Source organism: Zophobas morio, unplaced genomic scaffold, assembly GCF_036711695.1.
Source record: "Zophobas morio isolate AGI-343-1 ecotype UQ-CSIRO unplaced genomic scaffold, CSIRO_AGI_Zmor_V1 ptg000228l, whole genome shotgun sequence".
NCBI lineage: Eukaryota > Metazoa > Arthropoda > Insecta > Coleoptera > Tenebrionidae > Zophobas > Zophobas morio.
The window spans coordinates 1-72,089 of record NW_026972332.1 but is presented as its reverse complement, the minus strand read 5'-3'; the positions used below and the strand labels follow the sequence as shown (position 1 = coordinate 72,089).

General features: G+C 30.9%; 1 protein-coding gene and 4 long non-coding RNA genes across 7 annotated transcripts; 3 read left to right on the top strand and 2 right to left on the bottom strand.

Annotated features, from left to right (window-relative positions):
* Positions 1-51,315: 51,315 nt before the first annotated feature.
* LOC135146457 (uncharacterized) lies at positions 51,316-53,261 on the top strand. Its single transcript, XR_010283827.1, has 6 exons — positions 51,316-51,480; positions 51,889-52,197; positions 52,407-52,508; positions 52,578-52,653; positions 52,709-52,809; positions 53,068-53,261. It is a non-coding gene; the product is annotated as an uncharacterized LOC135146457 (long non-coding RNA).
* Positions 53,262-53,541: 280 nt separating this feature from the next.
* LOC135146455 (uncharacterized) lies at positions 53,542-55,518 on the bottom strand. Of its 3 annotated transcripts, XR_010283826.1 has the most exons (9): positions 55,462-55,518; positions 55,131-55,202; positions 54,898-54,968; positions 54,736-54,808; positions 54,450-54,521; positions 54,142-54,384; positions 53,963-54,025; positions 53,733-53,896; positions 53,542-53,680 (listed from the first exon to the last, which is right to left on the bottom strand). It is a non-coding gene; the product is annotated as an uncharacterized LOC135146455 (long non-coding RNA). The 3 variants fall into 3 exon arrangements; XR_010283824.1 differs by having other exon boundaries at positions 53,542-53,896; XR_010283825.1 differs by having other exon boundaries at positions 53,542-53,896; positions 54,314-54,384.
* An 8,313-nt stretch (positions 55,519-63,831) lies between these two features.
* LOC135146452 (S-methyl-5'-thioadenosine phosphorylase-like) lies at positions 63,832-65,407 on the top strand. Its single transcript, XM_064078607.1, has 8 exons — positions 63,832-63,935; positions 63,989-64,075; positions 64,217-64,349; positions 64,460-64,566; positions 64,710-64,848; positions 64,905-65,030; positions 65,094-65,158; positions 65,222-65,407. Exons 1-8 carry the CDS (start codon positions 63,918-63,920, stop codon positions 65,387-65,389), a joined length of 843 nt encoding a protein of 280 aa, XP_063934677.1. The 5' UTR covers positions 63,832-63,917; the 3' UTR covers positions 65,390-65,407.
* A 2,973-nt stretch (positions 65,408-68,380) lies between these two features.
* Positions 68,381-69,134, bottom strand: LOC135146466 (uncharacterized). Its single transcript, XR_010283829.1, has 5 exons — positions 69,093-69,134; positions 68,837-69,038; positions 68,684-68,782; positions 68,571-68,628; positions 68,381-68,517 (listed from the first exon to the last, which is right to left on the bottom strand). It is a non-coding gene; the product is annotated as an uncharacterized LOC135146466 (long non-coding RNA).
* An 867-nt stretch (positions 69,135-70,001) lies between these two features.
* LOC135146471 (uncharacterized) lies at positions 70,002-70,837 on the top strand. The gene is made up of 3 exons (XR_010283832.1): positions 70,002-70,277; positions 70,341-70,498; positions 70,764-70,837. It is a non-coding gene; the product is annotated as an uncharacterized LOC135146471 (long non-coding RNA).
* The last annotated feature ends 1,252 nt before the right edge of the window (positions 70,838-72,089 follow it).

Sequence of the window (72,089 nt, the reverse complement as noted above, 5' to 3'; positions counted from 1 at the left end):
TTAAATCAATGAAAATTCTGTTTTTTAGAGTAAATCTACAGTGCACATTGAAATTGTATCTAAGCTTGGCTAGCTAAAAAGTTTATAAAATTTTCATTATAATCAAGTTGGCTAAAATAATTTTTTTCTAAGCCTTTTACTTTATCTGGTCCCATTATCAAAAAAATTCAGTTATAGCGTTAGTAAGCTTTATAATAATCAATAGTTTGCATTACTAACATAAAATCTATCTTTGAATGTCTTTAATAGAGGATGTATTCTTTATATATCAAAGTCTAGCCTTCTACTCTTTAAAGAAATATTTAATTATAAATAATATAAAGCTCACTATTTAACAAAACAAAGACACTTTAGAAATTAATTTACTTATAAAATTAATATTACAAAAGGATAATCGCTCTCACCTAATACTTCTTTCCCTTAGATTAACTATCAACTACCAATAAAAAAAATTATTCATAACAAAATAAGTATTTATAAAGAAGCAAGTTGGAAAAATAGAGAGAATATATTTTATTAGAACATCGCTGTCATGTTTTTTTTTCTAGTCGTGCTTTCTTTAGTATTTTCTAATGGAAAGGGAAATTATTATCGCTGTGGAGGAGATTACAGGGGCCTTAATTATTTGTATTTTATACTCTTTTATAAAATTTTAGTTTCAGTTTGAAAAACTTTAAGTAGAAATGAAGTCTATTATATTTTTAAAATTAATTTTTTTTCATAATATTATAATAACTCTAATAAAATGATAACTGGTAAAATTACTTATTACTTGTGTAGAGAATTGGAATATTGCATGTTAACAAAATTTCCTCCATATAACATACGATACTCTTCTTGCTTAATACGTTTGTAAGTATTATAAGGTTTTAAAGTTTATGATTTTTTTTATTCTATTTTTTTTTTTTGCAAAAATAAAGCTTAGTAAGATATACTTTTTTCATATGTACTTTTGCCTGATTAATCAAAATGTTCTTATACATATTTTTTTACTAGTAAAACTTATCTTTAATATTAATACTTATTACATTAATAAATTTGTTTTTTAATATTTTTAAATATATAGAGACTTACAAGCAAATTTAATATCTACTTTTGATGAAGGAGCATTTTCAAAACTGCTTTCCTTGGAGAGTTTGTAAGTCGGATAGAAAAAATTTTTCTATAAAGTATAAAGAGTACAGTTAATAATAATATTGTTAACACTTTTATATATAAATATTATAATATTTAGTATTATATTATAACTTTTAATATTTTTATATATAAAATAATTATTATATTTATTATTTTGTTATTAGTATTTTAAACTTTTTGTATATATATAATATCTGTTATATATATTTTTTATTTTGTATACTTTTATATTATTAGAATAATATAACTATGTATTATTATTTTAACTGTAGTAGTTATCCTACTTTTAAATATGTAAAAAAATATGCTATTATTTTTAATACTTTTATATTTAAAAAGAAAAGTTTTAATAATTTTTAATTCGGATTAATTATTTTAATACTTTTTATACTTTAAATAATTTTTATAATTTTTTTTCAATAATAATTTTTAATATTTTTATTGCTTATAAATTTCTTTTTATTAATATTATTACTTATAATACTTTTAGTTGTAAAAAATATCATTTAATTTATTATTTAATATTTTTCTATTTAAAACAAAAATAATATATATATTTATCGAGGTATTACTTGTAATAATTATTATATTTACTATTTTTAATACTTTTATTTAATATTATTAAATAACTATTATTAATGTGTTTGTAGTTAAACTTATTATAACTTTTATTATTTATTATTATTGTTTTTGATACCTTTATATATAAAATATTGTATATAAATAATAACAGGAGACTTGACCAAAACCGACTTTCTACTATAAATAAAGGAATGTTTAAAGGCCTCATAAGTTTAACTTTTCTGTAAAGTTTATATATACTTTCAAAATATTATTAATATTTATATTTATTAATATTGTATTTATTACTTTTAATGCTTTTATTAATATTTTTATTATTATTTATATTTATGTTTACTTCTAATTTTGTTATTCATATTTTTATTGTTATTTACATTTATTTCCATTATATTTATTATTACTTTTTAAAATAATATTGTTATATATAATTATTATTATATTTTATATACATTAATAATTTTATTAGTATTTTTATTATTATTTAAATATTAAAATATATTTATTTATACTTTTATTTATATTTCTATTATTATTGTATATTTACTTTTGATACTTTTGTTAGTATTTTTATATTTATATTTCTGTTTACTTTTAAATGTGTTATATATCTTTGTTTATTATACTTATTTACATTTTACTTTTATTACTTTAAAAATCGTTATTAATAATATTATTACTTATTATTACTTTCCATATTGCCACTAATATTACTATTGAATAATTTTTATATTTGTATATAATTACTTATTGTTATTTTTGCATATCATTAGTTTTTAATGTTATCTTGATATATATTTAATTTTTCATAATAATTATTATATTATATATTTCATTTTATTTATTATGATTTTTTATATTTATATTTAGTTTTTTTTTTAATCCTGCATATTTTTTTATTTATACTTATATATTATTACTATGCTTGTATATTTTTTAGGTAATATAACTTTTTTATACTGTAAATATTTTTTTTTCTTCTTTTATATTTTTAGCAATATTTATTATTATTATTATCGCATATACTATTCTTTTATTAAATTTTTACACATATATGTTTTATTATGATGATTGTATAATTTTTTTTCTTTTTATATTTCTATAAATTATTATTATTTTGGTGTCTTTTATTATTCTTTAATATTTATATTAAAACTTTTATACTTATTATTATTATATATATTATTTCTTATTAATATTAATTATGTATATTTTTTGTTGTAAAAACTTATTTATTTATTATTATTTTAAATCTTTTCCATTGGTACTATTTTTATTTATTCTTCTTATGTGAATCCAAATTATTTTATATTATTTTCATTACTATATAGTTATATTAAGTAAATTTACTTTTTTTCTATGTATTATTTGTTATATATTATGTATATTTTTATACTTTTTATCTATTTTTTTATTTTTATTAATATATTTATATTTATATATATATTTTTAAATATTATTATGATAACTACAGAAATCTCTCTGGCAATGCCATCCAATCCATCGAGAAAGACAGTTTTTTAGAGTTACAGGCCTTACAAGTATTGTACGTCAAACCTTTATATAGAAATATTAACTTATATATGTAAATTTTTATTATATTAATAAAACTTTTAATATTAATGTTAAAAAATATAAAAGTTGTTGCAATTGAATAAAAATTTTATTTATTTTTTTTTAAAATTACTTTAAATATCTAATAATTTAATTATAAAAACTTTATATTTTCTATTTAATATATTTTTTTCAAATTTTTTTTTTAGTAATAATAATGTATTCAAAAAAAAAAGTAAAACTTTTATTAAGCAAATTTTTTTTTTACAAGGATAAAACTGTTTACTCTAAAAAAAGTATAAAGTTTTATTATATTTTATTACTAAACTTAAGAGTTATATATCTTTTTTTATAATATTTTTATTAAAAAATTTTTATGGAGCAAAATAAAAGACATCCAATATAAAAAAATTATTTATTTATATAACTTTATTATATAATTTTTAATAATAAAAGTAATAAATAAATAAATATATAAAAAGATGGCTGCAGAGCAACAAACTTTCTACCATTAATCAAAATATATTCAGCGGACTTTCCAGCTTGATGGTTTTGTAAGTTTATAAACTTTTTATAATAATTTTTTTTATACATAATATCTCGCCAATTTTTTTTTGTATAAAGAAAACCTTTTTTTAGAGTTAAATTTTTTATTATTATTAAAAAAGTTTTGTAACGTTTTTGTATTAAAAGTTTTATTAAAAAAAAGGTTACTTAAAAAATTTTCATTAGAAACTGATTTTTTTTTTACTATAAATTTATTTTAGACTTGAAAGTTTTATTTTTTCCTTTAAAACTACCAAAAAAATTTTCTTATCTAAAAAGTTTTTTTTTATTATTCTATTAAAACTTCTTTTGAGGCTCCAAACTTTTTTATTTTAATTTTTTTAGAGATAAAATTTATTTATTTTTTTTAATAATTTTTTTTATTTTAGACTTGAAATTATTTTTCAATTCTATTAAATTTTATTTTATTATTTTTATTTTTTTTTTTTAATTTACAAAATTTTATTTTATTTTATTTATTAAGATAAAAGTTTATTATTTTTTTTTTAATATAATTTTATTGTAGATTTGAAAGTTTTCTTATTTATTTGTAGTTTTATTTTCAAGTTTTAAAAGTTTTCTTTACAAAACTTTTAAGAAATGAATTTATTTTTATTTTAAAAGTTTTGTAGATATATTTTTTGAAATATAAATTTATTTAACCCTTTATTATTTTTTTAGTCAATATTCTTATTTAACCTTAAAGTTTTTTTTTTATTTATTTATTTATTTTTTGTTTTTACTTTTTCGTGAGTTTAACTTTTTTTATATTAAAGTTTTTTTCATACGTAAAAGCATTATTTGATTATTTTAAAAAACTTTAGAAATTTTTTTTGATAATTATTTATAAAAGTTCTGTTTACTAATATTTATATAAAGTTAATTTTTTTTTATTTTTAACGTATAAACTTTTTTATAGGGTTATAATATAAATATTTTAGAGTCCAAAAAAAAAATTTATAGTGGCCATAATAAAAACAGTAATAAATAAATCTTCATAATAATAAATAGATGATAAAAAAATAGTAAAAAACACTATTAAACTATTTTTCTTATATTTTTTCTCTATTATTATAGAAATCTCGCTTATAATTCTCTTCATAAAATTCCTGAACATTCTTTTTGGACGCTCAACGCCTTAAAAAGCTTGTAAGTCTTCCTCGTTTGTACTATTTTTTTTTTATATTTATTTATAATAAAATGTCTCCATATAATTTTTTTATAGTATTTATATAATAAAAAGTTTTTCTGGAATATTGAGTGTTTTATTTTTTTTTATATTACAAGATTTCCTTTTGAAATTTTTTTTATATTTTTATATGAAAAGTTATTATTGTAAACATTGTAAAACTTTATAATTATTATAACGGTTTTTATTAAGTAGCACTTTAGCTATTATTACTTTATTATAGTATATTTTGAGGCTTATTATTGTTATATTTATATTACTCTTTATGTATGTTTCTTATTTCTATATATTTTTATGTGAAAAACTTTTATTACTAATATTATTACTATTATTATACTTATAATGTAAAAATATATATTTTTGATATCTATTTTTAATTTATTTACAAAATTTTATGAAAAACTTATTATAATTATATTCAAATTATATTTTTTTATAATTTATTTATTATATTTAAGTATTTTATATTACAAACTTATTATTATTATTATCTATATTAACATTATTTATTTAAAATATTATGTATTTTCGTATATTTTGATAAGAAAACTTTTTATATTTATTATTATTTTTTTTATATTTTTTTTAAAAAAACTTATATTTATCAATACCATCGATAAAGATTTTTATTGTTATATATTTTTAAATGAAAAGTTATTATTATTGTATTTTTTATATATTATTATTACAAAAATAATAGATATTTATACGCCAATCCCCTTACAGAAGTCGGCTATTTTGCTTTCAGAAGAAGCGTCAACCTCAACCAATTGTATGTTTTCTATAACTTTTAGAAAAAAACTTATATTATATTTTTTGGAATAAACGTTGAATTATACAATTTTTTTAATTGTAGAAAACTTTTAAGTGTATAAATATATATTTTAATAAATTTTTTTTTTGTTTTTTATATTAATATATTTATTATTTTTAGTAGTACATTTTTATTTTTTTATAGTAAACTTTAATATATAAAGATATATATTTTTTTATTTTTTTCATTAATTTTTTAGTATATAAATATTTGTTTAATTTTTTACATAAACTTTAAATATAATTATATTTTTTATTTCTTTTTATAACAAACTTTTTATTTTTATATATAAAACTTTAAAGTATACAAAAGTTGTTTTTTCTATTTTTCTTAAATAAATTTTAAATATATAAATAAAGTAAACTTTATATATTTATAAAATTTTGTTTTAATTTTTTTATTATATACTTATACTTTTTAGGTGTAATTTTCTTATTTAAATAATCTTTATTATTATTTTTTTATGTAACAAAAGAATTTTGTTATTTTTATATTAATTTTTTTATCATAAATAATATTTTATTACTTTTTTTAAATATAATAAAAAATAATTTTTATATTATATTTTCTTTTATGTATATTTATAGTTAATTTTTTATTTACTGTTGCTTATTTTAATATATTTTAATACTTTATAAATTTTTTATATTTTTATTATTATTTTTCATACTTTTTTTTATAAATTTTTATATTATACAATTCATTGTTTTATAGGAAACTTAAAAGTATATGCATTATATTTAATTTTATATATATATTTAATTTTTTTACAATGATATAAAAAGTATATTTATATTTTTATAGTTTATCAATGTTTATACTAAATTCTAGAGTATATACATATATAAATATTATATGAAGTGTAGTTTGTAGTTTATGTATATATTTTTATATTTATATTATTTTATAAAATTTAAAGGTATATGAATAGTTTTCTTATAGTATTAAATTGTTATTTCGTATTATTATTACGTAATTTTCATAATAAAAGTAAAAGTATATTTATATATAATTTTTTTTTTCGCTTTTTATATATTTATATATATATATATATTATGAACTTGAAGTATATTGAAAGTAATAATTTTTTTATTGTATAATTTATTGATATGATCTATATTTTTCTATAATTAACCTTAATCGAATATTGACAGCTATTATTTTTTTTATATTATTTTTAAAAACTTAAAAGTATATTACATAATAGTATATATATTTTTATTTTTTATTTTTATTAATTTTTATTATATTTTATAAATAGAGGATTATTTTTTAACGAGACATTCCAGTGCTGCTCATTGGCTTATTATTATTATTTATTCGTTAATGACTACAACAAGTGCACTTATCAAAATAAAATTGAAGCTATTGATTCGTTTGATTTTAAAAAATGCGAATCATTGAATACTGTTGCACCAATAAGCGCTAGGGGCGTCGTCAATGTTTCATGTCCAACCAATGGGAATGCATCAATGATCGGTTCCAAAAGAGTTTTAGCCAATGACAATCCTGCCGATAAATCTGCTTTCGCCAGCGGAAAAGCTCCTGTTGTTAACAAAACATAATCAGCTTCTGAAAAGATTAATAAAATGAAAAAAAATTAAAAAAAACTTTTTTTCTTAAAAGAAAATATAACTGGTTAAGAAAAGAATCGCGATCAAATAAAATTATAATTCTGAACATTACTCACCCTCATAAAATTTTAATTAACCCTTATAAAAAAAATAACAGTGGTTTTTTCAGGTCTCCCTAGGGTTAGGGTTGGCTGTGGTAGGAGTTTTGGGGGTTTGATTGTTTTACAAAAAATGTCTCGAACACACCCCATGATCTTGTTAGTCAACCTCTGCAGATAAAATTATTGAGACTGGCCTCATTATCAATAAAATATTTTTATAGTGAGTGAATGTCTATAGATCTATTTATTTTTTATAAGATTTCAAAATATTTATACAATTCTATTCTGAAAGTAATTTAAACAACATCATTATTACCCAATAAAAACTAATATTAAAAATAAACCATTAAGCTGAACTTCTATAATTTATTTTATTGTTATATATAAAAATTATAGATTTTTATATCTTTTTTTTTACTTTTTTTTATATTTTTAAGTTAGGATTAGGTAAATTATTTTATCTTGGTTATAGGATTTCAAAAATCTGATTATTGTAACCTCAGTGAATTTTTCTTTTCGGGTTTGAAAGGAACTTTAGTTTCTTAGTACCCTAGGGGGATTACACTTTACGAGACAGCTGTATATTGTAAGCTACACTGACACCTTTATTTCAGACAATATTTTGTTTTACTAAGTAAATTGAACTTATAAATTAGGTGTTACAAAAAACCTTATTTTTTTTTTTGAGTTCTAAATTTGCAAACAATACTAAATTTAACAATTATTAAAATTTTGAAAGGTAATGTCAGTTCTTTCGCTCTTATTACACCTGCAAAATATAGAGTTTGTATGACAAACTATTTAGATATAAAAGATCCTATAAAACAGATAAAATAAAGTTAAATAGTAAAGAGTACTATATAGCAAAGAATTTGAAGTGCCAAGAGGATAATAATTGAAAGGAATGTAATGCAGTCAATTAGTAAAATATTTATACTACTACTAATAGATATACCAACACAAAAAAAATGTAAGTATGTAAAACGGTTCATTTGGTCGCAAAATCTATCTTACAAGATTTTTTAGTTTGAAGTAACTATAAAATATATATCTAATAACATAGATTGAAACAAATAATAAATAGAAATATCAATTATCCTAATTAAAAAAAAAAGATACACTAGTGGACCCTAAAACTAAGTTATATAAAACCAAATTCACCATCACATTTCAACTTTAACCCAGACCAAAAGTAAACAAAGCCATCAAACATTAGGAAAAATAAAAAGTAAAAAAAAAATTTATGGATCTCCTTTAAAAAAAATACTTTTTAGTATTATCAAGAACTTACTTTAAAAGCCAAAATCTAAAAAATCTAAAAATTTGCCCTATAAATCTACAGGTGACCTGTAACGGGCATCAAGCATTAAAATTTAAAGATTTCCCTAGAGTAAAAGAGCCAGAACTTCTGTATTTCTTCTCTATTCTTCTATGTAGTCTAACTAGATTGCCAGTAGGACCCATATTAGGAGCTATTCCCAAAAACTTACAATAGCCAACTTAATAATTTTTGCCCTCATAACTTTCTGTGCCACCACGGTAATATTATCAACCTTACTATTGAGACATTAACAATATCTAAAAAGGTTGTCCACTTCTTACAAAAGGCTCTAGTACCTTCGGAATATTTAAAGTGTCGGATATCGGGCTTTCAACGTTAGTAGGCTTATCAGCCCACTGATAATCGCTACAAATATCCAAAGGTTCCTCATTTGATGCAATCTTGCAGATCTTTGCTCTTGATCCAGCCGCGTTACAAAGGGCATATGTTTGCCCCACCTCAGTGGCACGTTTCCCTAAGGGGTCATCGGGTGAATTTATCCTACGCATATGTTTCAAAAAAGAAAAATGTTTTGACAAACTCTTTTTCATTATCTATGCTTAAGAAAGTCTGCCTTACATTTCTAAGTTGTAGATCAATCTTAACAAGCTCAAAATATGCATGAGTGGCATTACCATCAAGAGCCAAACCAAACTTATTCAAATACGTTTTTTTAGCTTCAATAAAAAACTCTTTGGGTGAGAAATGTTTATGCCATCCAATTTAGATTTTAAAAATTTATTGCTTCAATCCTCCTGCTAGCGTCTTTAAATTGATATTTATTGAGTCGGCAAAGAAAAAAGTTGTAGCTAAAATCAATGGCAATTTCTTGAAATATATTAAATTTTCCTTTAGTTAAGGAGACCGTGCATCAACGTATCATTTCTTTAAAATCCCATTTAACTTCAACAGTCCTTTTAGACCTCACGTCAAGCATCTTGTCTACTTTATACAATTTTCTCTTTCTTCATATATAGTGGCTCCTATTAAGTATACAACTGAATTAAATTTATTACCTTTAAAAATTTTTATTCATGGAACAGTTTTCAAAAGTGCTGTTTATGTTCTCCAAGCCTTCTAAAACAATTATTCATTAATAAGTATAAATCGTCTACTAACAATTTTCAGCCATAGACCTTAAAGGAAGCTTTAAATATGATTTATCATCCATGAAAAAGAAAGTTGAATGCATATAAATCTTAAAGGATACAACATTATTGCATTTTCTCTCTTGAAAACGTGTTAACTTTAAAGTAGAAACAACAACGCGGTAGATTTGAGTATGTTCAAATGTACTCATCCATAACAATGTCCAAAGACTCTCTTTTTCCTACAAACTCTATGAATAAAACCCTTCTTAAGCTTATCTTTAAAGAGGAACTAATTCTTTTATTATAATCCACCACTTTATATTAAAGTTTGCGATACGTCAACCTACTCTTCTGGAAGATCTTTAATTGTATTCAGAGAAAGAATCGGAAATTCAAGGTCTCTTCGAAAAGGACAGGGCACACTTCAAAACTTACTGGAGAGGAAATGGACATTACAACCACCTTTCATTAGAATTTCTTTCAATACTATCCCAAAAACAACCATATAAAACAAAAAATTACAACCGATGGGAAAAAACTATTTAAATATATTTCAAGCATTCGTTACAACCTTTTCGTGAAGAATTGACATTTTGCAACAGGAAAAGCCAGCCCTCTCAGCATTCATCTTAAAATGCTTCATACCAGCAATGACATATTAAAAAGGTAACTTAAACTCTACACGGTATCTGTTTAGGGAATATATAGATCTCGACCCCTTAAATACATTTTGAATTTTTTCACTTTCCCGCAGCATTAGCCGTTTCCCCGAAACAAAGTGTGACCATAATAATTACTCGTTAATAAACCTCCAGGGTAATAAGGATAAAAACCACTGTTGTACAGTCTAAAACAATTTACAAGAATACTGCAAACAGTTAATGTTGTCACCACAAAAATTTTTGAAGCCTACTTTTTGTTTTTAATGAAAGAAGTAATAGTATTGCAGTTACCTGCAAGATTATAAAAAATAAATTGTGCATATTTTTAAAGCCGGAACTTTGAAGGAAAGTGTCGTCAATAAAAATCGTTTCAATAACTTTTTCCATAATTTTCAATAATTAGGTCTTCTTTTATAAATTTGCTAAGGCTCAGGTATCGTTAATTTTGTTTTAAACTTTTAAATTATCGTTATTATATAAGATTTCTTTATTATTAAAGCTTTGAAGGTAAAAAACCCCTCTATATTTTTATCACCAAAAAACACTTGAGAGCTGAATAACAATCCTTAAATAATTATCCATTAATAAAGTGACTTTCATATTGATTGTTATATTCCCTGCCGTCAACTATTCAAAAGGAACAGAAGAATTTAAATGAGTTATCAAATCACATAAAATATAAAACATTTGTAAATAAACAACATTATCAACTTGGATCTCTCTTATTAAACAAAAAAAATCACTGCAACCAATATCAGTATAAGTTGATGATAAGAGACACGCTAGCAAGTCCCTAACCTCAAAAATCTGATTTCCAATGGGCACTATATCTGATCTATTGAACATAGTCTTTCCTCTTAAATTCCAAAGTCATATCAGACAATATTAACTTATGAAAATCTTCAATATTAAAAGCACCCACTAGACCTCAATACTTAATAGATGGTGATAATCCTTCGCAAAAGAGTCAAATTTTAAATTAGGAGAGCACGAACCAAAAGTGCATTCGAAATAAATGGTTGACCTCTAGTTCAAAGGTTTCGAAGAGGGGCCAAACAAAATTTAAATGCCTAGAAAGGGAAGAAGAACTGTAATTTTATAAATTATTTTACAGTGTTGTCTACCAACAGGAAACAAATTAAGAAAACTAGCGCGAATAACTAGTTCACTATCAACCATATATATAGTTACGAAAAGGTCAGTGTGAAGGTAGTTTAAAATTAATAATTGGGAGTTCCCTCTGAAGATAATGTGAGTGTTTAAATAAGTCGAAAACAATAGAAAATCCAAAAAAGGGAAAACGGTTTCCATAGTATTCCTTGTTCAAAAACTTAACTATCTTAACAACCTTCTTATTAACAGAGCAAGCATAATCTAGGTAAAGATTAATAGTTTTAAGCACAGAACGTGCATCGAGTTAATAAAAAACAAACAAAATTTTTAAAATTTTAAATAACGTAACATGATAAAAACTATATAAAAATAAATAAAAATAATAGAAATTGAATGAGAACTAATCCAATAATTCAAGACAAACAAGTAAATTAGGAAAAAGTAAAATCAAAAGAGAGAGAAAGCTGGATCCCAAAAAGGTAGAGCGACAAAAATGACCATGTGGTTTATATATAACACGGAAAGCCATCATTGATTTTTTGCTGTCAAAGCCTGCTGCTAAGTATAATAGGTTAGTAAACATAAAACTTTATACAAGAAAAAAAAAACGAGAGGGTAAAAGATTAATTAATGTGGCCAGGATAGGAAGTAAAAAAGGCATAAAATATGGAATAATGAGAAATAACAGGGTTTTTTTTTTTTAGGTTTTCCTAGGGTTAGGGAGTTACAAGGGTTATAGGTAGGTGTCTTGAGGGCATGAATGCTTTACAAAAAATGTCCTTACGAGCACACTTTCATGTCTTGTTAGTCTACCTTTGCAGATAAAATTATTGAGACAAGTCTTGTTAAAAAAAAATTTTTTATAGTTAGCGAAACTCTAAATTTAACCTGACCAGATGATGGGATAAAGGGTAAAAGAAGAGGGAGCAATTAGGTTTTTTCTAAGATGGATTTAAATTCGCTTTAAAGGCTAACCGTTAGGAGAGAGTCTTTTTTTTCACCCGAGTAAGCCGCCCTTCTAGGTAGCGTTATAGAAAAAGAAGGTTTTCGGTGACGCCACTTTCATAACTCTACTATTCTCCAAAATGCCCTAAAACTTTCAAATTCACAGAAATTTAATTTTTGGTTTTCAGATGATATTATGAAATAGTTTTAACACTTTCTTAATGGGGGTTGACGAGCTCTTATGAGAGCTTCTTGACCCCCGGGGAGCATGGTTGTGGAAAATCTACTTTTTTGGCGGTGTCAAAGCTTAAGTTCCCCAAGAGAACGGGTAGCTTAGGTTTGGAGTCAGTAAGATGGCTGTCTCTACAGTATTTTAATTTTGTATACAAGCAAGGCTAATGTGTTGTCAAGCTCTATTTCGTTTTTCAATACTGTGGGTTTAAACTGAATTTGTGCATATAAACAAAAAGCGGAACCACGATCGAATGCTGGGATATTTCTGTTAGGTCTAAAAATGTTGACGGTACCTCCGTTCCAAAGGCAAAGGGGGAGGGATGAGGGGACCCAAATTATTTATTTTGGGTTGCATTTACCACCAATTACTATAATGTTGCATTTTTTTGCTTTCAAAAATTTCCAACATAGTTGGAAACTTAACCTCGGGGAGATTCAGAGAACCCTCTCCTGGTTGCGGTTAGTCCTCGTGGTCCTCTTGTGTCCATTACTACATAAAAAGTGTTCAACGGAAGCGGGATAGAAAATTGTAGATTAGGTCTGAGAACAAAGGCGCCAGCTCAAGGCTTAGGCTTTAAAAAGTAGTTTTTAAATATACAAAATCTTTGTAACTCCTACTAAATAAAACCCAAAAGTTTTTGATAATTCAGATAAGTTGTGGGGTGCATCCAGTACAATTTTGAACAGTTCTTCATTATAGAAACTCTAGTTACAAGCAAAGTAACCTTAAAATTCTATTGTAGACGAAAAATACTACGAAAAGATAGGTTTTTGCAAAAAGACTTTACATGGTGAATACATGGGTTCATTTTCGACTAAACATACAAACGTACCAAAACAACCCTACTTGGGAGCTACAAAAGCGTTTTTGCAGAAGGGGCATTTTAGGAAATGTTCGTTTTCTGCATTCACCATGCATTTACACGATCCACCACTTCACGAGGTTACTTTAGTCACATGGCGACTACAAGAGTGGAGATGTAATAAAGAACTCAAGCTTAAACCAAGCACTTCCCTGCAACTGTTGTAAGCATAACCCATTTGGATCAAGTAGAGCGAAGGATAGTAAAATACCCCGATTTCCATCCAAAGGGATATTGTTTCTCGATATTTCCCCTAATTCAAAAATTCTTCCGCTATAAAAGCGTTATTGGGGGAATTTCAAAGACATATTACTCCTTTGTTAAAAGTTATAACTTCTGTCCTCTATATTTAAAGTTAACCAAGTTACTTGAACTTGGTAATTAACAGCTTGTTTATAATCTCCTATTAAAAGGTTGACACCGTTGACGGTTTAGAGGTACGCGGTCTTTTATTTGGCCCTACTCTTGCACTTAAGTTGGGCTGCGCTTTCGTTTCTGTCCGGTTCAAATTTTGTTTACTATAATAGCGGGGCTAAGCCATTAAATTTTTTCTGTTTTACTGCACCTTTCCTTGTTTCTGCAGAAAAGCCGGTAAGTTACCTGGACAAACTGTAAGCGTAGAATACAAGAAGGAGTATGGTAGCGACAAACTTGAAATTACCGCTAAAAGCATCAGTCTTGGAGATAACGTTGTGATCATAGATGACGTACTCGCTACTGGTGGAACTATGAAGGTTCTACAACCTTATACAATCCTTTTTTCCCTTATAGAGTTATTGCTAAACAAATATTCTTTTTATTATAAGGCTGCTGTAGACCTGATAAAAAAGCTGGGCGGAAATGTTATAAAATGTAAGGTGCTTATCGAAACACCGAGTTAAAGGGAAAAAATATTGTCGGCGCGCCTTGTTACGCATTTTTTAAAAATTAATGGGATACGCATATAATACTTTTCGTTCCACATCAATAGCGCTTTGAAATATTAGTGCACCAAGTCCTCGTTTTCGAATTTGTTCGCTAAATAAAATTTCTTAATTTTTTGAAAAATTTTGCTGGTTTAATAATGAAAATTACGAAATACATATATAAACTTGCAGAACATTGAACGTAATTTTTTAAAGTATGTTCAAAGTCTAGCAAAGACGAGTTTACACATTTAAGGTAGTGCAAAAGAACTTTTTGTAAATATCAATAACCTTATAAGGGGCTACAGCTTAAAATATTAACTAACGATTTTTTATCGCAAGAGGCAACATATTTAAAGTTCCTTATTTAAAAGAGTATAAAGGGTTCCAGCTTGAGAAGTTTGACTGATTACTTGAGAATTCAGTCTCCTTTTACAGTATAACGCTCCTTATGGGGTCAACCCACCAAGCACCACTAAGTCGTAGTGCCTAAGTTCTGGGGCTTGGTATCTTGATAAATTATTCCTGGGCCGTAACAGGGCTTCCACTTTTCAGCATAATGGGAAAATTAACTTCCCACTGAACTATATATATAAATCGGGTAGCACAATTTATTAAAATTGTGATGGGGGCGGGGGGGTTTGAGTTAGCCCACAAGCTGTTAAAGCTTTATAAATTGCCTTCCCCCCCACTTGTTTGTTTAACATTGCGAGTAAAGTGATATAAGTTTTAAAGTTGGTAATAAGCACATGTCTAAAGAAACTGAAGAAATATCATTATCCCTTAACATTTGCTGGTTTCTCTTTACCCAGTGTATATCACGTAATCAACCACCTATCTCACTACCTTTGTTAATAGTCAACTTTATTTACAAATTACGACCTTGTTTCTTAATTCCGCACCTTAAATTTAGAAGAGATATATCAATTCTTAGCTTACCACTCCAGTGACATTTGTAGACTGTTTCAGGAGCACTATGTTGTCCAATTTTTAAAAAAATGAAGAGTATTCCTAAAAAATGTTTACTGTGTCCTTAAATATCTTGATTTTAAGCACTTAGTTACTGTGCAATCTATGCTGGTGTTGCGGTTCCTGAACTTAACCTGCTTCCCTGTTTTAACAAGTTATAAAGTTGTTATCGGCTATTAGGTTACGGGCTTATGAGCTTATATTTTACGGTAATTTATATTTTACCTTAGTCTACAAATTAAATCCCAAATCTATTAAGCACTTTGCTTACTACATACGCTACAATTCGCCTCCTTTTTAAGGTTTATTTTAATTCCGAAAATCAAGTGCTCGTCATATATAACACATAAACCACTTTTAATTCTTCTTAGACGGTACTAGCGGCATGCATTATTTGGATACAATGAAACTCTGCTCTTAACAGCCTTTCCTTCATGATCTTAGTGAATTGTAAGGATAAGAACTCGGAGTTGGTAGTTCGTAAATGAATTTCACTAGCCACATAGTTCCTGCGCAGAACGCTTAACTGCTCAGCAGACACTCCGTGTTATTAGGTCAGCTACCAAGTCATATTAAGAAAACGGAGGATGCATATATTGAACGCATAGAAGGCATTCAATCAGGATTGTCACTAGATGGGAGGGGAAGGGAGAAGTAAAAACCAAAATATAGTTAAATGTTCGTGGGAGATCAATTTTATAAAGTTGCTATCCTCATGAATGCCTCACCTGTTTGGATACAGTCCTAAATAACGTTAAAAAGTGTAAACATATCTTATTTACCGCTTTAAGAGTTTATTTAAATTATCCGCTGGTAACTTGTTCAATGAGATGGAAATCGATCGCTATTTATCTGGTCACAAAGACCACAATAATGGAATCAACTATTCTTACATAATAAACCCTCTCCTTACGTCTCCTTCATAATCTTACAACCGAAAAATTGTCAATTAGTTTTAAAATACAAAAAAATTTTTTATGCTGCAGCATACAACGGATTTCCCGATAATACATAGGCTCCTCTGTAAGTGGCTATTCTGCATCTAATAAACCTGCTTTACCTCTTTTGCTGTAAAGTTCTGAAAACATGGTCGCTATTTTGCTGTTATACCATAAATTATAAGAGGAAAACTGTAAAAGTGTGAGATTAACAAAACCACAGAGTACACTCTTTGTAATTTGTAATTAAATAGCTTTGGATGCGGTCATTAAAAAAAAGTAAATATCTAATTACATACAAGGCAGCACCTTCCTAGGATTAAGTGAATTCAGCGAATCCAGCGAGTATAATCTAACTCCAAAGTGTATGGTAAAGCCAAAGCTTGTGGCTCCACAATACAATTGGGTATACGCAAGATGTACCACACTAGGCTATAAGTACTAGTAAACAATACACTCATAACAGCACCACTGCTGCAATAATATAGTAACAGCACACTAGCATCATACCACATGCCCAGCAAATAGCACTATATTTTAGGAAAGTTTCGTCTACTGAACAGCAGCATAAGCTAATATTTGCACAATACTAGAATACTACTACACTAGCATCAAACCTAATTATTAGTAACAAGTACTTAATCCTTCTGTCAACTTCCCTCAACCAAACAATATATACCAATAACTAGCACAGTACTAGCACAGAAGCAGTACTGTCTACTACTATATGCTTAATACGGAAGTATACACTATTACGTGATTTCACATATCAATAGTGCTTATCCTTCTAATATTTTATAGTAGGCAACAAGGTTTGTGCTAAGAGTATTGTTTACCTACCACTTATTACAATAAAAAGCGGTTTTCCGAAGCTTTCGTCCGCAACTATTCACCGAAGCGGACATGTTCAAGTAACTTAACAAGAAATAGTACACCGCCTTAAGATCTGGTGACTCTTGTTAATCTAGGTAGCCAAGAAGGCTCAATAGCACTTCTTTAGCAGCAACTATTAGTCAAACGTTATTGAGCCAGGAGACAAACATCATTCATTGCAAGAGGCGACAACCCAGCATCGCACATACGTTCTACAGCTCGATTATTGCTAACCCCGTAGCTCTAATGTGAAACCTGTAAAAGTCAGAGGGAAGAAAAATACTTGTAGGTTATAAGGTTAAAAGGTTTATAATAAATGCAAGCTACACGTTAGAGCCTTAACCACAATTATATGCCTTATTTTAAGACTTTTTAGTATCCTCTCCTACTAAAGTTTTTTTCCATTTTTAAGAGCAACTGTTTCAGTCGAGCGGCAAACCACTTTAGAACTCTCCTAGGTACATGGGAAGATTCAAAACTTTAGAACTGAGCAGGGCAACCATATTCACGTTGCTTGTGTTGTATTCAATACAGCGAACTGGTAGCTTGCTTGAATTTTCCAGCTAAAATTCTAAGGATGCCAAACAAAGTAGAGGATTGCTAGACACCACAGAGTTGTTAGATTATTTGCCATAAAGTGCAACCTTCCTAGGATGGTAATCCACCGTGTCGGATCAATGAGCATGAAGACAGATAGTTTCATTTCACCTCCAAGTAGTTCGGTGAAGATTAACTCGAGCAGGAAAGCTAAATTGTCAGATAGGGTCAATCTTGTTTGACCGCTTGTACCACATGCCCTTGTGGACGGAACAGGAATCCTTACGAACTCGAAGAGTGTACAATGCTGAACGAAAGCTCCGAATATAGCTAATGGTTGCAAGCCCCACAAGGCGCCAAATACCACCACTCAAGGCAATCAAAACTCAGCAAAGGAGGCCGAGTCTGTACTCGCAAAGACAAGATTAAGTAAAGTTGAAGGCACAGGACATGCTATAAAAAAAAAGTTTCGAGACTTTCAAGTTCTCTTATACATCATTTTCAAAGAGCTTAACCATGTGTTTTTTCCTATTAGAAAAATAGTTTCATTACCCAGACCAAGAATAAATTTTCTTGATTCATCATTATGCAAGTCATTTAAGATACTTTCACTAATAAAGCCCTAGCTCGGGTCATGAATAAAAGTACGCTTCTTCTATTTAGAGTTTATAAACCTAAAAACCCTATATCAAGATGTTTTTCTATTAAAAAAAAGTACTTTAGTAACTCAGCCTTACTAAACCTAATAAGTTATTAAGGTGGAGGAGTCGAGGACAGAGTTAAGCTTTAGCACTCGCATGTTATTATTAAATTACATACAATTTATATCTAGTTGTCAACCTGCTTTAAAAAAAAATGGTGCACTGTAAAGATAATAACAATTAGGGTGCCTTCCTACCATATGCTCTGGATAGTAAAGGCAAAACTAAATTATATTATTCCATGAAGCCTTAAACCAACGGAGTAGTTATTTAGTGCCTTGGTAAGAAATTATGCACCGTTAAAAAATAATGAGATAACCGAGCCCGCACGGTTATAAAGATAAAACAGAACTCAGGACAACAATAAGCTACCCTTTAAAGTGGTTCCTAGATAATAGGCTTGGAGCTCAAAAAAAGTATACCGCGGAATGAAGATAAAATTTTACATATTATTAGTGTACACAGTAACTTCATAGGACTACAAAGTACATTTCTGCAGTAAAGGCCTAGGTCTCATAGATGGAAATAGTATATTTGCCCTCATACTCGTTAACGACTGCTTTTTGGCGAGTTAAGGGTTATATTAACTACATATAAAATACTTGTTCTTTAAGCTGTAGCGTCTTCCTTCGAGTTACGCCTCGAACCTTCTCATGCAAGATATGTCGAAGGATAGTATCTTAGGAGATTAGATATAGCAAGCAGAAACTGTAAAGTGAAAAGACCTAACTTTTCCACTGGATTCTTCATATAGAGCTAAAAAGTGTATTGACAAATCATTTCAACTCAGTTGAGCCGTTTAACCTAGTTAACTGGCTGCTTACGGAGGGTTTAGATTCGCCCTAAGCCTAGTTTGTCCCTCTTTAGGGGAGGATGAACTGGTATTTTCCGATGCGATGAATGAGTTATACTTCCAAAATTCTACTCAAGTACTTCCAATTCAGTGGTGCGCCCAGTTCGTAGTTATAATACCATGTAGTATTTATCTAAAGGACTAATTGGTGACAACACCAAAGGAATCTTCACCACCCATTATATTCCTCTCAAAACTATACCACGAGGGTTATAGCTGAGAAAAACGACCAGGCGCCCCATAGGATAGTACGATTGATATTGGTTGGCTCAGGGCACAAAAACAGCTAGGGGAGGTGAAGTTTCTTTACAGTGCAATCATGCTTATCAGCTAGTTACCAATTATTTGATTCGATATCCCTTAGTCTAGGCTATACTTAATTAATACTCCATTAGGGAAGCTTAATTGCAGATGTATTAAAGGCTTTTAACTGGTGTGGATACATGAAGGCCTGGTTGCAAAATTTGGTCCCTTCCCTCCTCCCACTCCACTAAGAGTCCAGGGATAATACTTGGCAGAGATGTTACAATTGATGAAGCCATCGGTACAAAGATACACGGCAGTCAGCGGTACAAGTAAAAATCCCAAAGAACACGGGACCTAACCCAGTGGGCGGGAAGGTCCCATATGACCTTAATAATGTTGTGCGTATTTCGAATTTGCAAGGCATTGTATAATATTGTGAAAAATCAGGTACCTTAGAGCCAGCAAAGAAACTCTGTCTCTGGAACTAGAAATGAGGATGAAGGTTCGAAATATTGGTACTGAACCCTAGTTAACTCTAATGCCCTTGTTGTCAGTTCATATAAACGAACATTAGGAAGAGGCAAAAGTCCTACCACAAGGAGGTCAAAACATACAATACTAGTGAAGTACGGAATACAATGCCCTATACCATGACCTTTCCATGCATTCCTGGGAAGTACCGGAACCTAAGACTAACGGGAGAGCTATAATCAGTATAGTTAAAGTTCAATTTTTCGGGGCTATGAGCATAAACTTTATCACATAAAGAATTATACATGTGTTTCTACCACCTTACCATTTGGTCGGATAATGAGTCGGCTGTAAATAGTTTTCAAGGTCAAAAGTCATGTGGACGGCACTATTGATGGATACAGGATTCGTAACTGTGCTAAGAGATACACGCAAATCGTCGGGGAAGAGTATCTGAATGTTTTTAGTCCAGTTGCGGAGATCAAATCAGTAGATATATTCTTGCACTTATCAGCTCTGCTTAGAATGTAAGTGTTTTAGATTATTGTCCATAGCGCCTTTACATGTCGCCCCTAGCTGAAGAATTATTTATGGAACAACCTTAATCTGGCTCTGTACCTAATTGCCAGACCGCTTCAAACTTTTCAAACCTATACCTGGTCTCAATTAGTCCCGAATAACATGAACTACCGTTTGTACACGAGATCACTTTCTGCTCCTGTCTTTAGAAATGCCACATCGACTCATATCTCTATACAAGGAAGAAACAATATACGTTAATGAAATCCTGACATTAAAAAGCTAGAAAAGGCATCGAAGATACTAAGCATGAGTGTCGAGAAGAAGATGGCTTAAAATTTTAAATTTGAAAAAGTATATTACTACTATTCGTTTACACTCCAGAATGAATTAAGACACTGCCTTTAAATGATATAGGAACCGATACTAATAACGGCGACAACCACACTAGAGAATAAATCAAATGTGGAACTAGTGTGGTAATTACTCTTTCTCTTCATGGTATCCCGTCCAGTTATAGTCTTCGCAGTAAACAGACTATCGCAAAAGGTGCCCAAGCCTACCACCACAAGTGGAAGCAAAAAAAACGTCATTAAGATATTAGATTGGTACAAGAGAATTACGAAATCTGCTATAAGAGCTGTATTACCCACATAACTGGAAGGGTTTCAGTAAGAGCGACTACGCGAAATGTACGGAAACTCCAGGGGGTCGAATCCCGATTACTTGGCAATTCGTGCTGCAAATAATATATCCTCTCGACGATGGAACAGGATGGATGGTAATTGAGGAAGCTACTAGAGAAGTTATAAGAATAAACGCCTCTTCATGATAGAATGATTAGCCTATCTTACCTCATTAAGGTATTTGCCGGCAAGCAACTAGCCTTAAAAGTGTGTCACAGTCCGGGACATCGCGAAAATTAAAAACTTATCTATATTCGATACTTTTGGATCCGCTAAGGTATAATGGGAGACTCCATATTTTTATGGTATATTGCTCCTGAAAACGATATAGCGGATTTACTCAAGGTTTGCCTACTAGCAAGTTGCATTATATTAGCGCCCCACTTATCTTTACAGGTGGTTGGAGTGTACGAAGGGGGAGCTTGGTATTAAATCTATGGTATACGTGCACTTTATACTGCACCCCGATTTTTTTTGTATTTATAACTTGTAATTGTCGATGCGTCCTATGTAAAACTCAAATGTAACTGCATATTTTTTATGCAGGAGAATATTTCCTACTTTTTCTTGTTTATTTAAATATGTTACTTAATGGAATAAATCTCCGATAGGTTTTGTACAGTGTAACCCTTTCATTGACATTCCGTGTCTTGATATATCCCTTTCTGAGCAATATTACACGAAATTTTTAAGTAGTCGACCCGTTAGTGTCACATGGGATATCTTATAAAATAATCCTAATAAATTGAGCCCTGGTTGATAACCACTAATAAATCAAATTACGGTAATAATAAATAAATTCAGAATGAAGTGTTCTTAAAAAATCTGCAGGTTAGTAAAAGGGCACCATGACGGGTACGACGCGTTATTAAAACTTAGGTTAGACTTAGTCGAATTAGAGTAATTTAGAAATGGTCTTTTATCAGTTTAAGCTTGCATTACTTGACTTTAGGTTGAGTAAAGTTAGGTAACTATTAGGTAGTTATTTTCGTGATCTAGATGCGCTTACCAATAAAGTTTGCTAATGTAAACGGTTTCTTGGTGTTCTGATAGCGAAACATAAAGGAACAACGTTTTAAACAACCCATGATTTTTGTTGGGGCTTAGCTGGCGCAATAAGGAGAGTGTCGAAAGACAGACACCACACGGTGACTCATTCCTTGATTAACTCAACGTATAGAGATAGACGTTTTAAAGGCAAGGCAGGTAGCCTTGAATATATAAATTAATGCAGTATCATTCGCAGGTATGGGACTAAATAGGCCGTGCTGGGAAGACCCGATTGATAAATAAATATGAAAGCAGTGACAAAATTGAACTTATGGGAACACTGGCTTTTGATGTCTACTGGGTTTCATTTTTACGAATAACGAGTGTTTGACCCAAGTTGAAAAATTACTTAAGCTTTGTAAGGCGCAAGAGAAAAGCTCGCTTGTCGAAAGACACTGCATCCTAAGTTGAGCGTAAGAAGCCCATCCGGATTAACTAAGGCCTGTATTTTTAGGTAAGCATTGTACTCATGTTTCCTAAGCTCAAGATCAGTTGAGTCTTTTAAGTATTTTCTTTAAAAACCTAATACAATAAAATTGTTGAATTAGCGCTACTTCAGTCAATTTTCCCAAGCAACTGAGCAAACTTATAAGTCAATAGTCCAAAAAGTAACCACTTGAGTGCTAAGATTACTACAGTTTCTTTATATGGGCCGACACTGGTTGAATTAAAACACAGGACTTTCGTTACCCACAAGGGGTAAGTTCCAATGGAATTTGTTTAGGGTCATTGGCATTATGAGAAAGAATTATTAAAGTAGTTTCTGCCTAGCCGTCCACTATTTGCTAGACGTTGCTGCCCCCGTTTTACTATTTTTGAATTCACACAAGTTGTTTCACAAAAATGTTCTTTCCTTTACCCATTTTCGTTTTTAAAAAAAACCAATAGTATAAAAGACACTAACTCCTCGGTAAGAAAATGTCAAATATTTTTGTTTAGTAAAATAATACAACTCAAACATTTAATGAGGTTAGGAATTCTTTTTCTGTTTAAACTCGGAGTAAGCTCAGTTTTATCCAAAAGTTAGTTTATATTAAAAAAAAGTTAACATCACATTTCTCTTAACATTGCATCTGCCATTATCGACGAAGTGAAGGTCCTCATTTAGAACGTTTTAAGAAATTTTTTTTAGTTCCCCTCCGGCGCAAAGTTAACATGTCCATTCAAACTTTATGGTGGTTGTGATCCATACCAAGCTTAGTAATATAGCAGAGTAGTACCGATAGTAAAGCGCTTCTAGTTTTATCGGCTTTAATAATAGTGTTCAAATGGTAAATTCGCGCGTAACCCATTCAAAAATATACAAGCGGGAGGGGGATGCTTTAATGAAAATGAAACGAAAAAAAAACCGGTATTTACTTTATTAACGAAAATATAGGTAAAAGTAATATATTGAAATTACTAAAATTTTGAAAAAATAAACAAAACTTTATTTGAAAAGCAATCAGGTTCTTATTTTGCAACTAGAAAAAAGAATTATTAGTTTCTGACGGTCTAAAACATAAGTAATAGAAAACAATTGATTGTTGAGGAAAAGTATTACCAAAAAAAAAACGTCCTCAAAAAGTGCATAATCTTCAGTTTATTAACAGATTTTAAATTACTATCATTTCCTTAATATACACGAATAGAAGTTACAATCGCCTTACAAAAATTTGCACATCTTTTATATAAGTATTTCAACTCCAAAGTTTTGCAAAGTTTAAAAAACCACAGGACGGTAAAAAGTTGTGTTATGCCATATATAATTTTGAAGTGCATAGAATAAAATAAGCTTAACGTAAAATCAAGTTATCTATAAAAGTTTAGAGTTACTATGACTTAAACAATAGCCTTACTCAAGTAGACTTTGTCAAATAAGAAATAATTTATCACAAGCATATAAGAAAAAAAGAATTTTTTTTAATCTTATAATAAAGAAATAATTGTAAAAAAATCAAAAAAAAAATTTGTATAAATCAATAGCGTGGACCTTCTCAAAGAATAATTATCATGTGGTCTTCAAAAAAATGTGTAAACCTCTTTGACCGTGTTTAGTAATTACGTTGTGAATGAAGGGTTACATTGGTCAGGACTCAGTACCTTAACGGATGTTTTTCTGCTCCTTGGAGAAAGCGTCCACTTTTTGGAGTGGTGAGAAATCTAAAAAAATTAAAACTTAGATTTTATATGCATTTTCCTAAGACCCTTACACTTTTATCTTCTTTTGCAATCATCCTTCTGGAACTATTTTTCAACAATTAATTAACTCCTTTTTTTTTTTTTTTTTTTATTAATAAATTGCTCGGTATGCTCTAGGGAGACCTCCTTAGTATAAAATAGCCCTTATTATACTCAAAAAAAAGATTAAATCTTCAAATTCAGGTGGTGAGTTATAATTTGCATTAATTTTTTTTATGTTGTGTTCACCTTCACACGTGGTATAAATTAAACCTTAGTGATTGAAAAGGATGTAAAAACAAAAGTTTTACTAAAACTAGACAGCTGTTCACTCGCTCACCATTAATCAAACCTTAAGAAAGCCAGTCCTCGCCCATGAAATGGGCTCACATTATTTATAAAATTACGTTATTTAAATATAGATGAACGTGTTTTTATTTGGTAGAGGTGGTTTATAATTTAATTCCGATACTTATGCTAACTAAACAAAAGTGAAAAAAAGAGGAAAAAGTTGCTTTAATAACGTCTGCCCCTCAGGGACGTGTATAAAAATTCTTGGAACCACTGATAATTTAAAAGCGAGCTACTCGTTTGTCATGAAGAGTGTTGTTGCGCAGGAAATACCACGCACCGTCAGCAGATTGTTTTAATTTTCCCGGTGTGCTACTACAGTGAACTCCACATCGAACCCCCAAACAGGTGAAGCGTAGGTCATGATGGGGCGTACACGCATCATCTGTAAAAACATTTTATTTAACAATTTCATGCTCTTTACCAACAATATCGAGTAGAAATTCTGTTGCTGTCTTGACAATCGTTACTACGTTACCGCCATGTTGTCGCCAAGATGCTTTGATGTTGTTGACGACTCCACTGGAGCATTTTTTCGGCGTCGTCATCCTCTGGAGATAGAGATGGAAATAGCGAGTTCGCCTAACTGAGAGGAAAAGCGCTTTGGTCTACACCGATTTTTAATGCCCTTTTATTTGGCAACAGTTAGCAAGTATTTTAAATATCTCCGTTAATGCTAATTTAGTAACTCGGGGCTTTTTTGTCGATAATGGGCTACTGTGTTAACGGCCTAAAGTGCGATGCGCACGTGTAAGTTCGCAGGGGTTGGGCTATCATTTATGTATAGCGCGATGACCAATGGGGCCAGCAGAGGCTCTTATGGTAGCCCGCGGCAGGCGAACGTAGCAGTGAAAGCGCAGTACCAGAAAGAGCCAATGACGACACTATAATATTTTCCAAATAATTACATTAGCGGAGTAAGGATATTTTTGTTGCTTTTCTATATACGCATTAAGTCAACGTGCTCCTAAAGAACAAGAGTTTTCGACCCCTGATCCCAATTTTTTGGGCTTAACCAGAAACATAACCTATACTCTGCGTAAAAGTTTTAGTTACCAGTTATATCTTCTTTTTTTTAATACCGGCGAGTGGTAGGTAGTTTTTAATAGGTGCAGATGCACCTGGATACCAAGACCTATTGCTTTTATTATTAGCATTCGATTCATGTGCAATTATTACGTTCCAGTTCCATATATGGTGACCTTTATGCTTTGTCATGTAAATTAGTTGTAAATGGGTTGTTATTTTCATAATGCTCGCAACATTCACAGGGGTCATATATGAATCACCTATAACTAATTTTGAAGCGAAACCTTCCAAGCTTTAGTCCAGCAAGATATTTTTGTTATGATTTTAAAACTTTTAAGATGATAAAGCAGGTTCACCGAAACTAATAAATCTTATTGATACATCCCAATTCTTTTCCCTAGTAAACATATTTCAAAGACGTGAACATTTTCGAAACTCTCATTTCGGAGATCACTGAACACCATCACTGTTGTAAGTTCGAGACAACAGGTACGAGCCAGAGAACTTGTAATTAAATATGGGTCATGAATAGCGCTATTAAGGCAAGATCTAGCAAGGGGCCTACACTTACTCTTTCACGGAGCTCCAAAGTTAGTTCTTCTCTACGTCGAGATGATCCACTTTTCAGTACGCAGAATAGACCGGTACCTGCGCTTATTGGGTTACCAGCCTCCTCAAAGCCTTCTTAAACTCATTGTTATTTTTTCCGGCAAAAAAAATTATGTTCCTGCCCAACTATATACCTGTATTAATAATGATCAGCCCGGTTTATGCATAGTTTTGGAGACCCCTAGACTATAGGGCTGTAGGGGTCATAAAGTTCAAATATCATGCTGGGTCTTTAGGGCTAAAGCTGTAAGGCGTTAATAAATATATTTACACTCTATACGAGACCTTAAAAAGTTTTTTGGCAGATTTTTCCCAAAATTTCTTCATCTTGTAATATTTCATGTATTTCACCGCTTTATAACTTTTTCCCCTCAAACCTTAAACTTGCTGTTTGCATTTAAACTTAGTATACTAGATAATTTTTTTTATCTCCATCATGGAATTATTCCACACCCTGTAGGTTCGCTGACTCGGGCACTTCTGTATACAGGTTCATAGTTAGGGCGCATAATTTATTTTATACGTTTTAATTCAGTCTCCAATTAGCAATGAGCTCGTTGATACTTGTTATATTCTTTGTAGGTTAGCGCGTCCCTTGTTTTTAATTTTGGATATCTTACTCTTAAATTTAATATTACTTTTTTGAAATTATAAATTCTATTTGTTACTTATACTTTTATATATCTTTTGGTTAATTTTTTTTTTGTAACCTTAACACACTTTTTTATCAGCAAAGAACAATCTTTGTTAGTAACTGACCAATTCTTCTCTCTATTACTTGTAGATGACATTACATAAACTTTGTCATTTAGTATGCTAGTTGTATCAGTGGAGAGTTAAAAACTTTAACCAAAAGTGCATAAATATTTTGGTTTTTGCCCTATTTTATAATAATAGCAGATCTTTCACAATTATAATACCTAATGTTTTCCGAGAATTTACCTGCTATTAACTAACACATCAAAACTAAATTGATTTTTTTTCTTATTTAAAAATTTATTTTAACAAAGTTGCGCATAAATACACATCTGCCAAACTTTCAAATGCTTCTAGTCGATATACATTTATAAAATGCCTAGCTTACATTTCTAGTAAGTAAATTGACTCCAGAAGCGAGTGTATTTTTTACTTGGTAGCGCTTTTAATAATGAGGGTTATTTAAGGAAGCGTGATCTCATGACTCCCAAACTATAAGTAAAGTCGATAAGTCCGCAATTAACATATTTTCTTGCCCACCGCCCTTTAATGTAAACGCTGTCGCGGTGGAAGAGGCAGCAATTCAGTACAAAGAAGTATTATTTACATATCAAATAAATTTATATACTTTCTTATCAATTCGTGCTTTGTTTATATGCTAAATTTTAGCCACTGCCTATGATAGTACCGCCTAAGGAACAGCAGAAGTCCCCTAAAAGTTGTGTTAAAACCTCTCTCCAGTTAATTTGGAATTATTGTTTTCAATGTATTATTACCTTGGAGGATAAATGTGGTTCACTTAAGAGCATTTCATATACCCACTGATCTTGTCGAGCTACCAGCGTGGAGCATGTAGCTGGCGGTAAGTAACTTAGCACTGCACACTTTAATTAATAATAAAATATTAGAAGCAAAAAAAGCTTTTAAAGGGTATTTTATGGGTACAACATACTATTACTTATGGTCTTTTGAGGGAATAGATTTAATATTCTAATCTACACAAATGACTTCGGTCTCTACTTTTTTCTCTTGCTACATTAATCATAGTAAATGGCCCTTAGAATACGCTTTAATGAAATTTTTTGGTAATAGCCGCTTAACTGGCTTTATTGTTAGCCTGTAGAGTGATAAGAAGAGATGTATAAATAAAGATTTTTTTTTATGCTTAATGGGGTTTACAAACTTTGACTCCTATATAGAGGGAATATAAATGTCTTAACAACTAAAGTTTGTACAATTTTTTTTTAATGGAGCTGAGAGTACGCTTCAATTTGTTCAAGCTCTTTTCACATGCTTAGTTGCTTTAGTTAAATTAGTAGCCGAGTATAATTTTTGTACAACATATTTTTAAGCGTTTTATTTAAATAACATATGTCAATTCTCTTAAGGTAATAGATTCAGGCAAGAGCGGTGTGTAACCAGTTGACAATAGGCCTTAAAGATAGAAAACATATACTAATAATTACTATGAAAAAACATCAATCGTTTTACTGAAAAGTGCCTGGGTACCTTGGAACAAAATAAATTGAGTAGACGCAATTCTAGTAAAGGTAAATTCAAAAATTAAGTAGTATTTAGTAAGAGAAAGGCTTTAAACAGTTGATATGTAAAAGAAACATGTGAAAGTTATAGGGTGAAAAACAAACCATAAATTTTTGCCTATTTATTTTAAGCTCTGGTAATCTCTACTTGAATTTTTAGGAATTTTTAAGTGTGCTAAGCTTTTCCATTTGGGAAGAGGGCTGTCACTTCTATAGAGCGCGAATAGCAGTGATGATAGAAGATAACTTTTCGGGCGCCCGGCGTAAGATAGCTAGACAACGACAGTGCAGCGCCTACTCTCACGTTTGAAGACCCGACTGTTTAGGAGAACGTCTCGAAAGTTGCGCTGTATCTCCAGAGCATGTAGTTTGCCTAACAGACCATCCTGCCATACTCTGTCCAAAGACTCCTCAACGTCGAGAAAGGTAGTGTCGGTGGATTTTTTAAAATTAAAGGTTGTGCCCGTCTACTCGGCTAGACGAAAAAGTTATTGACTCATTAAGTGCCTCTTGCGAAATCCATACTGAAACTCTGATAAAATTTTACGAGCGTTCACAACTGCCTTCAGTTAAGTATCCCTGCTTCAGCTATCTTACTAACTGCCGACAAATTATGGGTCGATAGTTGCCATTTGCGCTGTCTCAGGTGGCATCACGATCATAGCCATTTTCTGTCGCCGGAAAATAGCCTAAGTACAACATTGAGTTGAGAGACTGCATATATGATTCATAGAAGTTCTAGCAGATGTTTTCAACATCAGATTAGTAGTAATTTGACAATTGATTAGATCTCATCTATGGTAGCCCCGCCCCAGAAGATCTGTTGAAGTAAGATTAGGCACAACGGGGCGTTATCGACGGTTAAGAGAGCAGGACGGCGAATACTAGGCATCTAGATAATTAGCAAAAAGTTTCACTTTGCCTACATCGCTTTTGACTACGGAATCGCCGTTACGAATTGGTGGCCAAGTCAAATGCCCGCGATTCCTTACTCGTCTCACAAATTTTTAAAAATAGGCGTGACTTAGCTCCCTAGCTTTTGAAATTTCGTTTAACTTGTTATTCCATTGGCAATTTATGTATGCAAGCTTTTTACTAATAGGCCAATGGTGTTTTAGCACTAGTTTGTCTTCTACGCGTTGAAAGGTCATGACTACTCGGATAAGCCCCCGACGCTAATATTTTTTTTATGTCTTTAGTTTCTCAGGAAGGCGTTTAGGGCGGTACACAATCTCACATGTCGAAGTTGCTTTGCTGTGAACTTCAGTCACCACGCGCTCAAATTCGACAATAGCACTGTTTACTTTAGCGGGAGTTTCGAGTAGTGTCCTAAACGGTGGGATCGCTTTCTCAAGCAATTCGGTGTCTTCGTTCCAGTTTGTGTAAGATCGCCGAGGGCCATTCTTTCAGCGCCACAATAGACGTGCATATATCTTTTAGAAGAGTTATATCCTGCTCGTCCACTATATTAAGTACTGTTATAGGAAGTTGCACACGTAACCATCAAACCAGAAAAATGCGAGTTGGCACCGACAGGAATCGAATCCGCGGCCTTGGGATTGCGAGACAAAATTCTAAACACTGCTACAGTGGCAAACATTTTCGGTCTCTTGTGTGTTGTCAACTGTGTCCCGCGCATTCCTCAGAGTAAGCCTCAAGGATGTAGTTATTCTGGTTTGAAGCCCGGTTTTTTTACGCAGGATGTTTACAGTTAAAATCTCCGCATAGAATGGCTGGAAAGTCATGCAGTAAAGGGCCTCTGTTTAGCTAGGTTAAGGGTCATATCAGCTTCCTCGAGTTCTTGCAGAGCTTATAATGTTAATTGATTATGCTAGATGCTTCCTTTGATCAGCAGCTACCCCTTACCACTAGTGTAAATCCTGGAGAGACCTCGCAAAAGTTATAAATGTTAAATGATGCTTTTATGGAGGGATGTACTTGCTAAAGAGTTAGATACCTATTCTTCCGCGTTGCATAAACTTCTGCAACTCGTGTTTTTTATTTTGGACCTTCTCCCCATTCCAAAACAGTAATCATATCTGATCAAGGCGTCTGTAATTTATGAACACTTTACGGTCTCGAGCATGTTAGAGATATTCGTAGTCAAAATAGCTGACATTTGCCGTTAAGTCAGTTGCGATCGCTGTTCTTGTTTTTAATTTTTTATAATTGTGAGCAGTTTATTCGCAGGGGCGCTTGATGCAGTCTTGCTCAGCTGGAAAGCGTGGGGTATAGTTAGGGTAATAGAAGCCCCCTTGTAAAGATTATGTTTAAATAACATAACTGTTTGAGAGGTGTGTTGTCTTAAGGGTACCGTAATTGTTTGTTTCAAATTGCACCATATATATATACCCTCTTATAAACCGCTATAATGTTAGACCATTATAAAAATTCTGTACTGCTATTAATTGAGTAGCCCTTTTTTTTTAACAAAATACTCGTGAGAATGTCTAATAATATATATATATTTTTTGCTACTAACATAAAGGAAAATGAAATATCTAGTTAAACATATTTACGCAGCTTTCGGATTATTTATTAAATGAAACGGCAAACAAACTGTTTATTTACTTCTATAAATCCCTACCTAAATTTTTACATGACAATAGCTATTAAGTATTCTGCTATTGTAGGTTATTGCTATGTTTTTCTATCAAAAAATTTTTTAAGTTGTTACTTTTTAAACTAGTGTAAGGAGACTGGCGGATTTAGGTTCACTAAATTTTACCAGAACATCTTACAAGTGATGGTTCAAGTACCGTATTCTTCATCTCTGGTTTAGACATGAACGTTATTAAACCTCTTCGCCCTTCCTTAAGGAATTTTTAGTAGAGTTTTAATTTTAAATTTTTCAAAATCTTTCTTTCTGAAGCACATTATTTTTTTACGTAAATTAAATTTTGTTTTCTTCTACACTTAAAAATATAAGTAGATTATATAATGTACTCTTATTAATATTTTTCTTGTAAAAAGTTTTGTAACAGTAGTTAGTAGTACAGGATTCCAGTAAATAGACACTTTCGACAATCCAAACCTCCTCGTAATAAATAATTTTCTCGTGACTTTTCTTTATGTATAGAGTCCTTATTTTATAATAAAGTAATAAAAAATCGTGTTTTATTTCTCTTCTGTTTTTTCCTGCTTTGAACCACATGCTTGAAGTTTAAAAAAGAATTGAATGCTTACCATTAAATTTTTTTTTAGATTAAAATATAATAATAATTTTTTTTTTTATTAAGCTCAAAAAAAATATTTACAACAATCCGCACTTTAAGACGCCATTGAGGCTGTGAGATTCAAAATAAATGAACAGTCTTGAACCACCAATAATATTATAGGCCTTCCTAGGCTCTGTGTCGCATTCCTAAAGTCAGGTCACATATTATCTTAAAGCCATAAATTTTAACATAAGCGGTTGTATTATCTAAAGTTAAGAGCAAGCAAATTTATTACTAATTTTATTACCCCGTCATAACCCCAAACATCTTTATAAGCGCCCACTGCGTTAATGACACGCACGAAAATGGATGAGGGGGTTAGAGGAGAGTTTAGGTTTTGTTTACTCTCCATGTTTGAGTGTTATCGACCTTCTTGACTTCTTTTGACTAAATTTTTTTTTTTGATAATCATTAATTTTTGTCCTCCCACATATAATATATAATATTATATTTATTAGATTTTATTAATAATCTTTGTTGATTTAAGACAGGAACGTTTCTATTTCGGTGCATTACACTTATTAACTGTAGTTAACTAAAAGTATTCCCTAATCCAAAAAAAAAGCAATAGCTATGGTCAATTACGATCGTATGTTAAGGATTGCATAACGCAAACTGTAATAATACAATCTTAATGACTATCTAATGACCATGTAAATGCAAATAATGTAAAAAAGGACTTAGAATTAATATTATGAATACGTAGAAAAATAACTTTTATTCTGAGTTCAATGTAGATTAGGTTGCGAAATTATTGGTCCCCACTTGTAGAACTAGGGTTAAGATTGTTAATTAATTGCACTAATTAAAAAGAGATAGGGAAGGCCCATATTAGCTGGAGGTTAAAGGACCCGTGACGTAAGCTAAAATTTACAATTTAAATGATTATTTATTAACCATGTAACTCTAGTACGTAAGAGATAGTGCTAAAAATTTCGTCTCGGCTTAAGTCAGAAGGGGACCGTTTTATAATTTTTAAAATACACGTAGAAAAAGTAAATTACATTTGAACTTAAATTGAGATCTTCTAGCTATAACTGTAAAATTATCAGCCAACCAACGAACCCCTCTTGGAATTTTGAAAAATTCTCTCAATAAGTTTCATGCATTCATGTAAAAAAAAACTTGATGAGCTTTTTTACAATTTAAGACTGTAAAATTTGTTTGAAGTAGACATAAGAATAAGTAGAGTTTGACCTTAGCATTATTTTTTCTCTTACATCACAACTGTTTTAGACTGGCGCTTATGTAAGCAAAGTTTCCAAAGAACTATATTTAGTAACTGTCATAAATTCTCGACTCAATTTCTATTAGCTGGTTTATTAAAGGAATCCAGTAGTGAATCAAAAGCTAATATTAAAAAATTAAAAAATTAATATCAAAAAAAAATTTTTAATAATATTATTAACATCAAACAAAACATTTTTATTTTTATTGTTCAATATAAAAATTAAATAATTAAAAGTAAACTCTCAATAAATAAAAAAAAATATATAATTAAAAAAATATATTAAAAAAAAGGATTAATTAATACTGAATTATTAATGATGCCCCAAAGTAAAAAGAATAACATTTTGGAAAAAATTATCGCATGAAATAGCAGACAACAGTATATAAAGAAGGTTTCTGGGCCTTTCACTTTGTATTGCTTACTATGTTTGCTTTTCTCCTAACTCTGCTTGCATTTGAATTTGTTTTTACTACGGAAGGGGCCGCTAATTATTGCTCTTCTAATGAGGCTGATACATAAGTACCATTTTACTTTAGCTCATCTTGAAGTAATATGTTAAGACAGTGTTATAATTGCCATAAAAAGATTTTTAAATATTGATATAACGGTTTGTTATAGGTAATAAAATTATAGTATAAAAATTGGTAAGGAGCTGTGAACTTTTTAACCTTTAATATATCCTTGATGAATAAAACATAAGTTATTTTAGGCTTTTGATAACTATATCTAGCGGGTTTAAATTAAGCTTATGCTCTCCTATTTTTTAATTTAAATATCCTTGTTTTTATATAAATTCATTTCCTCAAAAATTGGAATAATATATGAAGGAACAGCACATGCCTTTGACCTGAATCTTTCAGTGGAGTAAGGAGTGGAAAAAGGCTCTCTAACTTATTTTAAAACAACTAAAATTGAATTTAAAAGTATAGATTATAATTGTAATAAACCTCCCTTAATATTTTATTAAGCTTGTTGTTTAATGTTTACAGGAAGCATAAAAGCGAAATTTTGGATGATACGAGAGAGAGAGACTAATAAACCTTACAAAGTTAAGTACCACTTTATCTTAACTCATCTCGAATTAATACGTTAAGAGAGTGTTATAATTGCCATATAAAGCTTTTTATATAATGATATAACTGTTTGTTTGTTATAAATAATAAAATAATTATAGTATATAATTTTGGTAAGGAGCTGTGAACTTTTTAATCTTACAAATATATCGTGGATGAATAAACCTTACGATATTTTAGGGTTTTGATAACTATAACTTATTGTTTAATGTGTACAGGAAGTATAAAAGCGAAATTTTGGATGATACTGACAGAGGGAGACTTGCAACGTCACATTCTCCGTAAGTTAAATTAAATTTAAGCCTATTATATACCGCAGTCCAATTTGCTTGGCCAAAATAAGACTATTCTCTAACCCCCAAACAGAACATTTTAAGTATAAATAGTAACTTATTATCTTATTTTAGGAGAAACTATCTAACTCCTTCGAGAGTATTGAAGACCAAAAATTAGTCGTATACTATTTTTTAAGCGCTATAGTTGTAACCATACTAAACTACTTTTTCCTAACGTATCTTACGCTAGTAATAAATATAGACCGGATATTTATAAACTTATTATTATTGTAGAGAACCATATTGGGTTTTTATTATTATTACCGTTCACATACATATGGACCATATTATTGTTTTTCGTTAACCTACGAGAGGACGTTAGAAAATACGTACTTTTGTCAAACTCTTCCTATAACACAATAGTTGATTAAGTTATTTACTTTCTATTTACTTTATAATTATATTAACTATTTACACCTCTAACCTATTCGTATCAGTAATTAAAAAAAAGTTGGATGACTTTTATAACACATCTATGAAAATTTACCATTAAGCTTATCATTATATAAAACAGCCTAGTTACTAAATAAAGTTATGTTATAACTACAACTATCTATGTTAGTAAATTAAAATTTATTAAATATATTGTATTTATATTTCATATTAAAAGTCATGGTGTACCATTGCACTTCTTCGAAAAAAGGTACTGGAGCAAAAATTAAAATGTTGGTGAGCAATGGTGTTTTTACAGAGTATCAAAAAAATTAAATAATGTTTAACTTTGTATATCCAAAAAGATTTCTTAATAGAGTTTATAGATTTTATAAAGTGGTAGTACATCGAAAGAAATAATCATAGTATATCCAAAAGATAAAATTAGTTAGCCTTTCTGACCTTCCAAAAGAAGTTTAAAAGCTGAGGAAAAGCATAAAAACTACAAAAAAACATTTAAAAAAAAAAAAGAATTTGCAACTCGTAATTAAGAGTCTGATAGTTTTTCCAGTTTAATAAAACACGAACATTCTTTATATCTGCACCTTAAAACTTTATTTCGTCTATCTAAGTAAAAGTTTTCAAGTTTATTAATACTTTATTTACGGCGCTAATCATGTATGATTTGAGCAGTTACTTGTAATTTTTATAGAAATTTTTTTCTATGATATTAGCGAGTATACGAAAATTTTCTGATTTTTTAGAAAGCAGTTTATATTTACTGGATATATCTGTAGTAAAAAATATTAATGTAATGGGGTGGATGAGCCCTGATCTAAGATGTATTTAATAATAAATTAAGTTCTCTTTCATTTGAATCTGCAGACGACTAATTAGCTTCCTTTTTTTTGAGAAAGATTTTAAAAGTAAATAGAAAGTCCATTAATCCTAGTAAGTCTATAATTTACTACTATTGTCGTAAGGTACAAAGTCCAATAACCAAACATTATTATTTCTTCTTATGACCGAGGTATCGCCCATATTTTTCTGATTTTATGGCATTCGTAAATTTCTGAGTAGGCTAAATAAAAAAGTAGCTAAAGTTGGAACTTCTGAGCTTTACATCAATTTATCCTGAAATTGCGATAAAATATGTCAATGGAAAGCCTTTGCTGCAAATTATCATGCATAAAGCTTTCTTACTAAAACACATAAGCGTTATATATTCAAAAATAAACAATCTTAAACCAAAAGTTAGTGAAGAGTATGAAGTAGTCGCAAAGTGAACGCCTTAGTATTTTTAAACGTTGAGGAAAACCACCGAAAATTTCTGGCATTACAAGCTTTAAACGATATAACCATTTTCCTATTTCTTAATACTAAAAAAAAGAAGCTTTTTCAAGATAGAGGTTAATATTTTGCATGGGCAATAGTTATCTACTTTTTAATGGCTCGTGTATTTTAGTTTTTTAAAGTTGACTATTAAATATTTAATACTATTCGTACGTTATGCAGAGCTTGGCTTAAAATGCAGGTAATATAGCTTTATTTTGGGGTTCTAAATTCTTATCTTTAGCTGTAAGGTGTAACGCACTAAAAGGTAATAACGGCACTTCTATGAGATGGCTAGTCGTGGTGTAAATAAATTATATTCAATAGATAAAGAAACTTAAACAACTCTATAAATTAGGAGACAATAAAAGGAAAAAACAAGTATAGAAGAACAGACAAGATCATTAAAACGAATAAAACGAATCATAGGAGGGTATACAGAACTCCGTAGCGAGAAAGGGACACCCAGACCATTAAGAAAAATAATCACAACAACTTCCTCCTCTTGCGTGTAAACGGTGTATACTCTTTTTAATGATTGACCAAAAATGGCCAATCAAACACATGCACTAATTTGAATGCTGCGAGGGAGCGTAATCTAGGAAGATTGTATCTGGGCTGGGGCCATACATAAGGCACTTGCAATTTTGTTTGCAGACTTTGTAAAAGTTAGTTCGCTTCTGTTTTTTTAATAAATACGATACTGAAAAATACAAGATAATATAGAAACAAAAGTCGCAATGCCGTAGAGCTGTTTCCGACTGCTCTTCTGCGGTGCTTTTATCTTATGTACTTTGGTGTTATTACTCTGGTATATCTGAAATTATCATAGTATAATATAAAAAAAGGTAAAACCGTAGTTGCAGCCAACTCCTTATTTTAAATTTATATACAAACCCATTATCTGTCCCTTCCAATTCTTGCTAATAGAGTGCGATTGTTTTAAAAAAACTGTGATAACGGATGCTAATGCGGTTCATGCGCACGTTATTTTAATATGTTCTTGGCTACCAGTAAAAACTTTGGCTCTTTTTTTTAATGGAAGGTAGAAGCTGGAGTTTTTGGCAAGGTTACTTTTTAGTATGTAAACTTACATTATACATTTTGTAACGACAGATATTAATTATTTTTATTACTATCAGCATTACTTCTTTAACAAACTGCACAGTTTTCATCGTAATTAACTATTAACATGAAATATTTTCATATATTAACTTGCAGTTAATTTATTCCCTTCTTTGCTGACTATATGCTTATTGACTGTTATGATATACGACTTTACCCCTTTTCTAACTTTTCACTCTAAAAAGGAAATTAACTAAGCAATAATTATGAGCTATGTCTTTCGACTGTAGTATGTTGGTGTTAATAAACAATTTAGTATAAAAACGTTGATCCATTTGTAAAACTTTTTTTTTAAAATATGGACACCATTTTTTCCCTTTTCTTCTTGTCGAGTTAATGACCTTATAGAAGTTTATTTCCTATAGTTAACACAAACCTTTTAGAAAAGTTTTAGTTATAAAAGTTCTATATTCTCTTTGATCATTTATAATATACAAACTTAGTTTTATTCTGATAACGGTATCTGCACGCTGGAACAAGAAACGAGACCAACTAAAAGGAAAAGCTTAACACTTTATAATGATTTTTGTGGTGCCCATTAAGTAGAGCGCAGATTACATAGTCTTGATTTGGACACAAATAAGCGCAAGGAGAAGGGACTGCCCTTAAGGGGTGGAGGGCGGAGGTAGCGGAGGTGTAACCGGTCGAACATTCGTCAATGGTCCTTGTGTGGTGGAATACCGTTAAGTGCCTCCACTTGTGGTTATTTAACCTTATATATACACTCATGATAATAATTTTCAAAGTTAACAGAAGCTTCTTGGTGTCAGGGAGGGCTAGGGCTAGTCACTTTCAAATTAAATCACAATTTTTAGCGATGTTGTGCTTACAGACTTGATGACTTCAAGAACGAATATCTTATAAACAAATTGAGGGAAGTATGTTAAATTATATCACAAAGAAATATAATATACCGTTAGTTAAAATTAAAAAGTACTGTATAATCTATTTAATTGATCTCGAGCCGCCTGAGAATCGCAACGCTCACCACCTAACAAACCCTGACACAACAATACGACAAAAAAAAAAAGAAATAATGCGACGCTCACGACGTCCCTTAAATGTTTAACTCTGGTAGTACCCTCAGTCTGTCAGCCCTCATTTACATATAATAAAAGGAATCGCACAACCATTTTAATGGCATATTTTATAAATTAAGTTTTTGTAACGGGTTTGGTAGAATTTTTGTGTGCCATTATGATACGATATTCATGTGTATGGGACACTGAAGGTATTACATAATTTTAAATTTTTTTTTGAATATGGATGGAAAAGCTACCGGTTTTAATATTTAAAAGTTCAAAGTTCTGGCTCAGTAAGGGATCCTTCACCTATTAATAAATTGAAGATATTATAAAAGCTTACTTCTAACTTACGAGGAGATAATTTATTAGGCCCACACTAAATATTCAATAAAGTATATTTATTTTCATTAATAGACGATTTATTAATTCTATGTTATTTAAAAGTTTTTGTTTTTAATTTACACTTCATTATACCACTTTTATTAATATTATCTTTTAATTAAGTGAAACGGCTTTAGCGGTTTCATGATTAAAAAGAAAGTAAATAGAAGAATTTTTTAGTAAATGTAACGACCTTCAAATAACTTTAAATAGATATATAATAGTAAAAAATTTTTTAAAGCAATCATAAAATGCGCATACTTTCTAAAAGTTTGTAATACGAAAAAATATTATATGGCATGTGGTGCCAGCTATAAATAAAGGGGTTGTTAGAACGAGTTTAAATTAAAAAGAACAGGTTAGAAAAAAAAACATAGTCTTTTTACTTAAAAACTAATTGTGTTTTATAACATGTTTCTTTAACGAGAATTTAATTTTAGCTTTACAAAAAATAATAAAAAGTAGTGAAAGGACAGCTTTAACTACATACAGAAAATTCTTACTAAACGTGCCTGCCCTAGTTACCAGGTAATGTTCCTACAATCTTTTTATGAAAAGGATTTGTTTCATCAATAAGCGGGTACAAAACTTAAAAAAGACTAAATAATAGCAATAGTTTTTACCACCAGGATTTTAACATATATTTTTTTTTTGGAAAATTTACTTTTTAAATAATATTTATTTATCCCCTGTTTAAATTATAACTTTATTCCTTCCTTATTGGGCAGGGCCACGAGTAGAGAAGGAAAGGAAAACAAAGTAAAAAACATTCGATGTTATGCATGTACCCCCGGAAACAAATATAAGTTAATAACATTGGTAAGTTTTTGGTTTAGGATATATACAAAAAAATAAATTAATAGTCTTCTAATTTATTTTCTGATATAAGGGTCTTCTCTATGTATGCATTACTGGTTTCATGTTTATTTGCTTAACCTTTATTATATTTTGGTATTTTATATTTTAATGTTAATGTGTTGCTGAAAGAAAAAAAAAAAGTGTTATTCATCTATGTAACGGGTTAAACTTGAAAGATGTTAGAATTCAGGAGAGAGATGGCGTTTTTTAGGAAGTCCGTTCTCAGTTCTAAAATTGTGCAAGGGTTAAAAGGGATAAGGTTTTAATAACAGGGGCTTTTTGCGTCAAGCAAGGGTAGGGTTTGTCACTTTTTATATATAAATAAAATTATTGTAGCAAAATAAATAGTACTTCTTTTTTCTCCCCTACTTTCTATAAATCTCTGTTTACGTATCATTGCGATCTTATACGAAAATTTTTTTGTTAAGATTTGTAACGAGTTATGCTTGGACGTTGTTAGCGTTGGAGATTTCGATGCCTATTAAGTCTTGCAACTTCCACTAAGCCAGAGTTTTTTAAACCTGTGCATCTTTTAAACAAAAGTTTTTTCCAGAATGAGAAAAGTTTTTTATGGATTTACTTCTATTTTTTGCTAGAGTAAACGTTAAGTTTCTCTGGCAATTGATTTAAACTTTTTTAATATTCAGGCTATTTAGAGTAAAAGTATAGCCGTTAATACCATGTCTAAACGCGCTTTGAAGGTAAACACAGCTTCAACCACACCGAAATTCGTTATAAAACTTTGCCAAGAATACTTGAAAGTATTTTTGTTACTTTTTTCCTATTCTTCAAAACCTTTTAGTTATAAAAGACACTTTGAAAAGTTATACTACTTAAAAACGAGTTTACCGAATTTAGGGAAAGCATCTGAGTAGCAGTGCCAAATATTTTGCAGGAATTCATACAAAGATGGTTATCCTCAGTACACATCAGATGTTTTTGTAGTCAACCCAGAATTTTATTTGCCCAAGTTCTTTTCGAGTTATATCGTAATTCTTCTAGTCGCTCAACTACAGCTGACAACAGTTTCAATAATCCCATTAGCGGTCAACACAAAATCACCGGAAATCTCGTACATAATTACATAAAATTAGGTAAAGTTAAAGCGTATTATAGACAGCTTTTAATGGCTTGGGGAATTTAAATACATACCAGTAGCTAAAATTTTTATAAGATATTATGGTCCTTATTTATCTAATTTATATAAAAAATTATGTTTTATTAAGTTTATATTTGAGTGGATATAAAATTAATACGTTAGAATACAGTAGAGATCTTTTTAGGTCTCCCTAGGGTTAGGGTTGACTGAGTTGTCAGTACGGCTTCTGCAAATAAAATATTGAGACAGATCTCATTATCATTAATTATTTTTATTGTTAGCAAAAGTTTATAAATCTATTTATATACGATAAGGTTTGATACTATTTTTACAATTATATTCTAGAAGTAAAAAAAAAACATTTTTATTGAGTAGAGGTAACATTTATTTTAAGTAAGAAAGATATACTAATGGGCCTTAAAACAGAAACATACAAGATTCCAATCCACTATCGCAGTTCAACTTTAACCCATGCCAAAAATAAATAAAGTTTTCAACCATTAGGAATTTTTTTTAGCAAGAAAGTTATTCCTCTCCCACCAAAAAATATTTTTTAGTTTTATAAACAACATTCTTAAAAGGTCAACATCTAAAAAACCTAAAAATTTCTCATATAAATCTACAGGCGCCCTGCGATGGGCATCAAACAATAAATTTAAAAAATTTTTCTAAAGTAAAAGAGCCAGAACGTTTGTATTTCTTCTCTGTTCTTTCATGTAGTCTAATTAGGTTGCCACTAGGGCCATATCAAGAGCTATCCCCAAAAACTTACAATAATCAACTTTACGACCTCCATCCTCACAACTTTTTGTACTGTCCTAACGTCTCATCTTGTTTAGCCACGGTAATGTTATCAATCCTTTTTGCTGAGATATCAACAAAATCTTCTTTTTATTAATAAGTAGTGCTTTGTATTTCTTTTTCTTCTTATTTTTTAGTATATTAAAGTTTTCTTAAACGTTTATATATTTTGTTTTATTACTATTATTTATTAATGTTTATATATATATTTTCATTAATTTATTTATTCTTTTATTTATTAGTTTAAACTATTTTTATTGTTTTATACTTTTTTTTTTAATATATATTTTGTATTAAAGAGGCTTTTCTGCAACGAAAATCGTATTACTTATCAGCTTCAAATGCCTCACTTCAACTTTCTGAAGTTAGTAAGTTTTCTAAGCAGCTACTTTTTATATTTTATATTTTTATAAAAACTTTTATTATGGATTTTTTTATTTTTATACAATTTTTTTCATAATATATTTTTTAAAAAGGAATAATTATAATAATATTATTTCTATGTACTTATTTTTGATATTTTTATAAATTTTTATATTCATATTATTTCTTATAAAAAATATAGTCTATACTTTTATATATTAAAAAAGAATGGTAATAATAATATTATATTTTTTATACATTTTTATTACATTATATATAACTTTTAATATATATATAATATTATTGTTTATATAAATTTATTAAACTTATGTTATTTTACTTCTAGTTATTTCTTATTATATATTATTTATCTTTTAATAAAAATAAGCAAATATAAATTTTTTTTATTCCAGTGAATTTGTTTGTTTTGCAATACCTCTTTTGATTGGTAGTTAAATAATAAAATTATAATAATAATTAATGGTAGCTATCTTTTTTTTTATATTACTAACTTTTATTATAAAAGTTTTTATATAAATATTAATAGCTTTACTATTTTTATAGAATTTTTTTCCGTAAAGGTTAACAAACTTTTTTTATAACGACACCACCAGGTTCTTCTTTCCGCATGGGCGCAACTTTGGCGGGAGCAATTGGCTTTAAATTTTTTTGTAGTCCAAAATACAATAAGTGGACCATATATATATGAGTTTTACAATTGGTCTTTTATTTCTTTACCAATCAGATGCGCCCAAATGGCTTTTATGGTTGTTAGTTACGTGATAAAAACAGCGCGGAGGATTCTAAAATAGACCAATGATTCTGAAAATAGTTTTACTGGAACATAATAGTAATAATAATAATAATAATAATAATAATAATAATAATAATAATAATAATAATAATAATAATAATAATAATAATAATAATAATAATAATGATAATTATATTATAATAATATTAATAAAAGTTATATTATTCTTAAATATTTACATAAACTGAATATAAAATCATCTTCATTTGTAGTAAATTTTACTTCTTAAAAACTAGAAATAAATATTTTTTTTAAAAATATATAAAAATTTTGATACTTATACTTATTATTATATATGAATTAATTTTAACAATACAATTATATATAAAATTTATAAAAAATTTATACTTTTTATAGTATTTACTATAGATGATTATTATAATAAGATAAAAAGTAATGATTATAATAATATATATATATATATAATATAAATATTAACACAATAAAAAAATACTAGAAAAAGGTGTAAAGTTTTTTCTATTAAATTATTTCTTTCTATACACATTATTATTCAATAAAAAATTAAATATAAATAATAAAGGATACATAATTATTATTATGTTATTATATATTATAATATTCTATACAATAGTTATGGTTAAAAAAATATATTTTATATATGATATGATTGTTAATAAACAAAATGGTATTCTTTGAACTATAAACTAATCTAATAAAGTTTCTATAATAATAAAATATAATGATATTATTTATATATTATATATACTAAAAAATACGAAAAAAAGATAAATATTTAATAATAATATTTACTATATAATATGAAATACTTATTTATAAAATTTATAATAATCTTTTGTAATGTAAAATTTTATTAATAAATAAGGAAAATATAAAATACTTGTCACCTAAATTTTCTATTTCAAATTTTTATTATAAATAAATAATTTAATAAAACTTTTAAATAATGAATAGTATAATATTTTTTAAATAATAATAAAAATAAATAAAAGTAGTTATAGTAATTAAATTAATATTAAATAAAATAAACATTGTTTAATATTATTAAAGTTTTATTAAATTATTATTAAATATTCATATTTCTATTATCTTGAAAAAAATTTATATTTATATTAAATAATAAATAATAGTTCTAACAAATTTTGTAAACTATAAAATATTATTGTTTTTTCTATACTAATCAGCTCCTATATTACCCCCTTTTCATAAGTGTGGCTTTGGAAGTTCTTAATTATTATGATTATTGTAATATACAAAAATGTTGTATTTTATTGTTACTACTTTCATATAAATTTTGTAAAGGACTAAAGACCATATCTTTTCCTATTAAAACCTACAATAGTAATACTATAGTGATTATTTTTTATAATTATTATTATAAGGAAAGAAACTACTACGAGGCATCTATGACGACTGTCTATCCGATAAGGGGGTTGTTGAGGTTGCAGGTTTGTTTACTAGTTTATAGCTTTTCATAAATGTTAAACTCGATATTGGTAAAAAAAAATTAAAAAATCGACAGTCAGCACAAAGGTTTTTTATTTGATCTCCTAATGGTTACTTTGTTATTTTGCTCGTGGGTAATTGGATATTCCCATCCTTCAAATTTTACTGGTGAATATAAAGTCGTTCAAAGGGAGTTAAAAATAAAGTTTATTATTATTATTTTAATATATAAACTATTCTATTATAAATTTATACTTGTTCATTTAATTTATATAATATATAATAAATTCATTTAAGAACCAAATAAGAAAAATATACGATATTATTGAACTAAAGTTAACTCATCGATGCGATAAAGAATGCAATAGAAATTATGGATTGATGGTTAGAAGTAAGATTTTTAATAATGATAAGTCTCATTTGGAAGCTCTAAATAAGGCAGAAAAGTTGTTTCTTTTGGACCAAATTTTATAACGGACTTGAGGTTTATATAGTATTCATAAATTCATAACAATAATAATACAGAGTTATTATCAGTCTTCTTGAACGATTTCTCTTCGTTTTTTTGCGATATAATAAATTTCGAAATAAATTAAAAAAAACAGTAACAAGTAAAATAGTAAAGAACATTTCCTGTTTATTTGAATTTATAGCAGAAGTTACTTATTTTATTAGGCTTTTACTAAAACTCCATTACCACGCGCTCATAGCACGAAGTAATTTATATCATGTGCTTATATATTCCGCACGCTGCTATCTTGTGCTGCTATACCATGCGACTCTACTATCATGCGCTCATAGAACGTGACTCAATTGCGTGTCAGTACTCGTGGTTTTTTGTGTTTACTCTCCTGTTTTCTCGCTTTATATTATTTATGGTGCTTAAAAAATTAAGTCAATCAGCTTTTCATATAGAAAAAGCTATAACCAGGCTAATTATAACTTTCACGTCTGTAGTATATATATGTTAATAGCTCCAGCTACTGGTGTAATTCGGTATGTGCGAAATTCATCATGAGTGTAAGTTCTCTGTGAAATGGTAAATTCAATTTAAAAAACCTCTTTAACTTTTGTGAAAACCACCCTGTTAAATTACCTCCTCCCTTCCTATTTAATAATATTATAAGGGCCCTAAACATTGCCCCTGAGGGAAAAGTTATTGAAAGAAGTAATTGAAGGTGAGATGAAAAACGTGTAAAATGGCACATGACTATATACGTGGCCATGTCGTAGGTTATTCCAATGACATAGTATAGCAAGTGGGATAAGCACTTTGGTGACACAGCAAAGGATGCGCTTCTAAAAAGTTATTCAGACAAGCTACCCTCTTAAATTTAAGGGTTTAACAATATCATCTTTACTTTTTGTATTGGTTAACTTTACTGTTTTAAAGTAAAATAAAGGCGGTTTATTACATCTTGAGCGTTTAGAAGAAATTTTAAGTAAAATTGCATAAAATACCAGATAGGCGCTGTCATTTTGCCAAAGTGCCACGAGATACTTATTTTTTTAGTTTATTTGAGAGTACACGGTATAGTTGTAGTGCTTACTTATCTATACATAACTTGCGCGACCGGTACGCTAAGAAAACCAATAAGATTGTGTACACTCACTCTTCTGTAAAGTAAAGTTATTGCTCTTTGTCTTTATAAAAAAAACTTAAAAATTTTATCCAATAGGAAGATTTTTAAGCTATAGTACAATATCTAAGAGTATTCGTTACAAACTTTACTAATTATTTTAGTATTCAATACGCTGCAGTTAATCTGTAAACATTACTCTTAAAACTAACTGCAGATATCCTTTATAATAAAGTTTTTGCCTATCCTATCTTTTCGTGTGTTTTAAATATTTTTATATTCATGAAGCAAGCGGTCTCAGAGCGGTTAATTAATGCGTTTTAAAAGTGAATAAAAAGGAAATTTTAATTTAAAGTATATTAAGTTGGTAAAGGTGAAATATAAATTAATTAAAATTAGGTTAGTAGAGTATATTGTACAGGAAACTGCCTTACGCTTGCATACAAATGTGTGAAAATAAAAGAATTATTTTAATCCTCTTCAACCCCTTCCTTGTTAAAAGACGTAATTGCTCATTTTTAAGGCGAACAGCTAACCGATACAGCCGCGAAGTAGCGTTCGCCTTTGCTCGTCTGACGGTTTAATATAATGAACATAACTGGTCAATGCTGCTGGTCGTTATGCCTGGCAACTGCTACTCAAAGTTCCTGACGACAGACTGACGCTAAACGGTCTCTAGAAAAGGGCTTGTCAATCGCTGGAAGCCAAACTGCAGGGGTTGTTGTCCGTTGAGGCAGAGGAAGGAGGGTCATCTTTTTAACTCTTTGTCAAATGGATTAAAGACCGCTATCATACTTCACCACCTCCACTTAATAATGGCGTTATATTAGCTAGAAGAGAGTAAGATAAGGCGGCGCTCTAGGCCGACCTGCCTGCCTTTAACTTCCTCTGTCTTTAGGGACGAAGACAGGAAACCGGTGACACGTCAACCTTTGACCATGACTTATTCAACCGTGCACTAACGAGAACCTATAAAGTTGCCATCGGAGGCGCTTAACCACCTGTTCTTTTTCACAAATTCTGTAGTGTTGCTTGGCTCCTTTTTTAACACGATGGAAAAAAGCTACATTGCCAATAGCCCGTAGCTAACTAAACTACTAGAAAAAGGTTCTTTTTCATATAAACAACATAACAGTATAAATAAATTAAATAATTACAATTATTTGGGTTATTATATTCTCAACTGCGCTTTATTTTAATACAAACTGGTATGCTCCAAAAAAAATTGGTAGGAAGTAACATACACTTGCAACTTTTTAAGGTTTATTAGGAAAAAAAATTTTATGACTTAGTAAAGAAGGCTGGTTAAAACTTAAATTTGGGTGCGAGTTATATAGTAGCCAAGAAGCTATTTTACAATAGTATATATAATTACTTCGTCTAATGTGTATAGAAAAGATGAAATTATCACGCAACGCAAAATCAGAATATTGCCTACATCTTAATAAGTAATAGACGTACTTAAAATAAACTTTTGAAGTCAATAATAATTAAATAACAACATAAACATTAAAGAAAATATAGTAATACCTAGTAGCTTAATTATTAATTAACGCACTTCTAAAAAGATCTATTAACCCAAACTTAGGTTGCCCTAAAGTTAGTATAATTTGTTGATAATTGACTTTTTCTCTCAATCAGGAGGGATCGCAGATAAATCACAAATAAAAGTGACATTATTTTTTTAAATTAACAAAAAAAAAAAAAAAAAAACTAGCGCTTAAGCGAGTCACGTGGGCTGTTATAATACGTCCCGTCCCTTGGCTCGTAAATAAATGTGCTCACCAGTAGGACATTGGTGTGTCTGGTGAGCCTGTCGTAAAGAACCAACCACGGCATGGCGTTGGCAGACAATGTTTAAAGGTTCCAGCTGGAGGCCCAGGTGAAGAACATCATTTCGCACAAACCACGGCGCCTTTGTTAAAACACACGCAGCAATTTTGTTCTATCGCACTTGAAGTGCTGACGCTATCGCAGTGGAATCATAAGCCCCAGCAGCAGATGCGTATGTCATTACTGGCTGGATGTAAGACAAATACAATTGCAATTGCCTTTTGTTTCGCAGGTAAAGCTTACTCTTGCCGTAAAGTAAAGGATCCCTGGTTGCTGCCTTGTCCTTCGCCCCTATATATAGTCCACGTGAGGCAGCTGTCAGAAAATTTTGTTGTCGATGACTCCAAAGTACTTCACTTGAGCACACTATGGAATTTTCACGCCATTTAAAGTTAAGGCCACCAACAAAAGGACGTGTTTCTTTGAAATTAATATAGCTTTGCTCTTCACCGCATTTATAGTAACCCTCCAATTACGGCCCTAGACAGCAAGGGCGCCAAGATAGCGCTTGTAGATGTTTGCATAGCAAGGTGGGAGACTACAAAGAGGAATATACGGTCATATCATCAGCGTAAAGGAAGATTCCGTGTATGTGGGCCGGACGGCAAGAGGACGTCACTCATGTAAATTGCAAATAAAAGGGGTGAGAGCAGGGATCTCTGAAAGACCCCTGCTGTCATATATCGACGCGGCGAACGAATATCTCACGCACACGCTTAAACTGTGCCCATTCAGTTATGATTTCATCACGTTATAAAGTTCAAGAAGGACGGATAACTAGCGCAGTTTGTGCAGTAGACCTTCATGCCAAACTTGGTCAAATGCCTTTTCAACGTCTAAGAAGACAGCGCCTCCTGCCTTTTGGTTAAAAGCGGGAATGGTTTCAGACAGTTAAGCGGAGGAGATGCTGGGTTCGTTGAGTGCCCTTTCCGAAACCCAAACTGAAACTCCGGTAAAACTTTCTGAGCGTCCACCACCTTTTTAAGACGGCGCAGCAAAACGGCCTCGCTCAACTTTGCCGTCTGCTAAAAGTAGTCTGACAAATCGGTACTTGTAAGATGCTGATTCCGGTTTAAGTGTTTTTGGTAGCGTCACCACGGTCACCGTCTTCCATCGGCTCTGAAAGACTCCAAGGAGCATCAAAGATTTTATATGGAGGTAAAGATAGTGCCAAAGCTTTGATCTATTCTGCAACCGCACCCTAAATACAGAAAAAATAGAGACTGGGCGTGCAGTTCGGAGTTTAATACATGTGCGGGTACGTACTAGAAATCCCGCGTGAACCTTTACTAGACATCCGTTCCCGAACTGCTGCTTCAAATTCTATGAATACGCTGGCTATGACTTTAAAGGGTAGTACAAAAGTCACAAGTTGTAACTTTAATAAGCAAATAACTTTTTCGAAGCTGCGTAAGGCGGTCATTTTAGTAATTAAAGTCTGGGTCCCTATTTTACCATGTGTTAGTTCAAGGGTTATGATTTGAACTAATAAACTTTACTTATAAAAAAACGAACACCATAATCCTCATACAACATAAGGTCGGTGGACCCTTCACGGCATGACCTTTTAAGAATGTTTTATCTTTTTTTTAACATTGGGATACTACTGTCTAAATTTAGAAGCACTTTAAACTATCTGATTTAAATTCCCCTCCTCGATGGTTAAGGAATTATTCATCACCAGTTCCTTCTCCCAAAGGGTTATCGACACTGTCCAAAACGACTGAGTGGTTTTGCACAGGCGTATTAGACCGGGATCGGTCACGTTTAATATAGTGAATACTAGTAGATAATACTATTCGTATACTGTAATTTCCTAATGCTATTCTAGGACGCTACCATTTATGAAATATAAGCCCTCCTTAGCCTACCACAACAAACTACATATATTATTCAGCTCGATGTATCACGTAGCACGAAGTAAGTTAACCGAGCCAATCTAATTAAAAATGTTATGATTTAGTTAATAACCTTCTCACTTTGCTGGTCTAAAGCAATTTTTAGCGTGATAATAGGATTATGTACTATTTCAGAATCGGTTTCAAGCTAATTCTAAAGCTTTTAGAACCGATGCAAATAGAGTTATCTATGATACCCATGATAGCAATCTTCAAAGTTCCGAACGGTACAAGACAAAGATATAGTTCAAGAAAACAGTACAGGCTTTCGGACGCATCTATCCACTCCAGGTGCAGGCATTGCTACCACTTAGCCTTATATTACACAAAGTCAAAGGACCTACCCACACCTTTGTCTAGGAAAAAAACGGTTCAGTGAGGTAATAATTCTAGTATATCAACACCGGTTTGATCATCGAGAGAATATTCGCAAGCTAACAGCTGAGCTGTAAATCCTTTTTAGTCTAACACCGTTGGCCATAATCCTTCATGAATTCAAAAGAATGGGACCTTTTAAAGATCTCATGTGACTTATTAGTTTTCTCATTTTCCAGAGTAGTCTATTGGTTCAAGAGGGCTTTTGTCTGTTAGACTAGATCACTCTTTCTTAGGACTCATCAAAGTGCACGGTAACTCTGGTCACTTTTCCTTAAAAGCACGATAACCATGTTACTGCCTACTGTGTTCTGATCATTTAGCTGAAGAGATAGGATGATTAATTACGAGAGCCTACTGTATAATTTCAGCTCAAGTCAAGTCAAGAATTTCGAAATATAGTTAGCCAGCACCCTTCAATATAGTGACTACATTTCACTTGCCATTTATCCTTGGGTGGCGTCCGACACGTATACATCATCGGGTGAAGTTTGAAGTCACATCGGATCCTATAGGTAGAATCCATCGACGAATTCCACCTTAGGGCCGATTTTCTTCACTCGCTTAACGATAGTAACCTACACCGTTATTGTGTTAAATTGTTACTTTCTTAAAAGAGTGTACAACATTGCAGGAAAGCGCCGAGGATAGCCAACCTTTAGGTTTCCTATTCAGAGCCCAACCATATAAGTTGAGGTATAACACTGGTCTTTCGGCCTACCCAACCTCAGATTAAGCCCAAATAATATCCTAGATCGCTGTGACCACATGGCAATATAGGATGCCCGCGCAAGGTAAGCGTTGAGGATAATAAAAAGTATGACGTTGGCAAATTCGCGAGCATCGAGAGAGGAAGTTTCCCATTCTCTTCTACATGCTTTTTGGAGGGCTTAATTATACAAAATATCCCCTTTGGAGGGGTAAAATAGTGTTCACATCCAGATTAGTTAATCATTCCTTTCACTATGAGATAAAGATGCTAGATATTAATATATTAATATCTTTTTTATATACATTTTGATAAAAAAAATTATATAATATGTTTTACTTTAAATTATATATATATATTTATATATCTTGTTACCTCTCGCTCTCCTTTATTATACATAACAAAAATGCTAGACGCCAATTGAGCAGTGAGCGCTAACGAGCGCTCTTCAATAATTGGTACATTAGTTTTTTTTTGCGAGTTTTTGGTTGGTGTGTCGAGGAAGCAATAAGCCGTTCATAAATTATATAGCAATGACGTAAACTATCGTTTCAAATAATTCACGGCGCCTCCGTCATCGAGCGTGGCAAGCTTGTTATGACCCATGTATTGCGAAGAGGCTATTAGCTTAGACAGCAGATGCATATTTTATGATTGACCGGCCTTACAAAGCAAAATAGCGTGGCACGATCGTTTGCTTCTGGCGCAAAGTAAATGATAAAAAAAATCGCTTCGCCATCGAGATTTACGTGCGACCGCCACCGTGCTTATAAAAAGTTAAATTAACAAAAGAAAAATATACATATCAAAATTAAATTTTCTAATAACATTATATGTGTAATATATATAAATATATTTCATAGTAAAGTATGGTTAAGGAAAAAGAGAAAATGTGATAATAATATTTATTAAAAAAAATAAATATGTATAAAGTATAAAATATAGAAAGGAATTTATAATCTTTACAATAAAAAAAAGGAATACAAATATAATATATATAAGAAAAAACAGTTATAAATGTGCACTAGGAATATAATTAAATAAAAATCTAGCTATCAAGCAAATTTTTATGTGAAATATAAATTTCCTTAAACTTTTTTTTTTTATAGTTTCAATTCTGTGTTAATTTTCATTATAAATTTTTATTTAATTCCTTATTTATATTAGTTATATTTTCGTTATAGGCACTTGAAAGCTCGTCACTCAAACAGGCTTTGCCTTTGCTTTTGAAGCCGAATGTATATTTAGTCCTTTAGGGTTAGGAGCCATTTAACTATGAAGTTTATACTATTTTTAAATGGAAATTAATGTTGAAATATATTTATGGAGTTTTATCTAAAGTCTGTCTACAAGGTTTTTCCTTAAACCAAACCTATGCGATTCTTCTTTGAGTTACCAGGTCGTCAATAATAAACAAGCAAGGCAAAATACCCCGCGGGCAACTACAGGCAAAAAAGAGGTCTAAAAGAGAAAATCCCTCTGCTTTACTAATCGTAAAATTATATATATATACTTAAAAAAAAAATATTAAATTTAACACACGGAATCAATTAAAATTTACCAATTAAGTTCGGTGTCAAACTAAATTGTATGGTTGTAAGAAGATCACACAGTTAACAATTAATGCCTTGTTTATTTATTTTAACTTTATAGGGAATTTGTTTTTTTTTTTCTATTAAAATTTATACTGATTTCCTCGCAGGGTAAACGGGTGTCACAAAAATGTATCTACAGCTTCTAAAATCTAATATCTACTAAACCTTTCCTTTTAAAAGAAATCCTGAGAAAATTATTTATGTCTGCTGTATGGCATTTTCAATGATGCTGCCTTTTTTTTTTTTTTCCTTTTTACTACAAATCTCTGTCATCCTAGGTTCAATCTGCTACCTCATTAGAGTGGAATGTTCTGCGCGTCGTTTTGAGCTTGGATTCAATAACCACCATGATCAGTATAGCTTGTGCTCTTTTTCTTAATAAATTAAGCTGTTTAAATTTATCACAAAGGATGTGTTCGAAAATAACATGCCTTCAGTAGCGAAGACGAGAATAAGAATGAAAATCAGAGTGAATAAGAGACACCACTCTGCGCGTCTTTTGCCGTCTTGGTTATTTAACTGTTTATGTTACATTTCCTTTATATTTAGATATATGATTATCCACTTTTTATTTCATTTTTTAGTTCCTTTTTCCCCTAAAGTCGGAGTTAATAATTTAAGAATTAATGTCTATATAGCCTTTATAATCTAAGTACAAAATTGTAGTTCAAAGTTTTTAACTATTATGATTAGTTCGTTATGACAATATTTTAGTAGACAATGTTTGTAAGGTTGTAATTTTAAAAATTTAACTATAAGAATCCATAGGAGGTAATTTTTGTCTCCACAGTGCAAATTCGGTATTAGCACCAAGTTACTCTTTTTTCAATAGCCTGCGCTTAACTTACAGGCCACCCGCCAAAGTCTTTAAAAAAAAATAGAAGGTAATGACTACCTCTTCATTACGGGACAATAAAATGGTCACTCTTTCTTACCATTTCATTCCGAAGGTCTTCGTCATCATGCGGGGATTTATATATCCTGAATAATACCTAGATTTATAAGGTTAGAGGGAACAGAGGGTATTAAAAGTTGTATATACGTAAGTTAACGACCGAAGATGTGAGTCGTCAGCGGAGCTCAGTGGTTAGAGCATTTGTCGCTCAGTCTCAAGGCGGCGGGTACGATTCCCGTCTGTCACAACTCGCATTTTTCTGGTCTGGTAGTTACGTGTACAACTCCTCTACAAACCAAAATTCTGATAGAAAGACTAGGTAAAGAACGAATTTGTGAAAACACGCAATTTATTATATTAGCTTAAGATAAGCAGGAAAGGACTAAGCTTAGCGCTAGCCATACATAAAAATTAGGAATTCTAAATGCTGCCGCTGCCCTGGGTGTTGAGGAAAGAGGTAGGATCACCGGCGTAGTGGCTTGAGTGCTGTGTGAAGAGGAAAGCAGGTCCGTCGGGGTATTGACGGGAGTTAACGTACTTTGATTAGTAGAACTCGGAGCCTTCAAAGCGGTACATTTATTACTATCAAAAGTGTTGTATCCTTTAATTTCCCCCTCATAAGTGCTTTGTTCACTTAAGTAACTTAAATTCTCATAATGAAGACGAGAGCAGCAAAGAAAATTTTCATCAAGAGTAATAAACCTTATAGACGTTAGATTATAATAAAGGATAGAACAGAAAATAAAAAAAAACAAGGATTTTGCTTACATTTTAGTCTTTGTATTAAAAGCTTCTGGCTCAATTTCAGTTATTGGGTCCCCAACTGAGTGCCTATTATCAGTCGAAAAATAAAATTAAAAAGACAAATGTTTTTATATCTACTCTTTTGTGCAAATAAATCCGAAAGCGTACAACTATAATACGAAAGACTTTAGATTTGTAAATACATTATTTGAATAAGGCTTTATACTGAAACCAGACTTATTCTTGTTATTAAATGGTTCGGTACGATTTTGGCAGTTGTAGACTTATAAGTGAGTAAATTTGTTAGAAAGCTCAAGTTATTACTTATAATGAATTCCTATAAATAAATAATCAACCATCCTGATGTTTACTTACAAATCTTTCAAACTTTCCAAGACGAGAACATTGCTTTTCGGAGGGCAGTAAGTCGGTTTTCACTTAAATCTCTTTTTGTACAATGCAAGAGCAGTTAGCCTTAATATTAGAAAATAAGTTTATAAAGAGCTTATACAAATTTTCTAAAGCGCTTAGTTCGGCAAAGGAATTATCCTCTATTGATGATATGCTATTTTTGAAAAGATGCCTGAATAAAAAAGTGTAATAAATTAAAGTGAGTATCGGTAAAGATGCATAAGGCAAAGGGAAAAGGAAGGTAATATATTATCACACTTCACTATTATTAAACTAGACTTTTCCTTGTTTTTAAATGGTTTGGTACGATTTGTGCAGTAATCTTAAAAATGAGTACAAAAGAAATTCGCCTTAAAATAATAAAATAAATTTTATAGAGCTTTTACAAATTTCTTAAAGTGCTTTGTTCAGAAAAAAAAACCACCGTCTAATGTTGATACGCGATTAAATGATAAAGACCTAAATTAAAAAGTTTAATTAACTTTTGTTGTACAAAACAAAATAAATCAGTCTTAAAATAGCAAATAATTTAAGTTATAAAGGTTAACAATGCTGTCGTGCGCTAAGTTCGGCAAAGGAGCCGTCTTCTATTAAGGATATTGAATTAAAGGCCAGGAGCCTAAATTTAAAAAGTGAAATAAGTCGATGTGAATACGGTAAAGCATTTCTAAGGTAAGGTAAGGTAAGTAATATTATTTTATTGTTACATTTTTATATTACTAAAATTATACTTTCATTAGTTGTTAATTGGTTTAGTATGTTTTGATAGGGGTAGACTTACAATTTAGTCAAACTCTTGAGTCCTTGGAAGAATTCTTTTTTAATGATAGTCACATTGTTCAAATTTAAATCCCTTGTAAATAAATTATTAGTAATTAGGTGACGATAATATTAGTATAACTTTATCAAAACGCATATATTCACAAATTGTCATGATGTAAAGCTCTCTAACTTGAAAAATCAAAGAAATCAAAAACCAAATATTAAAAATTACCAATCTTTAAGTTCTTTTTAATTTTAAGCTACAGTTAAAAAACTCTATTACTACTATCAAGAGGCTTACCGCAGCCTTGACAAAATTAAAATACCGTTTATGTCAGATAATAACTTACAAACTTATCACATTAGGGGGAACTTCGTCACTTGGAAAAGTTATTAAGTTGCACTGTGATAGATCCCTTTTCAGTATCCAACAAAGTTAAAAAATTTATACATATTTGTAAAATAGGGTCTGTGTAAGTAAAATGGGTCAATTTATTAGCAATCAATAGTGTTTAACCTCATCCAGTTTATTCGAAAAAGCTTTAAAAACATTAAAAAATGGAACAGGCAAATTATTTTAAACTATATTGAGCCTTAAGTATCACACCACAATATCAATAGCCTTCCTTTAAAATAACTTGTGAAATGTACTCAGAGTGTACTAACAAAGTGCCGTCGTTGATGATCATTTCTTGACAACATAAATGGGCGATGCTTGGGGAAAAAAGAGCAAAATATAGTAGAATCATCCAAGGTAACATGGTTGCGAACAATACGTAATAAGGTAAAACAATTACTGGTATGAAAAGTATTACTCCCATAATTTTAAAGTTTTTTTAAAATTTTTAGTAAGCTATGGCTAATCACATAGATTACTTAAGTCACAACTATAACCAATTAGAAATGGTGCGTATTTTTTTAGTATAAGCTGACCATGCATTTAAGGTAAAAGTTAAACTTTTTATACGGTAACAAGTTACTTTTATTTAACCACTTTCATAGGTTTCTTAATTAAATATTAACTGTTCCCAGTGTTTATAGGAATTTACTTATTACAACTCGATTGAACAAGATGATCGAATCTGTATCCCCAGAATTTTCCTATATAGTAGTTAATAAAACCTAACATCGCATACTGTAATAGGGGTTTTTTCAAGTCTCCCTAGGATAGGGTTGGCGGTGGTAGGAGTTTTGAGTTTGAACGTTTTATAAAAAATGACATTACGAACACACTCCCTTGGCTTGTTAGTCAACCACCTCTGCAGATAAAATTATTGAGACAGGTGGCTATCAGTGAAATTTCTATAGTTAGCGAAACTCTGAGTCTATTTATATACTTTAAGATTCCAAACTATTTTTACAATTCTCAACTGAAAGTAATATAAACGTCATTATTACCCAACAAAGTTAATATTTAACATAACCATAAAGTTGAAATTCTGTAATGTATCTTTGTTTATATCATTAATTAAAGTTTTCTTACATCACCGTTTTTTCTTTTTTTATAGTTTAAGTAAGAACTAGGTAAATTATTTAATCTTGGTTATAGGATTCCAAAAATCTGGTTTACTGTATCCTAAGTGAATTTTTCCTTTTAGGTGTGAAGGGACTTTAGGTTTATTACGCTTTACGAATAATTGTACAGTTTAAGCTACACTAACACCTATAGTTTTACTTGAACTCCTCGAAGGTTTAGCTTAAGTCTATTTATTTAACACAATATATTTATATATACTAGGTAATAACACTATTCTATACAGTTCTCGTACCAAATGCTAGCCACTAGCCTATAGCAACAAGTACTATTTCTAGCGACGAGCCAAAGACAACAAGTGCCAATAGCCTGTATATAGCTACAAGTACTGTATTCACTAGTTTGTTCTTTCCAACCAGCTAGAAACTATACAACTACATACAATATCATATAGTACTAGCTCCAGCGTCCCTCGGACGCGGCATAGTGTCATTGCAGCTACTCACTCTCAGGACCTTGTATGACGAAGCATTCGTCAGTAACTATTCGCCAGAAGCCATAGTATCCATCGAGCTTAGTTTGTTCCGTCAACCTGTTAGTCAATTACACAAGTTGAGTTCCACAGCTCGTCCATTGCTTTTCACTGAGGATTTTCTCCAGACGGCAATTCTAGTATACATCAGGCCAGAGACAAGGTACTTTCGTCCGACAGGTTACCAGGATTCGTTTGCTGTGAAGAACTCATAGTTTCGATGCTAGTACCTGATTTCATCTAAACGAGTACGTCAGGATTGAGATGGGACGACATTCTACCTGATACAGGTTCTATAGAACCTGCTTAATATGAACCTGCTTCCTGCTTAGCTTTTACCAGTTTTAAGAGTAAGTATTTCCACACGTATTGTTCAAAGCCTGCGACTCTCCATGGTAGCATGCACACCTCAACCTAGTCATATCGCGCAGGGCAACCATTAAAAAAGAAACCAAACTTGTTACCTTCAGATGAGTGTATCTTACGACAGAGATCACCTCGCATCAGTTTACTTAAGATATTTTAAACCGAGTCATCTTCAGAGTTCCATTCTAGAGGGTTACTGAACACCACAAGTTTTTATGTCAGTTTACACATGCATGCTAATCCTTTTAAGGATGGTTACACATAGACATTATTCCATGTATTCCAAGTAGGTGGAGTCACCGGGACTAGCCAACGTAGCAGCCGTGTATATATATGGGCTGATTTCTTTCAGCCGCCTGTACGATAACATAACTCAAGACGACACAATGATCTCTAATTCTGTTAAAGTAATGTTATATATTACTTTACGAACGTCTCAATATATGACGAATAGTCAAGGAATTCTAGTACTTCTAATACTACCACAAATAGCAATGACCTAACCAGTTTTCTTTAGTTATCTATTGTTTGAATAACATAAGACTGACCTGTGGAATCAAAGTAAAGTAGCAGATCTCCACATGTTCGAGATGAATTTTCTGCACTCGAGTTTATGTGTTGCTCGATCACAAGTTAACTAGCTCGCTCTCTACATACGGCGGTTTCGAGCTCGTAATTATTCTATATAACATATTCTTCTGGCAAAATGCTAAAAATGCAAAAGTGAAAATCGAAAGTAATGTTAGTTCATTTGCTTCGTAACAATAATTTATATTTTTTATGATTGTGTTATTTAATTTTAGTTTTCATGTTTAAGCTAATTAAGTTTATTTGTTATAAAAATATTTGCAAGGTAACAGAATTTAATGACACTCAAATTTTAACTATATAAATAGTAAAGAGCCCTGCTTGGTTGACATAGCTAAAAAAGCTAAAATGTACAAAAGTTTGCTCAGTCATTTATCAAGGACTTGGTCATGTGTCATAGCCTTGATTATATATTTGTTTATCCCTTATAAAGCTAATGACTTGATTGATTTAATAGAATTAGTTAAATGTCTTTAAGTTAGCTTCCTGAGTGAACGATCAAAGGCCCCTAAAGTGACTTGGGTTATTTGAGGCAGCTTCTTTAACTTTGGAATTCAATTATTTATATTACAGCTGTCCTAGCTAAGAGTCAAACTTTTGATATATTACATGACTTCTAACCTAATTTTCTACCTAACTCTATCAACCTCTTAAGCATGAGTAGATTGAATTTCTCAAGATTATTTTACCTTGAGATAATTGTTATTTAGTTATCTAAAACAGGAAGTAAATTAGCAAAGTTATTTATCTTAGTTGCTTCTCATATCACATGATAAGGCTTTCGTCCATTTTACCTTGCTTGCTGTTGTTTCACGATTGACTTTATTTTAATACTTAAAATCTTCTTTTTGAGATGATAAACAGAGATGCAAATAAATCTGTTAGAGGTAGTTATCAATGTGTATATATACAAATATCAAGCTAAATAATTTACAACCCCAAATGAACTTGAATCAAGATAGAGAGCACTGTCCAGATCTATAGACCAATAGTTAATGCTATAAACTAAGCATTAGATTACTACAACACGTTTTATTCAGGTAGCAGAGTCTAGATTTTTGACTCTGATAAAATTAAGTAAGATTACTTTTTAGTTTTAATATCATTACTTGTATCTTCCTGTTAGATTTGGTAAACAGGTTATTTTGTAAAAGTTATAATTAACTAACTTACAGTCTAGACATGTTAGCTAATTAAATGTTCTAACAAAGTAGAACGAAAACACAAAGGTAGGATAATGGTTACCTCCTTTCTATTACACTTGGATCCCAGGAAGGCAGCCAATTCTGCCTCTGGGACAACTTTTAGTATAAAAGATCGCCCGTAGGGTCTAACAGTAACAAGTAGGAAATCATTATGCTTGCTTTTCGTTCTACTTTGATAGAACATTAAACTAGCCAACATGTCTAGATTGTTAGTTAGTTATACTTAAAAATAACTATTAGCTTTACCCTAACGAAATTCACTTTAGTAAAGTGTTACCTTGAACATGTATAAGTAAAACACTGATACTAATCAATTTGATAACCTGCTGGTTTTCGGGTAAACATAAGCCTATTAGTTATGAGATTGATAGACAAAAGAGAATGAACTCTAATTTGTGGCTAAAGTTACTCAGATAAGATTTATAAATGATTGATAAAAACAAACTAAGCTTAGACACTGAAGCTCAAAATTGTTGATGACAATGGTAGTTAGGTAAACCCTTATTAAACCGTCTAGGGAAATAGCTGGGCTTTAGAAAATAAAACGGTAGTATTTTATCTTTACCCAAATGACTCACTGTGTTAATGAACAAATAAAATAGTAAACTAGCTTGGTTCTTAGCTCATTATTGAATGACTAAATCTTATTTAACTAATTGTTAGATTTTACAATTTTTAGTTTGAAGCCTTCGAATTAAAATGTCAAATTAAACTAGAGAACTTGTATAAATTTTTATATTTTAATGGTTAATCAAACTGAATTTAACTAAACCTATACACTCCTCTGGCCTAGTTATTAAGTGTATAGCATACCTATGTTAAACAATTTAGGCAGGCTCTGTGTTTAGTCATAACTTGAAAAATTTCAGTGCTTCTTTACTACTATGAATTAATCAATTTGCAGTGCTGTCTTGCACTAGTAGGTTACAGCTTTATATACTTTGACTATAAATTGTACTAAAGTTAACTAGAGTAAAATAAAAGTTATTACTTACAGTATAAATATTAGGATATATCATTTTAAAGATTTATACTAAGTTGACTCGTATAAGGCTTAGAATAACTTAAAATTTAAACGATCCTTAACTATCTCGGTTACGGCACCCTTAAAATTTTGTAATTTTCGTAAAAAGTATCATAATCCTGGCTTGTTCACAGTAAGTTAAATAATAGCTTTGTTATTGTCCCAAAGACGCCATTGTAGATAGTTTCAGAATCATTCACAGGAAGGTAATATAGCCCTTACTAATTTAGCAGAAAAGTTACGTGGTACAGATCTGCTTTGTATTTTACGAATCCTTCCATCTTAAAAGACCATTATAAACTCAAACAAAGCTCGAATTAAAACACTCAATCACCTAACTCGTTAACTTAAATAGTGCTCTGATAAAACTATAACGAGCTATAAAATGGGACACAAGACTAACGGTAGCCTTTAACTATGGCTATAACCTTGACAAAATCCTTCCTTGTTAACCTTATAACATTTAAAATTAGATAAATTAAATCATATAAATTTAAGTATAAAACAATAGAATAAAATTAATAAATAAAATTAAATCGAGTTAAATCTAACCAACTTAAATAAAGTTAAATACAATCTAATAAAACTAAATTTAACAAATATGAATTATTAAATGATAAATTAAATACTTATATAGTAAATATATAGCATAATTTTAATAAGTTAATCAAATAAGCGATAATAATAGTAAAAATTTTTATTGTACTTATAATACAATAAATAATTGCAAAAATAAAAATAATGAAAAACTGAGTTTTGCAAAAAAAAGTGTCTTTATATAGAATATTTAAGGGCTCGAAAACCTCGTATATAGAAGAGAGTAGGCTCATTAACTTGCTCTTGAGTGACACTCCCACTCGTGAAGCGAATTTGTGCATACTTTTATACTTAGCTTTGACTGCAGAACGTAAGACCTTTGTACTTAATAGTAAAGTAAAGTTCATTAACTACTGCATAGGTCAGCTACTTAGTGGGTAGGCTAGGCGCGTCTGTGCCTTGGACAGTTAGTCATATCTTAAGACTTTCGCTGAGTTGTAGTGGACTTCTTTGTTAAATTATAGAATTACTGTGTCGTTCTATGGTTTTACATCGTAGAAGCGTCCGAAAATAATCAGGTCCACTCTAGACACGACTGCTATATTTGTTAGTTCTGCAGGCTCTTGCTACTTGGAAAACAGAGAATTGTGTCTGTAGATTACCATTCTAAGGCGGACTAGTACATATGTGTATACTAAATAAACTCTCGTGGTGTTTAGTAACCCGCTACCGTCGAACTCTTTCGGTGACTTAGTTGGTAATATCGAGTAAACTAATGCGAGGGGTCTCTGGCCTTAGCAATCTACTAACTTGGTTTCTAGATCCATTCATTGGAAGGTTAACGTTTGGCTGTGAATATGGTTACCTAGCTGGATATAAAAATGTTGAGGCATACTTACTAATTAGGAGAGACGTAGGTTTCGTTAGATATGTATGGGAACACATTCTCTTAAAAATGGTAAAAACCTAAGTAGCAGATAAATCTATAGGCTGGTGCTATATTCCCAGTACAAGGCAGGATAATGCATTGTCTCAAGCTTTAGTTGATCATTTGGTTAACTAGAGTAATAGTATCGAAACTATGAGTCTTGCAGATCTCTCAATCCGAGTGACTTATTAGAGTAAAATTTATCGTGAATATATACTAGGGGTTGCCTTCCGGAGACAATCTTCTGTGAAAGTCAATATGATCACTATATCCTGTTGATAGAAACTGCTAAATTGCACTTGTACTCATAACTTCATGTCACTAACTGCGTGCGAAGGCATCGTCATATAAGGCTTGGCGCAAGGGGTGACCATAATATAGCTCTATCCCTTGTCCGAGGGACGCAGTGCTAGTCCTAATACTAACTAATTGTAAACATCGATAAGTGAAATCTTTTGACTAAAGACTCGATAATAGTGCTAGTATCATATTAGCTTAATTCTCTAGTATTATACTAGCATTGTCTTCTCTTGGCCAGCTCTGGGCTGGGAGTACTCTTTACTTGGGTGCTTCTTTTGCTCCTGGTTGGCTCGACCTGCGCTGTATAGTGTTAGTTACTATGCTAGGTATCTCATAGTATAGTACTAGCACTATACAAGATAGAGCTATTACCTAGTATATACCTAGAATGAGTGCGACGAGCCCTTCGCAGTAATTTTTACGAATTTACACTCTTTCCAGACAATATACTGTTCATATCGAGTAACCAAGTTACACAAATTCCACTTAGAATGGCTACAGATTAAGCAATCGTTGACATATGTGGAGTCCTCTTCAAGCTAAGCGGATATATATATATTCCTTTCTGATAATCAAATAACACATTAACATAATAAAATGGTAGAATCGTTCATCTGCATTCTGCCTTCGTTCTGCGTAGAAAAGGCAAAAAAAGCTTTTACTTGCTTTTTTTAGCTCCCACCGATAAAATACTTTTACCTTGTCTAAAAAGTAAAATAACTGGTGTTCTTTACTTCACCTTAATCAAATTTTTATTGAAAACGTTATTTTTTTATAAATTATATTTATTTACACCTATCTTAAATCATGGAGGCCTCGGGCATACGTTACAATGAACATTTCAGCTTAAACCACCTTCACGAACACCTACTTTAATACTAAAATTTGTCACTTCTAATCGTCAAATAACAGCTAATTATAATTAAATAACTGATACTAATCTTCTGGCCAACACGTACCCATTCGCTTTAATGTTCCAGCGATACGCCCTCGGGAGAGGAACCCACACATTACATAAACTTCGTGAATTTACTAGCACGAGAGATATTTAAGTTTTAAGATGACTGCGTATTATACGCACTTCTGTATACGTTATACAGCCCTTCCAAGCTTCGCAAAATTTTATATTATATTTTTTTTCTTGTTTTTAAAATATAAAGATAACTGAGAGTTTATATTATATCCACTCTTGGCTATAATATAGTTCTAGAACCTTCGAACCTCTAAGATCAACCTTTTAAAAAACCTTGTAACCTCTGCGTTTAATAGGCTTTATTGGTGTCGCAAAGTGTAAAACCGACCTCGTAAAATTACTTTAGGGCATGTGTTTATAAGAAACCTATTGCTAAAGCATGGTAACTTTGACTGGAAGAAAAAATAGGCCTTATGGAGGTCTTAGAACGATATACAACTGCATACACCTTAAGAGACGATGGCTTTTATTTTCAGTTACTAATATATATATATATTTGTTAACTTTAATGTGATATAAATGCAGTTCACATTCTTGATTATTGAAGTTTAGTAGAAGAGATGAGGCGTGCTAATGTGTATCATTTTTCCTTTATCCATCTCTAATGAATCATTTTCTATAAAACCACTCACCTACACAGAATATATTGCTTAAATTGTTAATAAATATATGTGCAAGGTGTATTTTCTACTTGGTTATATGGTATAGTACCGTAGGCAGGGGTAAACACCATGTCACTATATAAAAGGTACCACTCCAAAAATTGCATGAACGGAGACAGGTTCACGTGAAATTAATACGAGTCGTGTATGTGACAACTAATATATTAAGACCTAAGTGCTTTTCGCGCAGGTACTGATTTTTATTCCCAACGCAGAGATGGCTATCGCGTTCAAAGTTGTGTTCTATTGAACTTTTTCTTTTGAGCACTGCATTAATAATTTTAATAGGTCGGCATTATTGGAGGTACTGGTTTAGATGATCCGAAGTTTTTTAACAGACATAAGGAAAAGAAAGTTTCCACTCCTTATGGAGAGGTACTGTACTAACCTTACAATATTTTTGTTCTTGTTGACTTGGTATCAACTTATGCTAATAATGATAGTTGTTGGCTTATGTTCTTATATCTTTATTCTTCACTTACACAATTTAAACTTCTGTTCAATTTTAATCTGTAGCCTTCTGATGTTCTGGAAGTAGGTACCATTGCAGGTGTCGATTGTGTGTTACTTTCTAGACACGGGCGATCTCATTCCATACAACCAACTAATATAAACTTTAGGGCCAATATATGGGCTTTAAAAGAGGAAGGTTTAGTTATTTCTCTTCCCTACTATTATCTAACTACTTTATAAATTTCGAGAACTCTTTTATTAACAATAAATACTCAATGAAATTTTTCTTTTTTAAAATTTTCAAAGGTTGCACGCATATTTTGGCCTCTACAGCCTGTGGATCTCTAAGACAGGAAATTGAACCCGGACACTTTGTCTTTATTGATCAGGCCATCGATCGGACGACTAAGAGAGTTAGGCCACCGTTTATTTCTCTTCTTTATTTTAGAAAGCAACGACCTTTACATTACTAAATTAGAAATATTATTCTACCCGTACTTTTCTCTTTCCACTAAAAGTTGCTATTCAGGCACCTCATTTTACTCTTATTTATAAGGTACAAACGTTCTATGACGGAGTGGTTGGTCATCCGCCTGGAATTTGCCATCTTCCTCTCGCAAATCCCTTTAATGAAAAACTGCGAGACGCCTTAAAAGAGAGCGCCGCACGCTTGGGTATTCCCCACCACACCGGGGGTAAGTTACCGCTAAAAAAGTGCTGACCCAATAGGAGAGTCTCATCATTTCTGTAGGGACTGTGATCACTATTGAGGGTCCGCGGTTCAGCACCAGGGCTGAAAGCCTTATGTATCGCTCGTGGGGAGGGGACGTTATCAACATGACAACGTTTCCCGAAGTGGTTCTGGCTAACGAGGCTGGTGGGTCTTGCGTAAAATTCTCGCTGGGCGTACACTTATATGCGTCTTTTTGTTTAATAAAAGGTTTACTCTACGCATCGGTTGCCTTAGCTACAGATTACGACTGCTGGCGTAGTGAAGGGGAACATGTACGTTTGCCTCGTAGGCAAGATTTCGTATTATATTAAAACTTTTTCTTGGCTAATTCTCAGGTGTCGGTGGAATTGGTCTTGGAAACGCTACGCAAGAACTCGGAAAACTGCAAACGACTGATTTTAGACGTCATTCCTCGATTGGCGACCATCGATTGGTCCCATGACATCAAGTGCGCTAAATATACTTGCAACTCTTCTGTAATGCTCCCGTTCATAAAAGAATAAAAATTATACCTAAGTAAAGTTTTCAGGTATGCAAACGGAAACTTAATTGCTCATCAACTTTAAAGAATTAAATCTAATACATAAGTAAAATTTTCAAGTGTGCTAATATAAACGTTATTACGCATCAACTTTTTTTTTGTGAATGCGAGTGGATCAAAGTTTATTGCTCTTCTCTCATCTTTAACATACAAAAACGCTCAAGTTAAAAGCCAATTCTTTATTGAATTCTGCATATGTTCATACCCTGGAGACTCAAAAAAATTGATTATTATAGATAGCTTTTTTTGAGAGGTAGATCTGTAATTTTTTGTCTATGCTCTTAAAAATATAAACGGCTGCTCGCTGTTTCCGTTCATATAAATCGAAACTCAAACCTTTTTACCACAAGATAAGAAAAACCCGGATATACAAAAACAGGAGTAAACAACCGCGAGCTTTAACTTACTCCGGTTTATTGCAGTGAGGGTTTAGAGCAAGACGTGTGGCCGTGGTTTCCCCTTTATTGAGTGTTTGGGACTCTAGCTCCAGACAGCGCACTCACCAGAGAGAGGCGTCGGGGTTTCCTAAAGGGCCTACAGGGTAGTGAGATATTGATCACCGCGCGCAGACCCCTGCCATCCAGCCCACTGTACTGGAAAATTGTAGAGGGATCAATAAGGAATATGCGACGGTCGCTGGCACTAGGCCCCCTAGAGACTGTTTAGCATTGTAAGTATATGCCTATAAAGCTAATAGGAAGGTGTGCGAGCCACTTCCAATAAAAAAAGTAATAAAAATTACTATAATCAAACAGGTAACTCCGGGAAAGTAAAATTGGGTGGCACCAACACTTCCATTTTTCACCCCACAAACTAGTTAGCTTGGAGGCCCATTGTTATCATCTCTCTCAATTCTTACTTTATTAAATGATTTCACTTTTATATAATATTTAATTTCATTTCATTATATGAGCAAATCTAGTAATAATTTTTTTCTCTTAATCTCAATCTGTTACACTTCATACTATACCAAAAAGTGGACGCCCAACTCAAAAGGACAGTGAATCAATTATTAAGGTTTTAAGTACTAATAACTTTTACTAGCTAACTTTGTTGAGGTAAGAATATCATCTCAGTTATTTACATGTCAGAAGTAAGAACTAATCGCTTTGGAAAAAACATTTACTTAACTCTGATTGACTTACAATGCGGTTCAGAAAACGGTCTTATATAGTTATCCATAAGACTGTAGTTAACGCTTACGGAACCTTTTATGGTTACTATTAGCTTCTGAGGTTTGACTTGTACCGCAAAGAGCTTTAAGGTTTTAACACACTACACAATATAACTGCTAAAATTTTGGATAGGTTTGAGTTATACGGTAGTTACCCTGTTTAGTATAATCTGGCATAGCCATACAAGCTACAGATCTTTTTGTTCTTGCGCGAAGGCTGGGTAGTTGTAGTATAACTGGTTAAATGTTGTATTAGCTAAGTTGACTTAGTTCAGAATCAATAGAATTTGGTGGACAGAAGGCTAGAGTTGTGTTAGGTCATGACGCTAATTGCATTAACACTGTTTGCGTGTACTCTCATGTCATTAGCGCCTAATACTTCTTAAAAACTAGGGCTTGCAAATTACGCCTATTGAGGGCTTTAATTTTATGCATTATCATCTTCCTTAATTATGAAAGACTTCAGGTTAAAACTTTCGGGCTTAACTAAAGTTGAGGAGCCTACACGTTACCACCAACTTTTTATACAAGACGTTATCAAGTACTTTACGTACATAATTACTGCTACCCTTTGAATAGATTTCGCTCTTCATTATAAGTTGCTTCTGTTTTCTTTATAAATTAAAAAACTTTAAGGAGTGATCTATTGCTTACTTAACCGTTAAGAAGCGGTTTCCTTAAAAAGAAAGTTTGCCTAGTGCGGTTCTCATAGCGCTAAATAGGCGTTAATTATATTTTTCAATTTTCAACTTACTAGTCGACAGTCTTTTTACGTAATAGGTCTATCACTGTCTCTTAAAATTAAAAGTTATTATTTATAATAATCAAGTTTATATAAATAGTTTGGGTTACTTCAAAAAAACTAATGGTTTAATAGATAATTTTAAGAAAGCCTGAGATTAGCCGAATAAAGTGTTTATTCTTTATTTGTTGTTACAAGTCCACGTTTTAGTTTACTTAATGATTAATTCAACTAATACTTTTTAAGAGTTTTTGGGATTTGTGTTAACTACCCCTGCCACGAAGAGACAGTCCTAAAGGAGGTCATAATTGGTTTTGCATTATTTTAGTTTAGTGACTTATAGAGAGCGCACTCCATCTCACTACTTCCAGATGACGGAGTTGAAGTGATAACAGTAATAGTAAAATCTGCGTTTCAGCAATTTTCTTAAGAACAAGCCTGGAAATGCCCTTGAGGTTACGGGCATGGTAGCTGACGACGTGGAGATTCCTTATATCATAGCCGACAGGTATCAAGTAATTCGTACTTTTATTAACGTTTTGTTCAATATATGAACTTTCAAACTTCACTGTTTGATTCGCCATAATCCCAACTACGAAATTATTTATTTAAAGGAAATTCTTTCTCTGTGCAAGCACAATTATTTATAAATTTTTTTTTTTTCAATCTTTATCGTTCGCTATAATGTTTTCTTAATCGCTGCTATTTTATAAAATATTTTATTACATCGGTGACAGAAACCTTGTGATTCTTTCATTATGTAATAGTTGTGTATATTCTTACAATAAAATATTTAAGAAATGCTGGTTAATTTTCTTCTAAACAAATATGCCTCAATTTTTAAAAGTAAATCTTTGACGTAATATGAAGATTTTGGTGCTAAAAAAGCACTCATAAAGGGAGGAACGCAACATAAGCGTGCTGGGAATAGTCGGCCAGTTGAAGAAAGCTAAAAAACTTTTAAAAAGAGTATGTGACCGAAGAAACCCGCAAATGCCTGATTTTTTATATAAGATTTTTTTTTTAATACGAAAAAATTCAAGCTCAGTATCTAGCCGGTTGAGGATTTCAATATTAGCTAGTAATGTTTGCTGCAGAGCGAAGCCCACCATTGTCGAAGTCGCCGTGAGAGAGCACCGAAAAGATAACCGAAGGTACTGGTGCCGATAAAGTCCTTCCTTAGAAGAAGCTTTGCAAGTAGCTTTGAGTATTAATATTAAGTAGAACCCTCAATAAGGAGGTTAAGCTGAAATCCACTTTACAGGAGCGAGCCATGTTAATTCGCCTAATAGAATTTTAAGACAGCATTAGACGGCGGGTGGATCCTTCTTCTAGAGTACCATTCCGTCAAGGACCCAGGAGAGGAAAAGCAAAAGTCGAGCACGTCTAATAAAGGAATTAAAATAAAAAAGAATAGGAAACCCCAGAACTTGTCGGATCTGGGAAAAAAAAAAAATTACTTTTTTTAAAGAAACCTTTTAATTAAAAGTTACCTGAGATCAAAAAAAACATTTAACAAAAAGCTAATAGCAGCACATGTCCAGCGCCCACAAAAACATCAGCAAATGAGTGTGTCATATAGATAACATTTACAAAAATTATTGTTTTGAACATTATTAATAATATTACAGCCCCAACTTTTCTGGATTCTATAAGCAATGCAACTTAGTGCAATAAAACTTATCATTGCGTGACCTTTGATATGCTAAAATAAGCAGTCTGAAATTGAGCTCACAATTATTTATTCACCAGAAGGCAGACTAATAGCCCTTTCCGCAATAAAAACAGAGAAGTTTATTTAAAACCCAAAAACACCCTGGGCGATCGGAGTAAATTCTTTAACAAGGGCTTCAAGGCAAAAGATAACTGGTTATAGTGTAAAAAGTTCCCAGTCAAACTTTACGTCTCCCAACCAATAAAATAAAACGCACAATAGCAACCAGTCTAAATTAAAAATATTGCTTTTTTCGTTGTCATCTAGAAAGACTAATAAATACATATAAACAAACATGACTAGATATTGAGTGATGTAAAAATTGGCTAATTTCTTCTGTCATTCCAGAATTTAATAAGCTTTGAAAATATAGGGTTACCTGACCACCCAATTTCGTAAAGGCGAACTATGAAAACGAGCCTGTTAAAGCTTCTAGAACAAATAAAAAGAGAAGTAAAGACAATATTCTCTTAAGCAGCCTCTCTTGCGCCAACTTCTTAGCCCTAGACAAAAGTTTTTTTGGTTCTTTTACTTGGTTTAAAACTCCTTTCATCTTCGACTATAACACCAATACTATTCACAACTTAAACAACTTAACTTCAAACGCACATCACATGCCCGATAGTTTATAATTATTCTCTGATTGGTAGCGCTAAAGACGAGTAAATTAAGGGCTTTAAATATTGAAATTAATTGAGACCACTACAAACGCGAATTGTTTTTAACAACACAATAGTTTGTCATTACTAGGCTAGAAAGAGAATTATGTAGTTAATGCGGAGATGTATTGCTTATTTATAGGGTGTTCTTTAACCAAAGTGATTGTGCCGGTTTATAAACTGCTAAAAAGTTTGAGAACCCAATTTTCTGGTAGTTTTTAACGTTGTTTTAAATTAACAAAACCAATGCTTTCATATTACTGTTATTTGCACCAGTGTTATGTCTAGTTACCATTTTATATTAGTTATAAATCTGTAAACGTGGTGTAATACCTTTCAATTTTATTACTGTCTAGACTCTTAAGTATAAGTTTTTTGGTTCATTTATGCTACCGGTACTTGCTACAACTTAAATGGGCCAGAAATATTACCAAGGGATGCTATACTAGGTGGAGGACTGAAAAGACTGTTTACATAGTGGAAAATAGTTAGAGCTTATTAAAGGGACAGCCAAGAAGAATCAAGTGCAGTTGATTCAGTGGAACTATATATCTTTACGATGTGAGGCAATCCCTTTTCTCTTATTAACCTTTCCTCATTGCTTCCTCCCATGTACCAACTAAGGCTTTAATACATGCTTTTTGTCCTTGTCTAATCCCTGTTGAGAAAACTAAGTTTAAAGATAAAGCAGGCCTAACAGCGAAAGAGGGGGACGTTATAATTTCGTGAAAATGTGAGAAGAAAGTGGAGTAACTTAAATTCGATAATCACTTAGTGCACTGGTATAACTATATATTCATTTTAAAAATAATTTTTTTAGTTTTCTAAATAGAATTTAAGATTCTTACTAGTAGAACTTTATAATAAATTTTAGCTTTGATTAAATATATATTTTTGGAAATATGTTATCGAAATTTTTATTTTTTTTTTAATTTTTTGTTATACTTTATTACCAATTATTATTATTAAAATCAAAAGAAAAATTAGTTTTTCCTTGATTAAAAAAAGTTGTAATTAATTTTTTTTTTCTTTTTTTTTTGTATGCAGTCAAATAAAAGCTGAACATCATACTCTCGTCAAACATCTGATTGAAGTTTACGAAAAAAATTTAAAAAATGTTTACTTTGCGATTTACAAAGCCTTTAAAGAAGTTTGTAGATTCCTATTAACTTTTGAAAATTTACTTAAAATGCTAAATTAAAGTTTACTATCTAAATTAAATAAATTTAAGTTGCGCTTTTCTTAGGTATATTAATTTCTTTTTTTTTTTATAATTTTATATGTTACAATTTTTTTGAATTTAGAGATTAATTTATTTTATATTATAATAATTTTTCTTTTATTGATTTTAAAAATTTAAATTATTGTTTAATATGCTTTATGCTTGGACCACTTTTTCTTTTAATTTTTTTCTTTAAATTATTAAATATGATATTTTACTAAAAATAATTTACAATATAGTCTTATATTAAATGTTTTATTCGGAATTAATTTCATATAAATTTAATTAGTATTATAAATTCCTCTCCGCTTTAATTTATTTTTAAATATTAACTTAAAACTTCTTACTAGTATTAATTAGTTTTAACTTTACTATTATTTTTATCGCTCTTAATACTTCTTAAAAAAAAATTTTCTGGTCAATGTATTTTTTTATTTTTTATGTAATAAATTAATTTTAACATTGTTAATTATTAAACCATTTTTGAATTTAAATTTATAATTTTTTTTTTAAAACTATTTAGTTTTGCTCTAATATATAAATATTATTTTTTTTATTACTATTTTATGATATATTTTAATAAAATAATTTTCACTCGGTATTATAACAAAAGGCTTGCTTGTAGAAAAATCAAAGGGAAAACTCTTTACACTAGTAGAAGTGAAAAATAAGCTTAGCTCGCTAGAGGAAGGTCTTAAACAGGGAGGAGATTGCAACCCCCTCTAAAAGACAGGACTGACAATAGTTAGCCTTCGGTAACATGACATTAGAGGCTGACATGTCGATAAATAAGGAAATCCATTTGAGTAATTAAAGGAAGAAGAAAGTTCCACTTCGGGAGAACAAAAATAACGAATACTTTAGAATTGCTAATAATCTTGTTCTACCAAAGTAGAACGAAAAAGGACGAAAACATTAGTTATTCTCTTATATGACTTTCTGAGACACAGCTGAGCCACCTCCGGTCGTTTTGGCGGGCCAAAATCCAGAAGTTCACTCTAGGATGTCCAATTTGGTTTAAAATGGTTTCGTGTACGCCAAGAGGAACCAATCATGACAAAAAAATATTTCCAGTTTGTCAAATATTACAAAATTTCCACTTTTAATATTAACTAACTCATAAGTATAATTTTTTATATACTTTCTTTATG

Bases quoted from the DNA above. Each gene is read 5' to 3' on its own strand.
- LOC135146452 (XM_064078607.1), top strand. The intron at 64,076-64,216 runs GTACTGTACTAA...TTTAATCTGTAG, and splicing joins TTTCCACTCCTTATGGAGAG to CCTTCTGATGTTCTGGAAGT. The intron at 65,159-65,221 runs GTACGTTTGCCT...GCTAATTCTCAG, and splicing joins GGCGTAGTGAAGGGGAACAT to GTGTCGGTGGAATTGGTCTT.